This window comes from Grampus griseus (assembly GCF_964374135.1).
Source record: "Grampus griseus genome assembly, chromosome: 2".
Classification (NCBI taxonomy): domain Eukaryota; kingdom Metazoa; phylum Chordata; class Mammalia; order Artiodactyla; family Delphinidae; genus Grampus; species Grampus griseus.
Window position 1 is genome coordinate 141,068,637 of NC_139018.1, and position 54,205 is coordinate 141,122,841.

The window sequence follows — 54,205 nt, forward strand, 5'->3', positions numbered from 1 at the left end:
GAAGGCTTGTCCCAGGTGTGGAGGCTCCACATCCTCACCACTCAAGTGTGTCCATGGAGCAACAGCGTCGGTCGCTGACATCTTGTTAGAAATGCAGACTCTCAGGCCCCACCTCAGACCTACCCATCTGAATCTGCATGATAACACCCCCCCAGGTGATCTGATGGACGGCAGTTTGAGAAGCACAGGTCCACATCTCCTGTTCTTCCTTCTTCAAGATGGCCAGGTGGGTCATCTCCCCAGCTAGGTGGGGCCCTAGGCCCCATATCTAGATGTAGTTGACATATTTTGAACCTTGCAGCTACGTTTGAGAATTCCCCACATTATGAGTTCTCCTTCCCAAGGGCCCATGAGGGGAACCAAAAGGGACTGCCAGATGTCGCAGAGGCATCTTTGCAGAGGCTCCTAAAAAAGGACCAGGGAGTTCTTCCAGCCTGACCTCCCCATCCCCGATCGGATGTCTCTTACACAGAGATGCCTGGAGACTCGAAGATGGTCATCTTGGGGGTCCAACCAGAGGCACCTCTTAGAGTCAGTCACAGCCTCCCCTAGAAGGTCAGTGGTGATCATTCACAAGGGTCAGACAGTCACTCTTAGGAGCTCTCCCCCCGCCCCCGCCAACCCCCTTAGGCAGAACCCACGAGCAAGGAAAGGTGAGCCAGCATCTAGGGAGAAGACATTTTATTGAGATTTTGCCACATAAATAGCTACACAAAGCTGAATGGAGCCCTGCCATCTCCCTCTGCACAGGTCACTAAGGAACCCATGGGGAGGAGAATTGGGAGGGAGCCTGGTCATGACCAGAGAGAGAGAGGACCCCCGGATGCTATCTGGAATGAGGGGTCTGATATGAGAGAGAGGAAGAGAGAGAGAGAGAGGCTAACAGCGTAGATGTCACGAGGGAGGGACAAGGGACAGTCAAAGAGGTCACAGCACTTAGGATCACTGGGTCAGAGCCTGTACCACGTCCTTCACCAGCATGGTGCCGATCACCATCTTCTCACTGTTGACTGTCAGCTGGGCAGCTCCAGTGGGCTGGGCATCCAGGGTCAACAGGACCAGGCTCCCGCTGGTCAGCGTCCTCCCTGCAAACCTGAGGTGGGGGTAGAGGAATGAGTTCAACCCTGAGGCACGGGGCCCCTCCTTCAAATCAGGACCGAGAGCCCATCTCGTCCCCCTGCTGGTGGTCAGTACCTATACTCATCAGATGTCCCACAAGGGACACGACCCAGGTTGGCGGTGGCAGTCACTTTCTGCACCACAACGTGGTCACTCCGACAGGTGTCTGGCAGCGTGAGCTTCTCTGTGATCTCATTCATGCCCGACAGCTTTCCTGGGGACAGAGGTTATGATGAGGGCAAAGGCCACGGGGGGCACCGCTGGGTCTGCCCACTGAGCACCCTCACCAGGTTCTACTCAGGCGGGGCAGGTCTGAATCTCCCTCACCAGTCTTGAGGAAGGGCTACTTCCCTCTCGGACCTGGCCCTCCCTCAGAGAGCCTTGGTCAACCTCCCACCCCACCCAGGGCTCTATCCATACTGCTGAGCAGAAACTGACTGGGTGCTTCCCCACTGTCAGACATCTGGGCCACCAGCCCCTTGGGAGTGGCCAGTGGACTTGGTGGCCAGTCAGTACTTAGAGGTTTCCTCCACCTTTGCGTCTTTCCTGGTTGGCCCTCCAACCCAAGTGCAACTCTCTCCCAGCTCCTGGAGGCCGAGTCCTCACAAAGAGATCACTGGTGGTCCTCACCCCACAGGCCAGAGTCTGGTTGTCACATGCAGCCCTCACAAGTGGACCCCTAATTTCACATGTGGCAACAGCTCCAAACCTGTCCAGGACTCGTCGCGTCCCCGGGCACTCACAGCATCCCAAGAAACCCTCACTCTACAGGTCTGACCTCTCCTCTCCACTCACACGCTCTACCCAGCCATGCGAGCTCCTCCGTCTGCCCTCCTGCCCACCTTCTCCTCAGCCTCTCTCTCCTCCTTCTGCTACTTCCGCCATTCTTCTCCTCCTTTTGAGAACGGACATCCCTCTCCTGTCGCTGTCATGCCCTCCGCTCCTAACTAGTGACATTTTCTTGTCCCTGTACCTTTAGTCTCTCCATATCAAGTCTCCTTGATCCTAAGAAGTCCTCTCTAGAAAGAGGATATGTCATCATGCTAGTGCTGTGTCTCCCTCCCCAATGACCGCCAAGGTCCTCCAAAGAAGACTCCATTTCCCCAAGCCCTGGTCTCCTTCAACCCACTGCAATTGGCCTCTGCCCCCCTTTCGCAATGACCCGCTCTCTCTGATGTTGGCAGCAGCTTCCTATCTGCTGGATCTGAAGGTCTTTGGTCATCTTGGCCTGCAGACCATCCAAGGCACTCTTCAACCTCCTCATCTCTCGTGGATCTCCTCCCACCTCTCACTGTTCCTTCTCTTTTCCCTCCCCTCCTTTTTCTCCCGAAGAAGGCAGGTTTTCCTCAGGGAAGGTCTCTGACCTTCTTATCTTCCCACCCATCTCTCTCCCAGGGTGATCTCACTCATATTCACAGCTTCAGTTATCACCGCTATGCTCCTGACTCCAGCCTAGAAGTGTTTCCTGGGCACAGACCCACATTTTCAGTTGCATATTAAACACCTCTTCCTGAATTTCCCAAATGTATTTCAAAAGCAGCCTCTCCAAAACTGTCCAAGATCATCCCCCTCCTTTCCCTTGCCCAATCCATTCTTCTTTCTTCCAGGTCAGGGGTTTGGCAAATTACAGCCTGAAGGCCAAATACAACCTACCACCTGCATGGCCCACAATGGTTTGTTTGTTTGTTTGTTTTTAATATTTTTTAAGTGCTGGGGGAAAAATCAAAGATAGATATTTCATGACACATGAAGATTGTATGAAATTCAAATTTGTGTCCATGAATAGAATTTTATTGGAATGCAGCCACACTCATTCATTTATGTATTATCCGTGGCTGTTCTTGGGTTACAACGGCAAATTGCAGCAGAGATCTCATGACCCAGAAAGCCTGAAACATTTGCTTTATGACCCAACATTAGAGGAAAAAGTTGGCTAACCCCTGGTCTAGGTGAACGGCACTGCCATTCTCCCTAGTATCTAAGCCAGACATTCTAGAGCCAGCTTATATGTCTCCCTCTCCACTTTCTTAGGGCAAATGCCCATGGCTTCCCTCTCCCCCACCTCAGCCTTTCATTCTTTTTGCTGTGGTTCTAATCCTGGTCACCATTTCTCATCAGATCTATTGTAATAGCCTTATAACTAGGCACAGAATTTAGTCCAAGGTCACATACCAAGCAAGTGGCACGTTCAGAGCTTAAAGCCGGGACTCATGAAGCCCCATGTTGCCTCCCACTTACGCTGTTCTGCCTCTTTTTCCTGCTGCAGATTCTCTCAATTCCAGTCCTAGCTGTAAGTGTTGCCGGATTTCTCCTTCTGAAGCAGGAGTCTGAACCTGGCACCGTCTTTGCTCAGAAACTTCAATGACTCCTCTACTGCTAGGAAAACGAAGTCTACAGTCCTTACCTCTCTAACGACGGAGCTGTACCCAATAACCTCTGTGACCCCTTCCAGCTCTGAAATTTTGGGACCGAAATCCTTTAGCATAGCGTTCAAGGCTTCCAGAAACTAGACCACACATATTTTCAGCTTTGTTTTCACTATTCACCATTGCTAAGGGCCCCTATGCCCTAAAGCAAACTGCTCCCCTCCTTTCTTCCTGTAAATTTTCACTAACACCTACTCATAACGTTTCCCCCAGCTGGAATTCTGGCCTAGAATTTTCTGCCTGGCTGAGTTGGGACCGTCTCCAAAGCCTCACTGAAGTGTCCCAGGCTCCGTGAAGCCTTTGCTGGAACCACGAGCTGTGAGGCCTGCCTCCATCTGCAGGAGCTGAGGCTCCCTCAGTGTGACTGTATGGTGGAGCTGAATGAGCCCCAGTGGGTGGTCCTGAGCACCCTCCCTGCCCACCTCCAGGGAACACTCACCCTGTTCCTTCTTGAACTCATTTTCGCTCATGAACACAGGGGCCATAAGCTCCCCAACAGGTGGCTGAATGGAGACGTAGAACTGTCGGGTTTGGGTGCTGGGAAGGGTAGGAGGAGACAGAGGGAGAGGGAGTGAGGCCAGCATCTCTCCCCTCACCTCGCACTGTGTCTGACGGGAGGGCTTGGAGGCAGCAGGAGAGGGAGGTAAGAGACCTGAGGTCTTGGGATGCCTTCCAGACACACCAGATCGTGATGTGGCCCCACCTAACACCACCTCCAGCTCCAGTTTATTTTGACCCCACCTCTCCCTAGCCATCCTCCTACCGCTCCATGAGTTGGAAACATACCACAGCTGGAAGTTGGCCGCCTGGGTCGAGTCACAGAAATTAATGCCCATGACAGCAGTGGCAGATTCTCCGGGTGCCAGGGACTCTGCAGCAGTGTGAGGCAGGGAAAGGGGGAGAGAAAGACAGCATCACCTGATAGGTCTGGAACCCTGACCCCTTCTCCCCTCCACTTGCAGAGCTGACCACTCCTCTATGGACTCCTGGCCCTCTGAGCCCCTGGAGAGACTGTTCCTGAGTTTCTCCTGAAATGTCAACACCCTTCCCCCACTCACCCTCACCCCCTTTAAGTCAGTGCTGAAACAACCAAGGCTCAAGCACCTCTTGCCCTGAGACGCACTTGCTCATTTCCTAGTCTGTCTTGTCCGTGGATCGTGCTAGATGCTATCTCCACACCCCCACAGCCTAGACCCTGGCCTGGCACAGAGGGGGGCTTCAGAAGCCACAGAAAGACCAGCTCCACCCAGGAGCCTCCTTCTCCACCACGTCCAAGGCCCTTCCGCACCGATTTCAGGAAATTCCTGGATGCTGATGCCAGCGGGCAGTTTGGGGGTGCCCACGTGTAGGCCCTTGATGGGGGTATCAGAGCTGTTGGAGAAGTGGATGTGCACAGACACCATGTGGGGGTCCCCAGAGAAAGGTTGGCGGCTGAAGGTGTAGTCCACAACCAGCCCCTCGCCAGCTACACGGTGCAGCAGCTCCTGTCTCCCGACACCCAACACTGGACTCAGCAGCTGGAGGGGAGGAGGAAGAGGGGAAGTACGGAAAGGAACAACAAGGCGAGAGCCCATCCCAGCCTTGTCCCTACTTGTGGTCACAGCAACGGAGGCTCAAAGCCATCCCTCCATCACACCCCCTTCACACAAATCCATACCGTAGGATGCGGCACAGAGATGTGTCCCTGCCCCAGCCCTGTCCCTCCCCATCCCACTCACCGAGGGCACCAGGGGGGAGTCTGTGAGCGTCAGGCCCTCCAGGTCAGCAGCCAGGCTGGTGGACACAACCGTGGGGGGAGACACAGGCTGGACACTGGGAGGGGTGACTGTGGGAGGATATGAGAAACATTATGACGAGGGAGAGGCAAAGTGGAATTGGCTTGGATCGAGCAGGAGCCCAGGGCCTAGGGAGTAGACGGCTCAGCACCACGGACAGTGAGGCACGTGGCAGCCTGGTGGCTCCATGGAGATATCCATCCTTGACCCCAACCCCACACCTGGAGAGGTTGTCCTGCTGCCCTCTCAGGCCCAAAGATGGATTCTGTCTGCTCCTCCCACCCCAAACCCCCAAGGAACCTAGCCCAGAGCGCCCATGGCCCTTCCTAAGTCATACTCCCCAGGCCGCCTTCCCCCTGTGGCTTCTACCACCCAAACTCACAGTCCTCTAGATCAAGCAGGGAGATCTCCTTGGCTGCAGGGGCACTTTTGCTGCTGGAAGGCTGGAAGAGAAAAGCGGGATGTGAGTGTGGAAGGGGAGCACCCTGGCCCGGGCTGGGTTACGGGGAGATGCCTGGGCCTGGCCCAGAGGCTGGGGAGGGCCCCGGTCCATACACCCATCCTGTTCCTGCCCCAAGGCGCTCACTGTTTTCTTCCTCCAGGAGGCAGGTTCCGCCTGCTCCTCCTCTGTCTCTGATGTCATCTCAGACTCTGAGGAGCTGCTACTGGAGTCACTGCCCTCCTCTGAGGACGAGCCGCCTTCTTGTCCCTCTGGCTCCTTCTTCCTCTTCTTCATCTTCCTCTTCTTACCCTCCTCCTCACTATGTTCACTGGAGGAAAGGGGCAAACAGGGCTTGGGCCCAGCCTGGATGACCCCTTCTTGCGTCACAGAAGAGCAGGGAAAGCCTTGGACATTGGGGGTGAGGGTGGGGAGCCTGGGCCAGTGGACTCCACACCTGAGCTCCTATGCCTGGGTCGCAGTGAGAGCTTTAGACCACCTGTGCCAGCTCGGGCCCCTTCCCTGACTGCTTCTTCATGCTGCGCCCCACGCAGAGACCTCCTGCGGCCATCACGTGAGCAGAACAGCTCCTGAGGAGGCTCAGGGACTCTTAGGAGACTGGCTAAGGCTGGGGGTTAGCCCTTCGTTTCCAAGGGAGAGCCCTGGAGCCGCCCAGTCATCTTACCTCTCACTGCTCCTCCCTTTCTCCTCGTCCTCATCCTGGTCTTTGTTGTCGGACTCACTGCTGGACTCCCCAGAGCCACTCTCGCTGCTGCTCTTACTGTCCGATTCACTCTCGGACTCAGGGTCTGTGGAAGGACTGTCTCAGGCTTCCCTCCCTCGTGTGCAGGCCTCCTGGGGAGCCCTGGACACCCAGCTTCAGACTCTGCACTGAAGCAGCAAACTCACCTCTTCTCCCTCCAACCCCCCGACCTGCTCCCGGCCCCAGACACCAACCAGACCGACCGGAACACAGATGGACCCGTGTGGATAGAGACCTACACAAGCACACACACATCTGGGACGTGCAATCCTCAAGTGCATAAGCACACATATAGGTGCACACAAGGAGGCGCACACCCCCTTGGACACGTGACCATCTAATACAGGAGCACACACGTGTGCCAGATGGTCAGCCACAAGACACACACGCAGGCAGGAGCACAGGGCCCTAGCTCTGCCCATCTCCTCACCGCTGTCTGCAGACTCTGTGGGCCCTGACTCTCCCTCAGAGTCTGAGTAGAAGGGTTTCTCCTTCTCCTTCCTCTTCTCCCTGTTTGAGCACTTGGTCCATTCAGGTACCTGGAGATTGTGGGGTGGAGGGCGAGGAGCCGTTAAATCATGGATGGGGAGGGGGAAGGAAAGCACAAGCCCCTCTTATCTTTCACCCTGGCTCTTCTCAGGGCCCCACCTGGTCCTGTCCCCAAGAGGGAATAATGGGGGGAGGGAAGGGACCCTGTCCACGCAGGGGAGGCACTCACAGAGCGGCACTGCCAGCAGGAAGGAACAGAGTGTAGGGACGGCACGGGGGTGCAGCATACAAGGGGGAGGGAGGGGGCAGCACAGGCTGGGAGAGAGCACTGCACACAGAGCAGAGGGCACACAGCACACAGGGCGGGGGGACCTTGGTGTATTCGCCCAACAGGCCCACATGGGTCTCAATAAGGGAGAGATCTTCTTCCTGCGTGTGGGGAGGGTGTCAGGAGGGCCAGGCTGGCACTCCCAGGGCTCCCTGCTGTCTGTCCTTCCCCACACACAGCTCCACCCTCCACCCCTGCTGACCTCCACATTGCGCACAGATGGGTCTGGGGCTTCCTCTGGCCAATCTGGGAGCTCCTGGTAGCCCGTGGCCTTGGCATTGAGCAGGTGGGACAGTGAGCCCAGCTGGAAGTGGTCCCGGTCTGGGGACAGGGTGAGAGGTCAAGTCAGTAGTGGCTGTGAGGAAATGCCCTGGGAGTTGTTTCCTAGGTGGGGCCGGGTGGCGATTCTGGTGGGAACTCCCTAGCTAGACAGAAGAGACGGGTGGACACGTCCCCTAATGGCTCTTCTGCCCTGACTGAATCTCCAGGCCCACATGCTGGAAAAAAGATTGTATAGCTGACTAGAGCAGGGGCTGAGGGGTGGGGGGAGCTAGGACCACAGAGGAGGGCAGGAGGGGCTTCTGGGCCCAGAGCTACTGCTGCCTGTCTGCCCTGGTGCCTGTTGGGGAAGCAGAGATGCGGGTGTGGCTTCTCTCCCAGGGCAACGGGGGTGGTGCTGCTGCACAGCCAGGCTCAGGAAAGAGGCCTGCTTGGGGCGAGGGTAGCAACTATGAGTAAGAGGCTGGCCAGGCTGGGTCAAAGGGCAGGGAGGTGTGTCTGGTCAGGCTGGGGACTCCGTGGGGAGGGGTGAGTCCAAATGGGAGCAGGAGGGAGTCAGAGCCAGAGGAGGGCAACCCAGAGCCTTGTAAGTGGGGATGGTGTGAGGGAGGAGAAAGGGACCGTTCCCCTTCTTCCTGGGAGGTTTGCACATCTGCCCCATCCCTCAGAATCTCCTTGCTCCTGTGGTCCAGGGAAAGACAAAGCAGAACAAAAAGATAGGCAGAAGAACTGAGCTTTGTGAAGGAAGTTCCCCTCCTGAGTAGGTTCCTGGGTCCAGAGAGTCAGCTGGGGGACCCTCCTCTTCCCACATCTCTCAGAGCCCTTGTCACGGGAGACCAGACCGAGAGAAGAGGCAAGGCAGAGGGCCTGGGGCTGAGGATTTGGGCTGACCTCCAGTGACAGCCCAGTGAGTGCTGGCAGCCGCCTTCTCAGGACACTTACAAACATACACCTCTCCTTTGTTTTTGCTTTTTTAAGATTTTTTTGACGTGGACCATTTTTTAAGTCTTTATTGAATTTGTTACAACATTGCTTTTGTTTTATGTTTTGGTTTTTTGGCCACGAGGCATGTGGGACCTTAGCTCTCCAACCAGGGATCGAACCTGCACCCCCTGCCTTGGAAGGCAAAGTCTTAACCACTGGACCGCCAGGGAAGTCCCTACAGCTCTCCTTTGTATGGAGTTCTACTTCCTGCCTTCCTGGGCCGTTGGTAGGTAAAATCTTGATACATATAGTGCCTGCTCAGGGAGTAGGATGGAAAGGAGAGCCCGAGAGGAGTGAAACCAGACGCCCATCCTGCCTGGGAGGGCAGAGACTCAGGTGAGTTGACGGTGGTGGTGGTTGTGAGAGGGTGAAAGAGCAAGCCCTGGATGCTGCAGGATGAGCAAAGGGTTAGGCCAGGGGCACAGGACTGGCGTTTCTCCAGAAGTTCTGCCCACCAAAGGCTGGTACCTGACTGAGACTGAGACCTCAGGGGGAAGGGCTGGGACCGGGTTGCTGGCCAATTCTCCCCTTCCCCCAGGAAGGTTACTCTGGATTTCAGCTCCCACCTTTGAAGGATGACTCCAAGACTGGAGCTGGTTTGGGTGCCAGGAAGAGCTTCTTGGCATGACGGCTGAGGGCCCCACCCTGCTCCGAAGGGACGATGAGCTGCCGGGTGAAGCGTGCTCGGTCTCGGATATCGTAATTCTGGTCATACTTGGCCAGACTCAGCACATACTGGGTCAGCAGCTTGGTCTGGGGGACAAGAAGTGGGTCAGTAGCCATCACAGAGGGTGGGGACACAGGAGGTCTCTGAACCAGATTCTTTTTTTGTGTGTGTGCCATGCCTGTGGCTTGTGGGATCTTTGTTCCCCGACCAGGGATCGAACCTGTGTCCCCTGCAGTGGAAGTGCGGAGTCTTAACCACTGGGCCGCCAGGGAAGTCCACGAACCAGATTCTTCTGGCCAACAGCTCCAAGCACTGCTGCCTCCAGCTGACTTTCCCTCCCAACCTGCCATTGTGCCAGACCCTGCATTCTCTCCCTCCTCCCCGGCCCTGACTCCCAACGCCAACTCTGACAACTGACTTGGCCAGCAACAGAGCTTGCCCTTCTGGAAACCTCCCTCTTGGCCCTGGGTGCCATTCTTCCTCAGGCTTGTGGTCCCCACTGCCCTAGGCCCACTCCTACACCACCCAGTCCAGGCTGGGCCAATCTTTCCACCCTGAGGTGCCAGAGTGAGTGAAGGTCTGGAACATTCTGCTAGACCTCACATTTTCTAGGCTCCATCACCTGGGGGGAACTAGGTGACAAAAAGAGAAAGGGGGAACACATAGGAATCCCCCTGGCAGGGGCTGCCCTCACGCCCCATTGACCCACATAGTAGATTCTGAGCAGCCCAGGGGTCTCAGAGGCCACGATCCTCCCTGGAAGGTCCTAATGAGATCAGAGCAAACTGCAGCGATCCTATGGGTTTGCTCAAGTCATATGGGGTTCACAGCCTGCAGTCAAGGTAGCCACATCCCAGGACCACAAATCTCAGTTTCTGCCCTGATCCTGACCTAGTCTAACCTGTCACAAAATGACAGTGGTAGCCACCATTTATGGAGTGCGTTCTAGTGTCAAATACTGTGCTAGGTGCTTCACTACCTCATGTCATCTCCATAACCCTTCTGAGAGGTGGGCGCTACTGCGCCCATTTACGGGGGAGAACCAGAGTCATTAAGTGACTTTCCCCAGGCTAAGGAGCCAGTCAGTGCTGCATCCAGGCCTGGACCCTCATCTCCTTGGCCTCAGCCTGGGCCGGAATCTGGCAGGCAATGGATGGCTCAGCAGGTGGGCGGGATGGCTGGGATTGCTGTGGCCTTGTGGCAGGTCCAGAATGTCACCCTTGGTACTGGGATGGGGGAAGTATCATTGCTGTTTTGCCAGGACGGACATGGACACATCCAGACCACCTCTCTCCTAGTGTGCCAACAATTCCCCTTCCTCCACCACTCCCAGAACAGGCTAAGAAGAAAGAAGAGAGAAAGACAGGGAGGGTAGGAAGGAGGAAAGCTCTCGTTATCGAGTCAAAGAACCATTCTAAGGGGCCTACGCCTGGAAGGACTGGCCTTAGGGTAAAGGGTGCCTGGAGGTTCCATTTGCCTGAACAGCCTACTCTGGGTGGCCTGATGGGGGCTGGGACCCCTGTGTCCTGCCTAGGAGAGGCGTTCAGCTATATATATACCCACAGCTCTCTGTGCCAACCCTGACTCCAGCCCTTATTGCTCTGCGTTTTGTGCTGTTTCCTCTACTTGGCTATGAGCACTTGCAGGCCAGTAAACATGTCTCGCTCATTGTCATCACCCCAGGACATAGCTCAGTGCCAGGCATAGTGGGTACTCGGGAAATGCGTGTTAAATAAATTCATGAATAAACGTGCATGTAGCTAACAGTGACAACTTGGGGAAATGCCACGTGAGCACACCAGGCTAATGAAAACATGCCAACAGCACCACTCTGGCTCAGTCCTGAGCCTTTCAGACGCCCCCTCTACCAGGGCGCTACCCACCCAGGCTGCTTCATCTATTCAAACGTTCCTCCAACCTGCTCCTTCCTCCCACTTGAATAAAGGAGGCACACAAATATTTGTTTGAAGGCTTCCAGTGGTGTTCCCTCTAACTTCTCTGTCTCCAATCTGCTTCTCCCACAATACTGACACCCACAGATCCAGCCCCTCATTGCTTCTACACAACTGCTGTCCTTTCCAGCTCCTGACAAGAGTCCCGGCATGTGATGGCCCTGCCTCCCCAGCTTGCGTCCCTGGGGCCCACTCTAGCCACCGTGGATCAAAGGAGCCACAGAATGGGCTTCCCCGGTGGCGCAGTGGTTGAGAGTCCACCTGCCGATGCGGGGACGCGGGTTTGTGCCCCGGTCCGGGAGGATCCCACCTGCCACGGAGCGGCTGGGCCCGTGAGCCATGGCCGCTGAGGCTGCGCGTCCAGAGCCTGTGCTCCGCAACAGGAGAGGCCACAACAGTGAGAGGCCCGTGTACCGCAAAAAAAAAAAAAAAAAAAAAAAAAAAAGAGCCACAGAAGACGCACAAGTGCCACATCCAAAGACTCCATGGGACGGCAAAGAGGCCACCTTCAGGCCAGCAGGAACGCCACAATCTACAGGGTACGGCCCAGGTGCTTTGCTCCAAGGGTTGGCAAGCTCTGTCTATAAAGGGTGCGAGTAACTATTTCAGGCTTTGCAGGCCATATGGACTCTATCGCAGCGACAACATCCACGGACAATAAACAAATGAATGAACGTGGCTGCGTCCCAATAAAATTTTATCTACAACAACAGGCAGCAGGCCAGACTTGGTCCATGGGCGGTAGTTTGCCAACCCCTGCCTCACTTAACTGAGTGTGGGGACTGTCAGGGTGCTTGGTGTCCCCAGTACCTTGAGAAGCTCTGAACATTACACTTTGTTTTTAGCAGAATCTCCTGGGACCATCTCAGAGGCTGCTGGACACTCAAGAGGTTTTTAATATCCTGATATTCCAGCTCAGTTGAGCCATGTCCTTGGCTATGGTGCCCCTCATAACCTTTCACCTTAGTAATGACAATGGCTGCCAATACCACCCAAGCCTGAGCAGTGACTTGCCCTCTCATCCCCGGCATAGACTGGCAAAGCATCACCAAGCTTTGGGAGGAAGCAGAGACCACATCTCCTGGGACACATATTCTCCCATCAGTGCCTATCACTGCTGGGCCCTCCCCCTGGCCCCAGTGTTCCAAAGGCAGCAGGTAGGGACACACCCACTGCCAGACTGGAAGTCACAGCCCCATAGAAGAGCCTCTTCAACAGTGGTCACCATCCCTACTAGACCCTTGGGGCCCTGGAGTAGCTGTGGACACTGGGGGAACACTGGTCACCTGGGCAGTCCAGACACCTGTCCTGAACTCCCTCTTCAGAAAGAGGCGCTGATATATGTATAACTGAATCACTTTGCTGTACAGAAGAACCTAACACAACATTGTAAATCAACTATACTGCAATAAAAATTAATAGAAATAAAATAAAATACGAAAAAGAAAAAAAAGTGACAAAAAAAAGAAAGAGGTGCTAAAGTTCATGCCTACCTGGTGAGGGCCCACAGAATACTGCCTGGGCTGTTTCTGGGGCCCAGAGTGTTTTAGGAGGCATCTCTCAATCTGTACCTGCTTAGAGTTGGTCAGGTAGAGCTTAGCTGCCAGGTTGATGACCTGCAGCTTGACGATGTCCTCCTCGGCTGTGAAGGACTTAGCCATTTTTCTCAGGACGTCGGGTGCAATCCTGGGGACGTGCTCACAGTACTCGCCAATGAGCCACAGGATGCTGGCTCGGGCCATGGGCACCTGTGGGTGTGGGAGAGGAGTCAGGTCTGGGGTAAACGTGGGAATGTGGGTGGGCACCTGGTCTGCCAAGGAATCGGCACTCCTCCCATCTGTGCTGGCCTGTTGTATCGTGGGCTTCTCTGGAAATAGGAGTGGGAGGTGATGGGAGAGAGATTAAAGGTTGCGTATTTCCCAGGCAGCCTCTCCCCTCTTCCCTAGGGTTTCATTAGCATGGGCAGAGCCTTCAAGCCCCAAATTCAGCCACAGTTTAGTATAAAAGACTGATTTTCTGGATCCACTGTACCCTCAATGCTTTACTGCCTTGTTATTCTCCCTGAATCTTCAGGAATGCCTTTGCTTGAATGTTTCAACTTGGCAGTGTGACACAAAAACACAGGACTAGTCAATTGGCCACCCTCGGTCAGAACTTTAGAGAAAACCTGAGTGGTGGTACAAGCTGAAGCTCAGCAAGGGATCCCCAAAGGGAAGGCGAACCAGGGTCACATGGTCTCATCTTTCCCCTCCTCCCACCTTAAGACCTTTCGAGCCAGTAGGGAAGGTTTGGAAGTTGATTTTTTATTAAGGCTAGTGTTTAATTATAGGGTCTTAAAATCATGAGGAGGACACTGGGTTGAGAAAGGAAACGGGGTCACTCCCTGACCTGGATGTTGTCTGTGAGCTTTGCCAAGTGTTTGATGATCTCTCCGTGCTGTGCTGGCTGCATCTGCAGCAGCTTCTTAATGACGACCACTGACTCTGCGACCACAAGCTCTGCAGGACAGGAAATGAGCCCGGGACAGTCAGATGACCACACACAATGAACAGGCACACCAGCAATGCCCCCAGCCCCTTGGCTGTGTTCCTCAACCCCCTGTACTTCTCCAGTGGCCCTCAGAGATGTGGGAGCACTTGGATACTAATTGAGGCAGACAGACAGATGAATACACATTGTTCCTGGACAGACAGGTGGATACCCACTGGCCATCAGAGTCAGACATGCAGGCAGCACCCACTAGTCATCAAAGTTGGATATGCAGACAGACAAACACTGACCATCACGGTTGGACAACAGCTGCACCAGGCCGTTGAGACAGGTGTCACGGACTCGGCCTATGTTAGTTGCACAGCGCCCAATGGCCTGGATCGTGGCTGCCACAAAGTCCTTGTCCATGCTGCGAATGTAGGTCTGTGGACACCACAACAGAGTGACCCCCGGAAGGCAGTGATCCCTCAGACTTGACTCGGCAGTGACTCTGCAGGCTTGAGGGTGGCCTTCCAGAAAGCTGTTACCCCTCATTCAATGACTCATCATGTCAGAGACTAAACTCTGGGAAAAGGAATGACAGCCTCACCTGTCACCCAGTGATTCCCTAACCCAAAGCCAGTAGAAGGCGGTGGGAGGGGACGTAAAATAAATTTCTCCACTTTGGGCTTTTAAGAGAAGGTTTGCCCCACCAGGCCGATTCTCATAAGCACAAGGAGCTGCAGGACAACTCTCATGGGCCTGACTATAAGCTGGCCCCTGGCCCGTACCTGGAATTCCCGTAGGACAGTAGGGATGTTGGTCTCATTGGCGAGGTTAGTCAACACTTCCAGCTGCAGGGAGTCAGAAAATGGGCAGGGTGGCCAGTGGGCTTTCTGTGCTTTCATAAACCTTCACTCCACACACACACTTCACCAACCAGAAAACATTCCTCAGGCGGGACAGCCCTGCATCATCCTTAGATTGATGAGAGAACTGACAGATCATGAAACTTATCCAAAATGCAGGAGGACCAGTTTGCTTCTTAAATGGACTCCCTGAAAGAGTATGCTTGTAGTACGATCATGTCTCCTCTCTACCTTCAAGGAAAAGTTAAAGCCTCCAGTTGCTTTTAGGATAAAGACCAACATGCTTTCCATGGTCTGTAAGTTCTTGATCTCCCACCATTCTCCCCCTTACCCTCTATGCCCCAGTCATACAGGCCTTTAATCACAACTCTCCTGTTGGCCTTTACATATGCTATTTCCTCTGTGTGGAGCACCTCTGTGTGTTCCACACACCTCTGTGTGTTCATGTCTCAGTCCTCAGCTCAAGCCTCCCCTCCTGAAGGAAAACTTCCCTGACACCAGACTAGATCAGGTCCACCTATTTATGCTCATACAGCTCTCTGCACTTTCCTTTTACATCCTATTTCACAAATGGATTTTTACCTGTGCTGTGTCATTAGCTGCCCAATGTCTCCTCCTCACCCCAGCGAGATTTTGTAAGCTCCACAAGGGCAGGGTACCTGATTGGTTTGTTCTCTGTTGTACCCCTAGATACCCCTAGATCTAGCCATGAGATGCACAATAGGTACTCAGAAGGGTTAGGAGAATTAACTGTTGCTGAAGGAAGTTACTCAATAATGAGGCAGAGCAGGGATGGAACGTGGGTATGGGCTCCTGCCGCCTTTTCTGTGGTGGTATGTCTGCACGACAGCCTGAGGGCGTAGGTGTGTGAGGGTAATTACACTGTGGGTAGAAGACAGAGACTGCAGCAGGGAAAGTATGAATTCTTTTTTTTTTTTTTTTGCCTGCAGCACACAGCATGTGGGATCTTAGTCCCCCGACCAGAGATTGAACCCTAGCCCCCTGCATTGGAAGCGCGGAGTCTCAACCACTGGACCGCCAAGGAAGTCCCAAGGGAAAGTATGAATTGGGAGTAGCAGACCTGACCTTCGGTAGTTACCTCATCTCCTTAAGTCTACATTTTTATAAAATAGAGATAATGTACACTTCCTGAGGTGATTATGAAAATCGAATTACTTCATACGTGAAAAGTGGCAGGTGTATAACAGGTACTGGGCAAAGGGCAGCTCCGTTCACCCTGTCCCCCCACTATCATTAGCCTGGCTTCCTGAGCAAACACTTTTGGCTGGAGCAACGGTGGGCTCAGCCCCTGAAACAGGCAGGCACCAAGGTGGCCACTGTGGATATTCAAGTGGGTCATGGGGGTGGGGGACAGAAAGTCCACAGGCACGTCTGTCCATCACTCACCTTCAGGATCTTGATCTGGGTGGGGTCGGTGGACCTGATGTAGAAGCTCTTCAGGTACGGCTCAAACATACCCTGGCACGAGAGAGGCAGCCCCAGGGAGCTCCACCTCAGCCTGAGACCTGCTTCTCCTCCAGAGCACCCCTCCTCCTCTCCTGACCCAGGACCCAGCATCTTTCCTGCCCCTCACTGTCCTGTAGTCCTGGATTCTTCCCTCCTTCTCAGATCTAACTCGGTCTTTCTTCATCAGGCTTTCCTCCCTCAGCGGCCCTCGGGATCCAGGCCCTGCTTCTCCACCTGCATTTGGGGTCTCTCCTTCCCACACTCTGCACAGCCAGGGCATTCCCCCCATCCTGCCTTTCCCCAGTACCCCTAGCCCCGCAGGAGACACTCCTCGGACCGCGAGGGCAGGCCTTGGTCACTTGCTCACCCGGCGCTTGATGGACATGGTGGCCACGTTCTGGAGCACCACGTACTGCACCTCGCTGTGGAGAGGAGGGGTCAGAGGTACCTGGGCCCCTCGGCTGGGGCAGCAGGTCGGGAGAAGGGAGGTGGGCAGAATAGGAGGGAGGAGAGGACCGGTGTGGGGAGGGCACCAGCGCGGGGAGGGCAGGACTGGGGTCTGGGCGGGGAGTAGGTGGGCTGGGGCGGAGGGTGTCAGGAGCTCTGGGTCGGGGGGGAAGCGGGGCGAGCCGGCCCCCGGGCGTGGGCGGGGCGGGCGCGCACCTGTGGCTGCGCAGCAGGCGCACGAGAGCCTTGGCGATGACGCCCACCTCCGCCTTGGGCGCCAGGTGGAAGTAGAGCTGCGCCACCGCCATGACCACGGCGGCGCTGCGGCTCTGCAGGAGCGGCTTTGTGTTGCGCAGCAGCAGCCGGTGGTCGGGGTCCATGACGTAGGGCTTTCGGGCCGGCACCGCCGTGGAGGCCGCTGCCTCCGACCCCGGGCCCTTGGCCTCGTCCTCCTCGGAGCCGTAGAAGGCTTTCTCGGGGTTCTCCTCCAGCAGAGACTCCTGGAGGGGGAGACAGGCGGGACAGTGGGCACCTCCTCCCGGAGACCCGCCTACCCACTCTGCTAGGGCGAGGGCTGGGGTCCCGCCTGGGGGTCTGGGCCACTCACGTTCTGGGTGGGGCTCAGGAACTGCGTGCGGGCGTAGCGGGTGAGCATGCTGATGATGACCACCTGGCCCCACTCCTCCACGTCGATGAGCAGGTTACAGAGTTTCCGGTAGTTCTTGTGGATCAGGTCGATGCGCTCTGGGCACACCTCCTCGAAGGCCATCACCACGCTGCCCGCCACCAGCTGGGGAACCGACAGAGGCAAGAGCACATGAACAGGAAGGACAGAGGGGCCTCTTCCTGGCTCCTTTTCACCACCCGTCCCTGTGTGTCCACATACGCACCGTGGTCTTGTCCGCCAGAAGCTTCTCAATGACCTCTATCAGCTGGTCCTTCTGGTCAGAATCCAAACTGAGGGAGAAACTGTTGAGCGGGATTGCCCCTCCCCCGTCTCCAGCCTTCCCAATATCCACCCAAGCTGTGCTCACCTCCCTCACCCCAACCCTATTCATAAAGAGGTATGAGCCACTGCCTTCAATGTCCTCCATCTCTGTCAGTTCCCCAAACTGCCTTAAACCATCTGAAGAGAAAAACAAAACAAAATAAAAAAAACAAGCAAAACCAAAAGCAGCCTGCAAGACTTGGGAGAGGCCAGGGGTGGGCGGGGGCTTGGGGTATACCTGTAGAGCTTGGGGATGGCGTGGGCAGCTGTCTTCCGCACATAGGGCGACATATCCGAGGCAGCTTCCTTGATGGCTAGCATCATGATGGGCACGATGATGGGCACACGGATGCTAGACAGGACGCGGAGGGCGCTGGCACGAATCAGCTGGTTGGGGTCCTAAGAGCAGAGGTGGAGGCAGAGCCATGAGAGGGCAGCAGGTGGCCTGAGGGCAGAGGCCACGCCTGTGGAACTCACTGTCCCTAGTCACCACCAGCTCTTGCTTCCCTGCCTCCTCTCTGGGGCCTGGATGATGTGCTAGTGCTGGGTACCTGGGGGGGAGCTGCCTGAAGGCACCGACTCTCGGCCCTGCTGCAGAAATCTGACACCTGAACGTATGTGGCATTGGCTGCTTCACTCTCAGGAAGAGTGGCAAACTTTCAGAACACCTAAAGTTCTTGTTCCTTAGGGGAGTGTGTGGAGGGGGAGGGTGTCTTTGTGTTTATGCTGGAGGGGACTGCCAGCAAATGCAACCTGGTCTCCCTTTACGAGAGTTCATCCTTACAGTCCTCTCTCCCAGCAACCTCTCAAACCTGCCCTTCTTCCTCTTCCTCCACAGTGTTTAAAAGAGAATAGGTGTGGGGTTTCCCTGGTGGCGCTGTGGTTAAGAATCCGCCTGCCAATGCAGGGGACACGGGTTCGAGCCCTGGTCCGGGAAGATCCCACATGCCGCGGAGCAACTGAGCCTGTGCACCACAACTACCGAGCCTACGCTCTAGAGCCCATGAGCCGCAACTACTGAAGCCCGCGCACCTAGAGCCCGTGCTCCGCAACAAGAGAAGCCACGGCAATAAGCCCACGCACCACAACAAAAGAGTAGCCCCTGCTTGTCGCAACTAGAGAGAGCCCGCACACAGCAACGAAGACCCAACGCAGCCAAAAATAAATAACAAAAATGGTATTACACCATTGTTGATTGCTTTAAAAAAAGAGAGAGAATAGGTGTGTAAGCCCCTTCTCTTTGCTCTTATTGCATCCTACAGACACCTGAGAAGAGCCTTAGACACAGTGTATTGTAATCAGGAGATTACAAGAGCAGCAGCAGCTGTAAATTACCGTTAATCTTGGAGGACGGTGGACAGTGAGAGAGGTGCTGGGACACTAAAGGGTAGATGCTACCCTGATTTTCTAAAATGGAGAAAGGGAAGAGCCACAAAATTACAGGTGAAAATTATGGTAATCCCTGTTAAAATTCTGGAATTAATTTTTAAACAGATGGTTTCAAAGCACTTATTTTAAAAGCAGGAGTCTGTGAGTCAAATCATATCACATCCACTGCTAAAACCTATTTTCCTTTTTCATTTAACACTTTATTTGGAAATGATTATGGATTCACAGGAAGTTATCCCCCAAAATCCCTTTTTCGTTTTGCTAGGGTAACTAGGCTGGTAGCTATTAACAGTATGTATCTTGATTTCAGCAAAGCATTTGTGGGAGTCTCTCATGGCGTTTCCTGGATTGCCATTTTTGATGTAGGCCTTTTGTTTCATTTAATACGTAAGCATTTTAAGAGCAGAATTCATGTCTATTTTATCTCTGGATAACCACAGCCCTTTGCACGTGAAAGGTGTTAAGAAATTTTCTTGCTGCTAAAATCCTTCCTAACAAGATGGGAAAATACCAGCTGATTGCAGTTAGGTGGATCCACAGTTTGGTAAAATGCGGTACTTGGGGAAGATTTACTAACAGATGAGTGTCATCCTGGAAGCATGATATATGGGATTCATAGTCTGTTGCCCTGGTCTGAATAGCTTATCAGCATCTTGGAGGAAGACACAAAATCAGGAGGACAAAATTAAGATTCAGCATCACCCTGGCTTGGATACTGTGCTAAACTTATAAAATGGAATATAGTAGGGTTTCATAGGAGATTCAAGGAACCAATTGCATAAAGACAGGATATAGGGAGACCTAGATTATCTGCTTGCCAACTGGAGGTTTGTCTGAAGTGAGCCAACATTAGTGGGCTGCAAAGCAAACAAAGCCTCAGCCTGGGCTGACAGAAAAGGCTGGTTCTAATGTGCAGGAAAGCCCCCGCTAACAGTAGTAATAACAAAAAGAAAGTGAGTTTTAGAGGAACACATATAAGATACTGCTTACAAAACAATATTATACATTATTTAGGAATGCAATAATAAGTAATAAAAGAATAAATACATGTATATGAATAATAAGCAGGAGAAGACACATGGGGACTTTGGCTGTTTGATAAATCTTTCATTTCTTATGCTGGGTATATATTCATTATATTATTCTTTATGCCTTCTGTGAGCCTGAAATAAATTTTTAAAAATTATGGTGATGGAGGTTTCAAAACAATACATTGGTTTTAAAAAAGTTGTAATCCACACCTAAAACTAATATAACATTGTAAATCAACTATACTTCAATAAAAACAAAAAACAGTTGTAGTTGTCTTAAGAAGCAGCAAGTTGCCTTATGAAGGAGTGAGGTCTGTATCACTGGAGATGACCTGTCAGAGATGTTCTAGAGCAAAGGTTGGCACACTACAGTCCCCAGGCCAAATCTGTCTTCTGCCCTTTTTATAAATAAAAATGTATGCAAACCCAGCCATGCCCACTCATTTATGGCCGTTTTCATACAAGGGCAAAATCGAGCAGTTGCATGGTTGAGACTGCATGGCTTGCACAGCCTAAACTACGATCACCTGGCAGTATACAGAAAAGTTTGCTGACCACTGTTCTAGAGAAATCACTGCACTGAGATGGACTAAATGAGCTCTGGTTTTCCAAAAAGGGAAAAGGGGCAGACTGTAGAAACTCAGGTCAAAGTAAAATCCGTGCAAAATTTCCAGAATGTTTCTTATAAAATGATTTAACCCCGAGTCAAGCCACTCTGATAGATTGTATGGTTTTGACTTCTTTTTGGCCATGCCACGCATGTGGGATTTTCCCCAACCAGGGATCGAACCTGTGCCCCCTACACTGGGAGTGCGGCGAAGTCTTAACCACTGGACTGCCAGGGAAGTCCTGGTTTTGACCTTTAAAAATAACCTAGCATAGTGTTTGGCATAGAAATACCCAAGTGTTTGCTGAATGAAAGAATGGTATATGCAAGTGCCCATGCTTTCTGCCCCACCTCAGAGAAGCAGACTCTGTCATCCCCTCCTGCTGGCCAGAGCAGATTGAACCAGGGGCGTGCGCGCCCCGGGTTTTGGCAGTCAACTCTCAGTCTGCTCAACGGCCTACAGCATCAGCTGAACACGACAAGATGAGCTGGACCTTTTAGAGTCCCTCTCACAGGAATTTGAACTAAACGTGTGGAAAGACTAGAGGAGTTAACGGCTGTAATCAGAGCTGAAGAGTCTGATTGGGGAGAGAATAGAACAGCAGTGATGTTGCCTTCTCTACCCAGAAGAAATCTTATCCTAACCAGAAAACCACCCAGTGGAGACTATCATGCCTGCATTTAATATACAAAACGAAAGGCGAGAATATTCAGTTTAAATAGCGTGGGGGGATTCAGCCTCCACTGCATTATTTTTTTAATTAATTAATTAATGGCTGCGTTGGGTCTTCACTGCTGCACGCCAGCTTTCTCTAGTTGCGGCGAGTGGGGGCTACTCTTCCTTGTGATGCGCGGGCTTCTCATTGCGGTGGCTTCTCTTGTTGCGGATCATGGGCTTTAGGCACGCCGGCTTCAGTAGTTGTGGCACATGGGCTCAGTAGTTGTGGTGCACAGGCTTAGTTGCTCCACGGCACGTGGGATCCTCCTGGACTAGGGATCAAACCCGTGTCCCCTGCACTGTCAGGTGGATTCTTAACCACTGCGCCACCAGGCAAGTCTCTCCACTGAATTCTAAGGGACTTGAATTCTTCCCACTGTCCCTTCCCTTGGGTGATTTCAATTTCTGCCTGCCTCAAAGAGCATTTCACCACAACAAATGTGATCCAGGTCTTTAAAGGTGGATATTTTACATACACTGGGGCATCTGAGACAAGTCAACTACTTCTTCTGGTGCTAAACAGAATAATCAATGTGTCCCAACGCTCAAGGAATCATTGGCTGTATTGAACTTACTGAAAATGGAATGGTCTTATCTTTATGTTCTCTGTGCTGACCGTGGAACCCAGTCTCCACATCTGAGGCTGCTCTCCTGCTCGATGAACTTTGTGGTTTTCCTCTCCATGGAGCTCATTTGTTTTCAATAAACCCTTTTGTCCTCCTCACCCAGTTCCAGGTGAAAAGGTTCCAAAGCCATTGTTCTCCACAGATAGATACACAGACCAGGTGAACCTGCCAGTGCCAAGGCTCCGACACCCAGAGGTGAGGAATCCAGGTCAGCAGCTCCCCGCACACAGCCCTGTCCTAAGAAGGCAGACTTCCGCCTGGCTGTGGGCCTCAGTCCCTTTACATCAATGGGGGTGAGGGCCAATGTCAGGGGCTCAAGTGGTTCACGTTTGAGGCAGCCATCATCACAGCCTCCTCTGACTCTCCCAACTTTAGGCAGGTAGGAAAAGGCCTCCAGAGCCTGTCCCCCCATGCTCAGACATCTCCCTGGGTTCACTCCTCCAATACAGCACCCACAAGGCCCAGACCCCAGGGAGGCAAACGGAGACCTCTGACCTTTAGGCCGCGTTGGAAGGTGGAGATGGACAGCAGGGCTAGGTCTTGCTGCTCCTCGGCGTAGCGCACCAGGTACACGTAGACAAGCTTCTTCACCTGGGGGGGAGTGGGCTTCTCAGCAGGGACTGGTGCCCCTACCCCATGAGAGGTCATCACCCCAGCTGGCTGTGGTCCATGGGGAAAGCACCCTGGGTGTACCCTGGCTCCTTTGCTCTGATCCACATCTAGTTCAGGGATGTCTAGATGGTGTGTCTTTTCCTGGACCAGGAACTTTCTGAGCAGATTGCCCCCCCACCCCAAGGACTGGATTGTTCCCTTCCTCACCCCCAACCAGCTCCAGTTTATTTATGCCCACCTGGTGGAGGTGGGCATGAGAGACCCCACACCAGGTAGCGCTCACCTCTATGTTCTTACAGGCCACGTTCTTCACCACGGCAGGAAACAGGTCTGAGGCATTCTTTCCCCGGGCGATCATCTGGTGGTGGGGTCAAGGAAGGGGGAGAAGAAGGATGCCGGCTCTCATTAGGAGAAGGTCCACAAGGAGCCGAGGAGAGCTGCTCTTTGATCCCCAGGCCCCTCGCCCAAGGGAGGCCCCTCCTTCCCCCCTCACCGCCACAATCCTCTTCATGGCCTCCAGCTTGAGGGAATCCTTGTTGGTGTCCAGCATCTCCTTCAGGTCATCATGCCTGGTGGGAGAAACAAGAGGTCAGCTGAGGGCACAGCAGGGGGGGTGGGGCTATCAATCAGTAGGGTCCAGGCAGAAAGAAGGGACCTGGGCAGGGAAAGCAGGACTCGACCAGAAGGGAAGGTGGTAAAATACACATCAGGGGACTTAGGGGTGGGAGGAGCATGTGGGCCAGCCAGTGCTATGGGCTGAGTTGTGCCCCCCTCATAAAAGATATGTTGAAGTCCTAACCCCAAGTACCCAGAATGTGACCTTATTTGGAAATAGAACTGTTTGAGCTGTAATTAGGATGGGGTAATACTGGAGTAGGGTTGGTCCCTAATTCAATATGTCTGGTGTTCTTTAAGAAGATGGCCTTGTGAAGAGAGAGATGCAGGGAGAACGCCTTGTGAAGACAGAGGATTGGAGTGATCCATCTACAAGTCAGTGAACATCAACGATTGCCAAACTATCAGAAGCTAGAAAGGGGCAAGGAAGGATTCCCCTACAGGTTTCAGATGGAGCAAGGCCCTGCTGACACCTTGCTTTTGGACTTCTAGCTTCCAGAACTGTGAGATAATAAATTTCTATTAAGTCACCCAGTTTGTGGTTACAGCAGCCCTGGGAAACTAATACAGCCAGGAGGTGACAGGATGGATTTGGGGTGGGAAAGGTAGGGACCCTTCCCAGGAAACGGCCAGTTGGATAGATGAGAAGGACCTGGAGCCAGTGGAAAGGAGGTGGGTGTCAAAACAAGAGCAAGATGCCCTTGTCCTCCCCGAGTGTGGTCCCAGGCCCTGACCCCACAGAGTGAGCTGATTCCAAGGACTGGACGGGTCCCAGATTCTCCAGAGTCTGTTGAGGTGGTCTTACCACAAAGGCCAGACCTGTCACATTCAACAGTCATTCAAGAAAGTTATAAAACCCTAATGGGAGAGGTAAATGATAATTTAAATAAATAACCCCTCGCACAAGACAGAGGGGAATAAAGGTAGTCTCCAAGCCAATATACAAATTTCATACCATGGCCATTGAAATTTCAATGGAGGCCTTTTGTCAAACTTCCTGAAGTGACTGCAGAATTCATCCAGAAACAAAAATCAATTGGTAAGAACGCCAGAGAATTTTGGGGGGAGAACAAGAGAACAACGGAACAATGACAGACAACTCCCCCTACCAGAATTCAAAACACAAAACAACATGACAACGATAAAAGCCCTATGGTACCAGGTTAAAAGTAGAAAGTCAAGAGTCATAGGGGGGAAATTTCACAAATGAATCTAAGTTGATACATTAGGAACAAATAACTCACCAATGGGAGAAAGAAATTTTCCTCCCCTGAAATAAATGCTGTCGGGACAACTGCTATGTAGCAAAGAATTTAACTTGTTCATATATTTCACACCAAAATTAATTCCACATTTGTTTAATAGTTAAATTATTTCAATATATGGAAGAGGGGGAAATTTTAATTTTCAAGGTCATAAAATTATCAGTAATAATAATTTTTTATTATTATTACTAGGTTTATTTTTTTTTAACTTTTGTATGTAAACTAAATTTAAGAAAGTAAAAAACCAAGGCAACTGTGTTTCTTTGCTAGGGCTGCCGTAAAAGTAACACAGACTGGGTGGCTTAACAATCTAAACTTATTTGCTCACAATTCTGGAGGCTAGAAGTCTGAGATAAAGGTGTCAGCGGGTTGGTTTCTTCTGAGGCCTCTTTTCTTGGCTTGTAGATGGCTGTCTTCCTATATCTTTACATGGTCTTCCCTCTGTGGGTCTGTGTTCCACATTTCCTCTTCTTATAACAGGTGAATTATATTTGATTAGGGCCCACCCTAATGACCTCATTCTAACTTAATTATCTCTTTAAAGGCCCTATCTACAAACACAGTCACATTCTGAGGTATTGGGAGTTAGGACTTCAACATATGAATTTGAGGGGGCCACAATTCAGCCCATAATAGCAACAGAAAGGAAAATATTTGGGATATGGTGAATAAAAGTTCAATATTCAAAATAGATAAAGTACTGATATAAATTTAGGGTCTATATTCAGTATTCACTGTCAGGGCTACTGCAAGCCCTTCTGCCACCCGCTTGCCCCACCAGGTAGACACAGCCCTGTGCTGCTGCTCCCCATTCAGTGGGTGGAGCATTGTTTGGTATTCCTTGGCCATGTGCCCTTGAGCAGTGAACAACCTGCCTGACCATACTCAGAGATCCAGGGGCTGGTGGTCAAAGAAGTGAACAGAGAAGTGTGAGTAACCCCGTGGAAAAATGTGTCTGCACACAGCTGATAGAGCAGTGGGACCACTGATGCACTCATATATTGCCCAGGCAATTCCAAAATGTGATGAGCGGTTGTGTATGGAGAACTGTACATTCTCTAATCTCCCAGATGATACTCAGATAATCCATAGCTTTGACCTAGGCATGAGAACCCAGCTGGGAGAGGTATCACCAATGGTAGGAGTTAAAAAGCAGTGTGCACAAAGTTAGTCACAGAAGTGAAACATTTAGAAGCAATAGAGAATCAGAAATTGGAGGTAGCAATATCAGGAGAGGGAAGAGCATGATAATAGTCATAAAGAGGCAAGTGTGACTGGTGCTGATGCTGAGAAATGAGTAAGTGCTAAATGCTAAGAGGAAGAAAAGAACCTGACATAACATGCACCTAGTCGTAGGGCTGCATTTTGCAGAAATTTGTGAGTGCTTAACAGAACACAGAGGACTTGCTAGCTGTCAGATGAGGGCAGGAGAAGATGTCCTGCCCCACTCAAGTTGATCTAAAACTCCTCCATTCAGGAATACTACTCAGCCATAAAAAAGAATGAAATAATGCCATTTGCAGCAACATGGATGAACCTACAGATTATCATACTAAGTGAAGTAAGTCAGAGAAAAATGAATACCATATGATATCACTTATATGTGGAATCTAAAATATGACACAAATGAACTTATTTACAAATCAGAAACAGACTCACAGACATAAAAAACAAATTTATGGTTACCAAAGGGGAAAGGGTGTGGAGGAGGGATAAATTAGGCATATGGGATTAGCAGATATAAACTACTATATATAAAATAGACAACAAGGTCCTACTGTATAGCACAGGGAACTAGATTCAATATCCTGTCATAAACCATAATGGAAAAGAATATGAAAATTATATATATCTCTATATATCTGAATCACTTTGCTGTACATCAGAAACTAACACAACATTGTAAATCAACTATACTCCAATGAAAAGAAAAAAAAAGATCAAAACTCCTCCATTCAGGAAGATGTCCCCCCAAACCAGAGGACATTTTCTACTCCCTATGGCCAAGCCAGGGTCAGAAGACAACCACCTTGTCACCCTCCTAAACACAAACCAGGTGGTCAATTCCTAGGTGTCTTGAACTCAGGACACATGGCTGTAGACAGAGATACAGACCATTCACCTGGGCCTGGGCAGCACTGAGGGTGTGGGAAGAATGACAGAGCTGGGTGTCACCTTCCCAAATAGACGCACACCACTGCACCCCCAGGAACCTCCATACATACCCCCGCAGGGATATGGTACCAGGGATACCCTCCCACATCTCCCCGCAGACATACCTGTACCCCATACACATACCCAGACCCCCAAAGACACACCTACAACCCCCAGACACATAAAATCTATACATAAACCCACACACACCCACAAAAAACCCTGCAGACACACACCCACAACCCCCACAGAAATACACACAGTCACAGACATATATACCACACATACAGACACTTCCCACAAAAACACACTCTCAACACATAAACCCACACACCTATGGACGCACACACCTCACCTACAAATCCCTATAGACGCCCACAGACACATATCCACCACGACTTCCCCCACCCCCGATCCAGACATGCACATACCCCACACACGTCCCTCCACAGACACACAGACACACACACACCACACACACCACATACACGTGCACCTTTTTGACAAGACTGAGTTACTCCAGTCTCATTGGACAAAATGGCCTGTGGGCTCCCATTTGAGATTCTTGATGATAAATACAGGCTTTTAAGGGATCAAATACTCCAGCCTCATGATCCTCTGACCTCCTTCTGAGGGGTCACGTGGGCGTCCTCACTGGCCAGCCTGGGGTGACTTCACTGGGACCTGTCAGAGTTTGCCCAGCCCCTTTAACTCTGGGAGTTCTCTAAAGCAGGCTTCCTCGCACCCGGGTGTACTCACCACCCCGACAGATGCCACAGGGCCGTGTCCAATGCACACACCCAGGGCGTGTGCTGTGGCACCCACAGTTCTCCCACCCACCCAGCCTAGCGCACACCTTCCAGGCTCCTGAAGGCTCTAGGGCCCTAGGTAAGGGGAATCGAGGGAGCGGAGGGACTGGGGGGACATAGCGGACATAGCACAGGTAGGATTGTCAGCTGCCCCCTGAAAGACAGCAGCTCCCTCCCAGGGTGTAACCACCCTGGGTCCCTCATCTTCACTCCCACCAGCTTATGTTCCCAAGAGGGAGAAGAAGGGAGAGATACACAGCAACACTCTAAGGCCATGAAACATTAATCTCCCGCAGTCCGATCCCCTTATACTGCTCTCACTGTGACCTGACCCCTGGCCTGAGGGACTCTCTGGGGCGAGGGGCACTGGAGCCAGCTGGTGGGTAAAACATGGCATTTGAGGCCAGACATACTCATCTCACCTGATATCCACTTTCCTCCCTCCCCTCACAACCCAAGTTCCAACCCACTAGACAGGAGAGGGTGGCCAAACGCTTTATCCTGTCTCCAAACCTCACCCAGAACCCACTCTAGCTAGGACCTGGGGGGAGGAAAAGGTCAAATATTTTACTCCACCCTCAAATATTTTACTATCCTCTTCCCCTCAGAGCTTCCAGGGAGTTAGGCTTATCTCCCCCAACTCAAACTCTCAGTCCCCCATACAGTACCCCTGATGCCCCCCGCTTCCCACCTAGACCCTAAATGCCGGCCCAGTCCTCCTGCTGAGGAGGTGGGACTTAAATGGGTCCTGGCTGAGAATGGCAGCTTCCCACCCCTTGCCTTCCTGGCTGTCTGGGTGAGGGTCTCTGGGGGCCCCTCTGTACCGTAGTGGCTGCCTCTGGCTGTGGCCTTGGCCAGGCTCTAGGCAAGGTCCTTCCAGGGACGTTTCTGGGGTCGTGTCTTCCTCTGGCGCCTGCAGCCACCGGAGCTCCTCCGGCTGCAGGGCCTGGTACCAGGGTGGGGGCCCGCCTTCAGGGGCCAGCACAGGGCTGGCAGCCTCCTGATCACCTCCATCAGCCCCTCTGCCCCCTGGCCTCACCACGGCCCCTGGGAGCTGCAGGAATCGCTGCATTGGGCACCAGGTCCTGCTCCAAAATGGGACTGAGCTGACCAGGGAGCTGGGGATGCCTGTCACTGTCACCAGACGGCCCGCCCCGAAACTCAGAAACTAGACACTGGCGGGGAGGGAGGCTCTGGTTTCCTCTTCACTGCTCAGAGACAAGGACTCACGAGGGGGAGGAGGAAAGGGACTGGGGACAGGGCCAACCCCCAATCTCCAGGCAGGGGACTAGGGGGCAGGAGAGCTGATCCAGACAGAGGTGGGGCATCCCTCTCCTCCACTCTCATGCCACAACTGGACCTCTGCCTCCTCAGAACAGCTCTTCCTCAGAAATCTTGTACACCCTTCTCACTCTGACCCTAACCATCTTGATCCTCACCTGTCTTTCCAAGGCCATTTCCTTGATTTTTTCCTTCCTATCAGCACTCTCTTATCTCTCCTTCCTCCATACTTGGCCTAGGCCCCCCAGGTCCACCCCTCCAATCTGCTTCTTACTCACATCCTTGGCCCTCTTGTCCCCTCAGCCCCTACCCTGCCAGGAGTGGTTAGTTTATTTGCTCTATTTCAAACCCCCTTGATGCTCCTCAAATTCCCACCCACAGCCTTGCCTTTGCAGCTTCACTACTGGCTTCTCACAGAAAATAAAGGCTTTAGATCAAATCCCCCGCAGCTCCCAAGCATCTGCATCTATTCTCTCCTCTCCTGTCCTCCTCCCTCTGGGCAGAGCTGGTCCTCCTTGAGGCCAGGCCAATCCTCCCACCCAGCTCTGTAAGCCTCCCCTCCCCTCTCTCCTTCAATTCCTTTCAGCCTCTCCCACACGGCTGGCTCCTTCCCATCAGCAGTTAAACTTGCTCTGGGCTCTCCCATCCTAATAATTAACAAACAAAAATAACAACAAAAATAAAATAAACAAACCTTCTTGAACTGATGTTCTCCTCTGGCAACTCTTTCCCTCTCTCCCCCTTACAGTCACACTTCTTGAAAGCAAAATTCCCATCCACTGTGTTTTATTTATTTACCTCCCCTTCACTCCTCTATTCACTTTAATCTGGCTTCCCATGCTGATTAGAATTTAGGGCTGAGGCGCCACGATGTCTACAAATTATATGGCTCAGCCAAAAATATAGACAGATGGTTAGATAAGGCAAAATGGCAGAATGTCATCAATGGTTGAATCTAGAGGGAGGGCACACATTCATTGTATTATTCACTCAACTCTTCTGTATGTTTAAAATTGTTCATCATAGAATGTTGGGGAAAAATAATCTAGCCCCTCCTCTTCTGACTTTGCCAGAACTATTCTCCCAGGGCAGAAGGTGGGGAGTAAAGCAGGAAGGGGTTGACCTGCTCTTTGTCTAACCAATGGTCATGATTGCTTTCCTTGTTTGAGTTGACCTCAGTGGGCATTGACACTGCTGATCGCTTCCTTCTTGAAACTACATTTTATTTTTCTTCCTTCCCTTGGCTTACTTTTTCTCAGTTACTTTGAAACACTTTTCCCCTGCTCTCTGGTCACTCTTAATTCCATGTCTTCAGGGTTCCTACCTGTGCCCTGTCTGAACTCATTTTATATTACATGCTCCCTAGGTTCTCTTGGCTTCCTTTTGTGGCTTTGATGGATATATATAATAATCTCCTGGACTCCAAATCCTAACATCCAGCTACCTACTAGACTTGAATGTATTATACCTCAGAGTCTACAATCTCAGCATGTCAAAAGCCATTATTTTCCACAAATTTGCTTGTAATGTCTTTTTCCCCAATTACCCTGTATGGCACCACCATCTATCCAGTTACAAGAACTAGTAACCTGAGATTATCCTTATCTTCTCCCAGCCCCTTCCTCTTACCTTTCCCCCCAGTTAATCATCACGTCTGGGGCTTCTACCACCTAAAATAGCCCTCAAGTCCTGTGCCTCGCCCATAGTCTCGGCCACCATCATGTCCTCCCCCCTAACTTCAGCCCCCTTCACTTGTCTCCTGCTGAATCCAGCACCCCTCCAATCTCTTCTCCACAACCCAGCCTGGGATCCTTCTAAAATGCAAATCTGCTATTGCCTGCTTAGAACCCTTCAGTTGCGCCCCCCCCCCCCGACCTTGGCATCTCCCCACATTCATTTCTGGTCATTCTGGTGGCTTGCACAGAGATTCTGCCCTCACCGTATTAGCACCTACAAAACCTGTGATCTAGCTCTCCTTCACGTCCACACCTTGCTAAAAGCTCTTTCCTCTGCCTGAAACATCCCTGGCTCTCCCCTGTCCCTTCTCTCCTGGCACAGGGACCAGCTCCTCTCACCGCTCTGACAGCCCCCGCTACCCTGAACTGTCACTGACAGCTTCTTCCCTGTGTCCCCCTCTAGAGCAACTTGAGGACAAGGACTGTCTCATGTTCATGGCTGCATTCACAGTGACTAGGACGAGACTCGATATAGTAGGCCCTTAAAAAGGCTTGTTTCAAAATTTACGAATAAACGAATGAATGAGCCAAAGGCGGAAGGGAAGAGTGGGAAGTTAAGGTAGGGCTGAACTATAGGGGCAATGTGGGGAGCAGGAGTGTGAGCGCTAGATGGGAGATGGGGATGAGAACATGGGGACCAGAATGAGGGAAAATGGATTTGTAGGAGGGGCCAGGCCTGGGAGGTTCTGAGTCTATTCCAGGACGGGCCTTCCTGGACAGGCCCCAGGCTCAAGCTTGCTGGTTCTGACCCCTCCCCCACGTTATTTTGGAGTCAATTTGCCACACGCGAAAAAAGGCGGAGAACGCGTGTAATCCAAACCTACTAACAGGAGAAACACCTGGGGCGAGAGGATTGGTCCTCCAGAAAGAGAGACGGCTGGCCCATCCCCCACCAGCCTCCCACCCCCTTCCCAGGTCGCAGGCCGGCCCCTCACTGCGGGATGCTGCCGTTGGGGACGGGCGTCGCGAAGGCCCGTGACCGCGGCGGGAGGGGGCTGGGCAGGCTTCCGGTGCGCGCCGCCGGGGCCCGGCCTGGGCGCGGCCGACTGGCCTGTGCGCTGTCCATGGTACCGGAGCGCATGTTTCCAGGCCGGCCCGGGCACAGCCACCCTCTCGGCGGGCTCCCTCACCGCTTGTAGTCGGAGGAGAAAATGCCGCCGCTCGCCGGGTCGTGGCCGTACTCGGGCTCCCCGGGGCCAGCAGAGCCGCCCTTGTCTTCGCTGTAGGCGGGGGCGGCCGACATGGGGCGGCAGGGGAGGTCGCGGGCTTCGTTGGGATGGTCGCGGCGCCTCCGGGATGCGGCAGGGACCGAGGAAGGGAACGCAGGCCGGACAGGCGAAGTCGGCTGCGCGGCCTGGGCTCCGCAAAGGCCGCAACCTGCGGTGGCGGAGGCAGCGCGCGGATTTATCAATCTGGGATGCTCGCGTGAAGATTCTTAAAGGTACCGGCGCCTGCGGAGCGGAGGGCGTGTCCGAGGAGGGAGCAGGAGGGGAGGTGTAGCAGGGTCTGGCCCCGCCCCAATCCCTCGGAAATCCCTCCACCCCCCAGTAAGGAAGGTTCCTGCCCTTTAAAGGGACTGATGCAGCTCCAGGTCTGGGGGGGGGGGGGCGGTGGAGGTTGCTGGACTGATTATGGGACAGCCTTCTGGGGATGCAGAACGTCTTTACCTACCACAGACCACCGGGTCTCGGTGGAACGGCCTCTAGGGGCTCCACTCATCCCAGATACTAGCGCGGATGCTCGCCCACGCTGTGGAAGGAAAGGGCGGGGGTGGGGGAGGGGTAAGAGAAAGCTGTGCAAAAGGGTTTCTTGGAGATGTTGGAATTTAAGGAAGGTTGGTCCAAGAGCGCCAAGGAGCCTACAGCATGCTGCTGTAGATGTAGATGCAGATGTAGAGAAATGGGGACAGAATAGAGGGGAATGTGAACCCCGAATTCAGCTTTGGAAAATAGTTTAATAACCATTTCTGAAGCCCTCATGCCCACCCAGGAGTGCCTGAGGTCATGGCTAGTCCACGGTCAAGTCCACATCCACCGAAACCTAGGAAAGAAGGGGAAGGGAAGAGGGTGGGTTAGGGTCTGGTGTGACTGCCAAGACTCTTGGATCATGTGAGGCCTTCAGCTCCTCCCCCAAGGCCCAAGGTACCCCAAGGAAAGACGGCCTGGATCCAGAGGGAAAGTGGTGACTGGGTTGGGGGAAGGGGTGGGTTCTAGTTGACTTTGGGGCATCAGGTTGAATAACTGGGGTCTTTTGGCTGGACTTCAGGGAGAAGGTGAGAAGGCCTGGATACGGAGTGTGGAAGGGTCCATAGGGCTGAGTCTTGATCTATAGATTAGGATACAGGTGTCTCCAGAACCAGAATTGGTGGGCCCGGGTGGAAATGGGCAGGGCCGGAAAGGTGGAATTTGTCTCTGTAGGTGGGTTCCATTGGAAAATGGGAATAGGGACTGATCAGGACCATGGTAGCACCTGGCTGAAGTAGGCTGAAGTAAATAGATGTGCCCAGTATCTGTGAGCTGGGATCTTCCTGGAGTGGACCGAAAAGGGTTTCAGAGGAGTAGAACCTTGATGAGTTAGCAGGCCTAGTTTGCTTCTGGGGGCTTTGGGTCTGCCAGAGGAAAGTGGATCTTGAGTTTGAAGAACGTGGCCTGGGTGGGGAGGGAGGGCCTGAATTTTCCAGGAACGCATTGGTTAGCTGCATTTGTTAACTGGCTCTGGAGGTGACGTGGGGTCCTGCATGGGTAGCTGGGCCGTGCACACTGAACTAGTGGGACTCTGGGCTATTTGTAGGGGGTCCAGGTTGGGCTCTAGGCCGAGCAGTGCAGTGCAGAGTGCACGCAGTTGCTGTGCGTGGGGTGATAGGGAGGTGGGTCAGCGTCCAAGGCTTTGCATATGCGGTGCTCCAGCCGCCCTGTCTACACAGCACCCTCCAAAGCGAGCGGGGGCGCAGCAGCAGTCGCTGCCGTTGTTTGGACACAACGCCTTCGCAGGAGCCGAGAAACATGAGCGGCCCGCGGCCACCAGGATTCTTGCATGCAAGGATCACCAGACAAGTGCGGATCAGAGCCAGGTCAGGTCCTGTGACTCCAGCCCCAAGATCCAGCCTGCATCCCTATCTCCCAGGATCCCGCGGCCCTGAGCCCCACACCCTGGGTGCCCAACTGCCTGTCTTCAGAGACTCACACCATGAGCTCAGGACCTGCAGTCTTCATCCCCGTGAGGCCCACCCACTGGTGGAGCTGGGCTTGATGGGTAGCCTCTGTTCGAAGACTAAGGCCTGTGTTCCAGATGAGATACTCACCCTCAAAGTGGATGATCTCTCTGTGGCTGCAGTACACACCCACGTGGGCCCCGCACCAGCATCCAGTGGGTGACACCAACCTGACCAGGAAGAGGTCTCCTGGCTCAGGTGCTACACGGCCTCTAAGTGTTGACCCAGGAAAGCCTCAGACAGGAAGAACTTAATGGTGCTGACTGCCCCAGTCAGGGCCTGGGAGGAGAAATGGACCAGACCACCGGGTGTTTGCAGGCTGGGATGAGGGAGAAGCCACTGATCATTGGGTCAGATGGGCCACCCAGGGCTCAGGGAGACTTGGCTTGGGGCTAAGCCTGAGGTGAATGTCTTCGCTACCCCACACATGCCTCCCTGTGCTGAGGAACTTCAGAGGCCTGGATATCATGGATAAATTCTGCCCTGAGCCACCCTTCAGTTTCCAGCAGTTGAGACCTCCTCCTTATGCAACGTTTTCTTCTCATCTCAAATTCCAACCTCGCCATTCCCCTCCCCTCCTCCTCCTTTAGGACCCCCTTTCCCAGTCATCTCCCATCTTGCCATTCCCTGGAGGCAACACCAGGGGCATGTGAACCTGAGAGGAGCAGAAGTCCTGAAGAAACAGAAACCTGGGGGACTTCCCTGGTGGTCTAGTGGTAAAGAATCTGCCTTCCAATGCAGGGGACATGGGTTCGATCCCTGGTCGGGGAACTAAGATCCCACATGCCATGGGGCAGCTAAGCTCGCGTGCCACAACTACTGAGCTCGCGCGCCTCAACTACAGAGCCCACGTGCTCTGGAGCCCAAGCACCTCAACTACAGAGCCCACGCACCCTGGAGCCCGCATGCCACAACTAGAGAGAGAAAAATCCACATGCCACAACTAGAGAGAAGCCCGTGTGCCACAATGAAGAGCCCTTGCCACAATGAAAGATCCCACATGCTGCAACTAAGACCCAATGCAGCCAAAAAATAAATAAAAATAAAATAAATAAAATAAAATAAATATTTTTTAAAAAAGAAAGAAACAGAAACCTGGGTGAGATCTAGACCCAAGACAGGCCTCTCCTGCCAAGTCTGAGAGGAGAAAGACCCTCCCACAATCTCAGCCACCAACATCTATTAAGCTGCTGCTCATTGATGCTTCATACAATCCCACAAGATGGGAACATATCTGCATTTTCAGGATAAAGAAACAGGTTTCCAAAAGTTACACTTTGCTGGAGTGCACACAGCTTAATGTATGTCTGCATGACTCTTTCATGTGCCCTTTGACCTAAACATCAGTCGCCTCCCTTACCTCCTTTTCCTCTATAAGGAAGTGAGAAATACATTTAGTTCAGGTTTCTCCTATCTTTACTGGGAACAAAGGGCTTTTGGGACCTGGGAGGATGGCCTGCGTGGTTGTGCCTGAGCTTTGGTCTCAGAGAGAGCCTGGGAAAGGGGGTGAAAGTAGGGCCTGCCTCCCCTGTCCCTGACCCTTCCCTTCCCTCCTGGCCCCAGTCCATAGTATCCTCTACATATTCTGGAGTGAATCTCAATTTTCCCAAACTGGGAGCTGTGGAAGACTCAGGGGACCACCTCATCCCAGTTTGCCTGGGGCTTTCCAGGGTTTAAAATTTAAAACCCTACATCCCAAGAACCCAGGAAAACTTGGACAGTTGGTTACCTTAGGCTGAGGTCTCCCCTCTCCCATCTCTCTTGACCTTGAGACCACAGGGAGGACCCAGTCATGTGAACAGCCCTTTGGACTTTGGTCACACTCTCCTGAAATCCACCAGCAGCATCTCTTGCTTCCCACTCCCCCCATACCCACTGGGCCAAGCAGAGGTCACAGCTGTGGAAGAGAGTGGACTGTCCTGGCCCCTACTGGGGCAGCAGGAACCCCACCTGGAGAAAAGATAAGCTGAGGATTTCTGCTCCAGTTACCTGGGATGTGAAGCTTATCTAGGGAGGGGAAAAAACCCAAACAAACAGCTGTCACCACCTGGCTCCTGAGGAGTGAGGGTCCAAACCACCGCCCCTCTGGCCTCTCCCCACTCAGGCTGTGCACGGTGCACGTGGGACTGTCTGTCTGTGCGTCAATGTGTGGCTATGCATTTGGCGTGCCCATGAGTCTATTGCAATACTGGATACAGGACTGGGAGACCAAGTCCGGGCTGTGCCACTTCTCTGTATGGGACATCAAATAAGCCACTTCTTCCCTCTGGGCCTCAACTTCCTCATCTGTGAATTGGGGATAATAAGCTTGGAAGGCTGGGCATCACAGAACCATTGGGAGGCACTGAGAGCTCTTTGTGAGCAAGACAAGGAGAGACGGGCAGCGTTTGTTTATCTTTGGCCTGCACCTGAGCATGCAGAGCTGGGCGTCAAGGGAGGAGGGGTGGGGAGAAAGTGTCTTTCTCATCTCACAGGAGAAAAACAATGGGCCCTCAGAAACTGGCTGCCTCTTTGTGAGCCCTGCCCCAGAGCTCTTAGGAAATCACGCAGCTGGAAAGGCTCTGGAGAGCAGGGCCCCACCCCTGACTCTCCCTCTGAAAAGTTCCCCAGTGGTGAATACTCTGGCCACCATCAGCTGGGCCCCTGGACTTTGAGTCAGGGTCTGGATGAGGAGGTGACCCTTCAGTTAGGGGATCTAGGCCTATATGTGGGGCTCCATCCATAATGATAATATTTATTGCCAGAAACTGTGCTAAAACCCCACTTAGCCCTAACAGTAATGTAATGAAATAGATACTGTTGTTATCCTTCCAATTTAACAGAAAGGGAAACAGGCTTGGAGAGGTTGCCAAGGTTACAAACTAGTAAGTGGGGGAACCAGGATTCAAGCCCAGGCAGTCTGGTTCCAGCGCCCATGACCTTAACCACTGTATAGCACTGCCTCCCTCATGCTGCTGGCACACGAGCACCCGCTTCCCCAGACCCCACCACCAGGAATTACTGACCCCCTGTATTCTTCCTGACCTTCCCCTTGGCTTTCATTGAGCCAAGCTGCCATTTTCTTTGTAAGAAAGGAGGAGGAGCAAGGTCCCAGAGCTGTGAGCAAGAGCCCAGGGGACAGAGCATCCCATTCTCTGGGCACCTGGCCTGAAATGCTGCCCATCCCATTGGGGGTCCTCACTGGGGACCTGATCTCTTTCTCCTTTCACTCTGATGGAGAATTTCAGAGGAACAGCGGTGAGAGTGGCCCTGCAACTGGGTGTGGGGTGACAGGCAGTCTCCTTGGGGCCCTGCCCTTCCCCCAGAAATCCCTGAAGGACCTCACCCAGTCAGGTCCTACCACTGAGCACAGGGCTTGTGGGGTCATTGTGGTGGCCCTTGGTGGTGTGGCTATGGCCTAGCCCCTCCTGTCCCCCTTCAGTCTAGCCCTGGACAAAGGGTTCCTCTGTGGGAAGCAAGGTTTTGGGGTCATTGCTCTCAGCCGGCCATCTCCAGCCAGAACAAGGGTTGGGGCTCCCCACTGGGGCAGAGCAGACCCTTCCTTTGAGCCCCCAGCACACCCTGGGCTGGCCCTTCCTTCTCTTACAAAACCTTTGGTCCCCACCCCCACCTTGGCCCAGTGATCCCACCTGAATCCTAGCCCCGAGCCCAAGCAGCTCACCTTGCAGTCGTCACCTCTGTACCTTGCTAGGTGCTCTCCTTCTGTGGCCAGAGCAGGGAAGACTAGCTGTCTGCCCCTGAGGCAGACAAAGGAGCCAAGCAGGAAGCCCAGGGGCCCTGTTCTGAGCATCACCACCTGGGCCATTCTGATTGCAGCACTCCCTCCTCCTGGCAGCTCTGGGGACAGGTGGCAGCCAGAGACCGTAAGGCTGGGGCCTGGGGTGGGTAACTGGTGCCCCCACCCAGCTCTCTCCCCTCCTCCTGGTGTTCAGCCCCTACCCCATACCCGCTTGTGCTTGCAGTGCCACTTGTGCCTGCAATCTGAAACTACCTTTCTCCCCTTACTGGCCTCCAGGGTACACAGATGCCCCATCTTCACCTTATTGTGGTCAGAGAGCAAACTTCGTATGATTTCAGTTCCTTTTAATTTGTTGAGACTTATTTTATTGACTAACCTATGGTCTATATTAGTGAATATACTATATGCACTTGAAAATGTTCATTTTGCACATTTAGGGTACAGTATTCTATAAATATTAGTTAGGTCAAGGTGGTTGATAATGTTGCTCAGATCATCTATGTCTTTACTGATTTCTTGTGTAGTTTTTCAATGAATTAATAGAGGGATTAATTGTCCATTTCTCCCTTCAATTCTGCCAAATTTTGCCTTGTGGATTTTGAAATTCTATTATTAGATACATAAACATTTGATTATTGTTATGTCTGTCTGATGAATTGAACCTTTATGGTTATGGATGTCATTCCTCATCTTTGCTAATAATTTTTGCTTTGAAGTCTATTTTATCTGATATGCTCACTATTTGTAGCTATATCTTTTACCATTCATTTACTTTTGATCTATCTGTGTCTTTATATTTAAAGTGCATCTCTTGTAGACAGAATATAGTTGAGTCTTGCTTTTTTATTCATTTTGGTAATATCTGCCTTTAAATTGAACCATTTGTTGTTCCATAGATATTTAATGTAATAATTGATACGGTTGGATTTTGAGCTACTATTTGTTTTTTTCCCTTCTGACTTTTGTTCCTTTCTTCTCCTTTCCTGTCTTCTTTGGGCATATTCAATTTTTTTTTTAAAGAATTTCACCCAATTAAAAAAAAAAAAGAACTTCATTTTACATATTGACAGCTGTACCTCTTTGTCTATATTTTAGTAGCTTCTCTAGTACTGCAATATAACTATGTACTTAAGCTTTCACAATCTACTTAGTGATGATATTGTACGATGTCACATAAAGTGTAGAAGTCTCATAACCAAATAGGTCCATTTACGACAATCCTTGCCCTATCCTTTATGCTTTGTTGTATGGATCATATCTACACACATTAGAAACTCCACAAGATGATGTCATAATTTTTGCTTTAAACTGTCCTGCATTTTAAATAAAGTAGGAAGAAAAGAGTCTTTCATATTTACCCAGATATTTACCATTTCTGATCCCTTCATTCATTCATGAAGGTCTAAGATTTTCCCTGATATCATTCCCCTTTAGCCTAAAGAATTTCTTCCAGCATTTCTTGTGGTGCAGATCTGCTGGTGGATGAATTCTCTTAGATGAATTCTTTTATCTGAAAATAACTTTATTTCAACTTCATTCATCCTATTGGATGTAAAATTCTATATTGACAATCTTTTTCTTTCAGCAGTTTAAAGATTTTCCTCCACTGTCATCTGACCTTCACAGTTCCAGGTGAAAAATCAAAGATAACTCAAATTATCGTTCTCCAGTATGTCATGTATTGTTTATCTTCACTATTCAGATTTTATATTTGTTTTCAGCAGTTTGACTATGACGTACCTAGGAGCGGTTGTCTTCAGTTATATCTCATTGTGGTGCCCTGAGAATTTTGAATATATACATTTTTGTCTTTACCAAATTCGGGGATTTTTGCCATTATTTCTTCACATTTTTCTGCCTTGGTTTCTCTCTCCTCTCATTCTCTAACTCCAGTTAATACCATCACCTTAATATTGTTTGATATGTCATTTTTTTTTCAGTCTTTATTCTCGTCTTTTGACTGAGATGTCTCCTGGTATTTCTTTACTTTCACTGACCCTTTCTTCTGACAACTTCAACTTGCTGTTAAAATCAGTCTTTTTTTTAAAAAATAAATTTATTTATTTATTTATTTACTTACTTATTTATTTATTTATTTATTTTTGGCTGCATTGGGTCTTTGTTGCTGTGCGCAGGCTTTCTCTAGTTGCGGCAAGCGGGGGCTACTCTTCATTGTGGTGTGCGGGCTTCTCATTGCGGTAGCTTCTCTTGTTGCCGGGCACAGACTCTAGGCGTGCGGGCTTCAGTAGTTGTGGCATGCAGGCTCAGTAGTTGTGGCTCGCAGGCTCTAGAGCGCAGGCTTAGCTGTGGCGCACGGGCTCAGTTGCTCCGCGGCATATGGGATCTTCCCGGACCAGGGCTTGAACCCATGTCCCCTGCATTGGCAGGTGGATTCTTAACCACTGTGCCACCAGGGAAGTCCCAAAATCAGTCATTTATTTGTTTACTTATTTTCAGTTTTAGAATTTCTATTTTTAAATATAATTTTCTTTTTTCTTAAGATTCTCCATCTATTTATTTGTTATGATTATCTTTTGCATAAAGTTTTTTGTAGATATTTATAATAAATGCTTAAAGGTTTTTTCTCCCCCCAACATTTGGGTGGTGTAGGTATCTACTGTCATTGTCTGACTTTTCTAATGATGTTGAGCTACATTTTCCTTTTTTGCATGTCTAGGATTTTTAAAATTTGTATAATGGACGTTGGAGATGATACATTGTACAGATTATGGATTCTTTTATCTTCTCCTGAAGAACATTGATTTTTGTATTAGCAAGCAGTCAAATTAATAGCTTGAACTTGACCTGAAGCTTGTGGAGTTCTGGTTCACCCCTTTGTTACGGCGAGTCTGTTTAAGTTTCACCATTATTATTAGGGTGAATTCCTTAGTCCTGCCCCATGGTCTTCTAAGGCATAGCCCCTATGGAATTTCAGTGGGCAGCCTAAAGGCATTTACCAAGCCCCTTTAAATTTGTGGAAATCAAACTACAAATTTTGTCTCCCTTGCAGTACACAGCAGCAGAAATATCTCCCTTTCAGCTGTTGTTTCCCACTAGGCTCCTTGGAGTCTCACCCAGTGGATGTGCAGTAAGGAGTTATCCAAGGATTTGTGGGATTTTTTAAAAAATAAATTTATTTATTTTATTTATTTATTTTTGGCTGTGTTTGGTCTTCGTTGCTGTGTGCAGGCTTTCTCTAGTTGTGGTGAGCGGGGGCTACTCTTTGTTGTGGTACGCATGCTTCTCACTGCGGTGGCTTCTCTTGTTGCAGAACATGGGCTCTAGGCACACGGGCTTCAGTAGTTGTGGCACACAGGCTTAGTTGCTCCGTGGCATGTGGGATCTTCCTGGATCAGGGATCAAACCCGTGTCCCCTGCATTGGCTGGTGGATTCTTAACCACTGTGCCACCAGGGAAGTCCCTTGTAGGAATTTTATGTGCAGGTTTAGGGGATCCCCTCTCTGTAGATACCTCCTTTCTGGGGTATTCCCCCCTCAGTTTCCAGCTGCTCCACCCTGAAATTTATCCACTGATGTCTTAAGCCAAGAAGTTCTGTGGCTTTCTGCATGAGGTTTAGCCACACCACACTGTACAGATGGGGGAGGGCCCTAAGGGGAAAGCTTTGGAAAGACAGAGCTCATCCAGTGTGGTTCTCTTCACTCCAGGGTCAAATCGCCAGGTTCTGTTGGCTCTTGATTGCTCCAAATAATTTTTAATTTTTTCTTTTAAATTAACATTTAGGGACTTCCCTGGTGGTGCAGTGGTTAAGAATCCGCCTGCCAATGCAGGGGACATGGGTTTGATCCCTGGTCCAGGAAGATCCCACATGCCGCAGAGCAACCAAGCCCATTGCCACAACTACTGAGCCTGCACTCTAGAGCCCGCGAGCCACAACTACTGAGCCCACGAGCCACAACTACTGAGCTCACGTGCCGCAACTACTGAAGCCCGTGCATCTAGAGCCCATGCTGCGCAACAAGAGAAGCCACCGCAGTGAGAAGCCTGCACACCACAACAAAGAGTAGCCCCACTCCCTGGTGGCACAGTGGTTAAGAGTCCGCCTGCCAATGCAGGGGACACAGGTTCAATCCCTGGTCCGGGAAGATCCCATATGACGCAGAGCAACTAAGCCCGTGGGCCACAACTAGAGCCCACGCAACTACAGCCCATGCTCCACAACAAGAGAAGCCACCGCAATGAGAAGCCTGCATACCACAACGAAGAGTAGCCCCCTCTCTCTGCAACTAAAGACCGCAAGCAGCAATGAAGACCCAATGCAGCTAAAAAGAAAGGAAGGAAGGAAGGAAGGAAGGAAGGAAGGAAGAATTGGCTATTTTTGTTGTACATTTATATGAATTTTAACACACTAGTAGATTCATCACAATCAACATAGAACAGTTATACCATCCCAAAAAACTAAGCCTTTTAACATCTCATATTAGTATGACCCACATGGAACAATTAATGAACCAATATTGATATATTATTATTAACCAAAGTCCATCCTTTATTCAGATTTCCTTACTTTTTTTTGCTGAGGTCCTTTTTCTGTTCCAGGATTCCGTGCTAGATGCCATTACATCCATCCATCCTAAATACCAAATTACATATTACCAATTAAATATTACATATATATAATATCTCCTTGGGCTTCTCTGGTCACAATAGTTTTAATTTGCATTTCCTTAATATGTTGAACATATTTTCATGTGCTTACTTGTTTTCTGTATAATCCCTCTGGTGAAGTGTTTGTTCAAGTCTTGTACCTTTTTTATTGAGATAGAATTCACATACAATAAAATTCACCATTTAAAAGTGTACAGTTCAATGGTTTTTAGTATGTTCATAAGCTTGTGCAACCATCACCACTATCTAATTCCAGAACATTTTCATCACCCCCCAAAAACATCCCATATCCACCGAGCAGTCACTCCTCATTCTCCTCTCTACCTTCCCCCAGCTCCTAGTAACCACTGATCTTTTTGTCTCTGGATTTGCCTAGCCTGGACATTTCATATAAATGAAATTATACATTCTATGGCCTTTTGTGTCTGGCTTCTTTCACTTAGCATAATGTTTTCAAGATTCATCCATATTGTAGTATATATCAGTACTTCATTTATTTTTATGGTCAAATAATATTCCATTGTTTGAATATACCATGTTTCGTTTATCCATTCATCAGTTGATGGACATTTGGGTTGTTCCCACTGTTTGAATATTATGAATAATGCTTCTATAAACATTCATGTACCGGTTTTTATTTGAACTTACGTTTTCACTACTCTTGGGTATATACCTAGGAGTGGACTTGCTGGGTCATATGGTAATTCCATGTTTAACTTTTTGAAGAACTATCCAGCTGCTTTCCAAAGCAAATGCACCATTTTACATTCCTATCAGCACTGTTCCAGTTTCTCCACACTCTTCCCAACACTTGTTGTCTTTTTGATTACAGTCATCCTAATAGGTGTAAAGTGGTATCTCATTGTGGTTTTGATTTGCATTTCTCTAATGACTAATGATGGTGAGCATTTTTCATGTGCTTATTGGCCATTTGTATATCTTCTTTGGACAAATGTCTTCAATACCTTTGTGCATTTTTAATTAGGTTGTGTTTTTATTATTAAGTTTTAGAATTCTTTGTATATTATGGATACTAGACCTTTATCAAATATATGGTTTACAAATATTTTCTCCCATTCTGTGGATTGTCTTTTCACTCTTTTGATAGTATCCATTGATACACACAAGTTTTTTGCTTTGATGTAGTTCATCTAATTTTTTCTTTTGTTGCTTGTGTTTTTGGTGTCTTATCTAAGAAACTATTGCCTAATACAAGGTCACAAAGATTTATATCTATGTATTCTTCTAAGAGTTTTTAGTTTTAGCTTTTGCATTTAGGCCTCTTATTCACTTTGTGCTAATTCTTGTTTATGGTATGAGGTAGAGGTCCAACTGCATTCTTTTGCGTGTGGATATCCAGTCATCCTAGCACCATTTGTGAAAGTAGTCTTTTTCCCACTGAATGATCTTAGACTTATTGAAAATCAATTGACCATAGCTGTATGGTTTGATTTCTGGACTCTCAATTCTATTCCATTGATCTATGTCTTATGCTAGTACCACATTGTCTTAAATGTGGTAGATTTATAGTAGGTTTGAAACTGGGAAATGTGAATCCTTCAATTTTATTCTTCTTATATAAGATTGTTTTGGTTATTTAAGGTCCTTTACAATTCCATATGAATATTAGGATCAGCTTTTCTGTTTCTTTTTTAAAAGGTAGTTGGGATTTTGATAGGGATTGTGTTGAACTTGTAGATCAGTTTAGGGAGAACTACCATCTTAATATTAAATTTTCCAATCCATGAACATTGGATATCTTTCCAGTTATTTAATTCTTAATTTCTTTCAACAATGTGTTGTGGTTTTCAGTATACAATTCTTGCACTTCCCTGTATAAAATGAATCCTATGTATTATTTTTGATACTATTGTAAATGGAATTGTTTCTTGAATTTCATTCTAAGATTGTTCATTGTTAACGTATAGAAATACAACTGATTTTTTTGTATTGATCTTGTATCCTGCAACTTTGCTGAACTTGTTTATTAGCTCTATTCAGTTTTTTGTGGATATTCTTTAGTATTTTCTAAATATAAGATCACATTACCTTTAAATGGGACAGTTTTACTTTTTCTTTTCCAACCTAGATGCTTTTTATTTATTTTTCTTTCCTAACTGCCCTGGCCTGAACCTCCAGTACTATGTTAAATAGAGTTGGCAAGATCATACATCCTTGTTCTGTTCCTGATCTTAGAGAGATTTTAGTCTTTCATCATTAAGTATGATGTTAGCTGTGGGTTTGGTTTTGTGTGTATGTGTGTGGGGGGGTAAATTATACATAATGTAACATTTACCACTTTAACCATTTTTAAGTGTATAGTTCTGTGTCATTTAGTATATTTACACTGCTGTGCAACAATTATCACCATTCATCCCCAGAACTTTATCACTCCAAACTGAAACAACTAGTAATATCTGTCACAGTCCCCACTTCATTTTATGAGGCTATTGTAACAATATATAAAGCAGACAAAGACCGTACCAAAAAACCAAAAAACAAACAAACAAACAAACAAAACCTTATGGGTCAATCTTTCCTATGAACACAGATGTGAAAAGCTATCTTCTAAAACATTAGCAAACTGAATCAAGAAATGTATTAAAAATTATGACCAAGTTGGGTTTATTCTCAAAATTCAGGCATGGGTTAATATTAGGAAATCTATCAGTATAAATCATTGCATTACTAGATTAAAGAATAAAAGCCATATATTAAATCTTGTTAATTATGTAAAAACATTGAACAAAGTTTAACATCTGCTTACGATCAAAACCTTTAGCAAATTGGGAATGGAAGAGAACTTACTTAATAAAGGTTATCATGGCAAATATATTTAATGGTAAAATGTTAGAGCTTCTGTTATAGGTTGAATTGTGTCCCACAAAAATTCATATGATGAAGTCCTAACCAGTATTTCAGAATGTGACCTTATTTAAAGAGGGTCATTGCAGATGTAATTAGTTAAATTAATAATAGGTCATCAGTGCTCGCTTTGGCAGCACATATACTAAAATTGGAACAATACAGAGAAGATTAGCATGGCCCCTGCGCAAGGATGACACGCAAATTCGTGAAGCGTTCCAAATTTTAAAAATAATAATAATAATAATAAATAGGTCATCAGGGTGAGTCCTAATCCAATATAACTGGTGTCCTTATAAAAAGAGGAAATTTGGACACAGAGGCAGATACAGACACAGAAAGAATGCTCTCTGAACATGAAGGCAGAGACTAAGGTGATGTGTCTACAATGCTAGGAACACCAAGATTGCCAGTAAACCACCAGAAGCTAGGGAAGAGGCATGGGACAGATTTCCCCTCACAGTTTCAGAAGGAACCAACCCTGCTGATACCTTGATCTCAGACTTCCAGCCTCCAAAACTGTGTGGCAATAAATTTCTATTGTTTAAGCCACCCAGTTTGTGGTACTTTGTTATAGCAGCCTTCAGAAATTAATACAGCTGGCTTTCAAAATTAGAACAAGACAAAGACGTCTGCTATTACTGTTTCTATTCAACATTGTACTGAAGGTATTATCTAGTATAGGGGAGGAAAAAATTCTCTACCCTTTTAGGGTCCCTGGCTGGGCCTAAGAATTAAACGGACATAGGACAGATTAACAGGAGAAAAGTGTGCACATTTTATTAAATCTTTACATGTACATGGGAGCCTTCACAAGAGAATGAAAACCCAAAGAAGTGACCAGAGCAGGAAGCTTTTATACCTTTTAGACAAAGAAACAATAAATTTGTGAAAAATTGATAAGACAAAGGGGTTTGAGCTCAGGATAGTAAATGGTGAAGAAGTCTGATATAATAGTAAATACATAAATTGATCTCTGCCCCTGGTTCCTGGCACAGAACTCCTAAAACCCTTGTAATTTCCTATGTGATAAGAGCACTAGGAGCATCTTTTGTTCTAATATTTGGTCTTTGGCTCCAGTTCCTAAATGTCTTGGGATTTCTTGGGTGCTGGCAGTGTCTTTTGTTCTGAGGTGACTCTGGGTGGGCTCCTGGATGGAGGCTGGTTACCAGAAAGATCAAGCCATGATTAGAAGCTTGAAATTTTCAGCCTCACTTCCCATTCTCCAGAGGGGGGAGAGGGGCTGGAAATGGAGTTAGTGATACATCATACTTACATGATGAAGCCTCCCTAAAAATCCTCAAATTATACAGTTCAGAGAGCTTACAGGTTGGTGAACACATGGAGGTGCTGAGAGAGTGGCATGCCCAGAGATGGCATGGAAGCTCCGAACCCCTTCCCATATACCTTGCCCTATGCACCTTTTTCATCTGGATGTTCATCTGTATCTTCTATCATATCCTTTTATAACAAACGGTGTTGAAACAAATAGACTGACAGAGATTTCTCAGGCAAAGATGGGTTTATTTAGTATCCGCAGAGAACTGCAATTCAAGGTCTGCAATCCTGGGAGAGCCACATGAACGTTCTCAAAAGGCAAGGGAAGGAGGATGCTTTTATTGGGAGGGAGAAAAAGGAAGTTGGGAAGACTATAGTAAACAGAGTCCATGGCTTTTCACTGGCTGAGTCCTTGCCAGGAAAGAAGAGCCAGCTTTCTTCCTGTTGGGCTCAGCTACCATTACAGGGCATGAGAGCTCCCCCTTCTGTTTATTAATTTTTTACAGTAGTAAGTAAACTTTTCCTGAGTTTTATGAGCCATTCTAAAAACTAAATGAACCCAAGGTGGAGACAGGGGAGATGGTGGGAGGCTCCAATTTATAGCCAAGTCAGACAGAAGTTGTAGGTAACCTGGGGACCTAGTACTTGAGGTTGGCATCTAACATGGGGGCAGTCTTGTGGGACTAAGCCCTTAACCTGTGAGATCTGAAGCTATCTCCAGTTAGATAGTGTCAGAATTGAGTTAATTTGTAGGATACCCAGCTGGTTTCAAAGAATTGCTTGTTGTGGGCAAAATCCCACACAGTCTGTTGTCAGAAGTTTTGTGACTGTGGTACTAGTGTGAGAGTAAAGGAGAATCACACAGGAGGAAAAGCAAATTTTTCCATTCAAGATGTAACTAGGAAGATAAGGGTTAGTTTAATAAGGTTTGTTTGTATAGATTTCTCAGCCCCAGATTCCCCATCTCTGATGACAAGAATGTCTTCCTTCCTTCTGGTACAGGGAAAGTACTTTTCACATGGGAGTTCTAGCTCCTGCTTTCAGAAAGAAAAGGAGGGTCAGAGTGTCCTTCTTACACCTACTATTTCTTCTTGCCTTTAATTCAAAATCATCAATATACTAAAGTGGCATGTTTTGAGGTGACATAGTCTGGTTTCCTTCACTAGTACAGTAGGAGAAGAAAAAGAAGTAAAAGGCAAAACAAATAAAAGGCATGGTCCAACCTCCCTTGGAGGTTACAGTCTGGGACTGTATCAGCACTTCATGGAGAAAAGGGGAGGAAACAGAGTGAAAGATGTGTCTTGACTCCTGCTCCATTCACCAAGGCTGTCTTCAAGAGAGTGGTTTCTCGGGTTTATAAGAATGGTCTTTCTCTGTAGATATTTTCTTTTAGATACTGAAACCTAGTATATTCCTCAGTCTAGGAAATGTTTCAATGAATTTTTAGCCTACAGCTACTGTTGTTGTTATTATTTCACCATACCAGATATATTGAATTCTATGTGTCAGACATTATATAAACTTAATGTTTAAAACAACCCTGAAGGGGCTTCCCTGGTGGCACAGTGGTTAAGAATAGCCTGCCAATGCAGGGAACAGGGGTTCGAGCCCTGGTCCGAGAAGATCCCATATGCTGCGGGGCAACTAAGCCCGTGCGCCACAACTACTGAGCCTGCGCTCTAGAGCCCGTGCTCTGCAACAAGAGAAGCCACCGCCAATGAGAAGCCCGCGCACCGCAATGAAGAGTAGCCCCCACTCGCCACAACTAGAGAAAGCCTGCACGCAGCAACGAGGACCCAACGTAGCCCAAGGAAAAAAAAAAAAACCTGAAAAGTAGATTGCAAGAGACCTCATATACTGTGGAAAGAATTTGATCCATCCTGTAGTCCCCTGAGGAGCTACTGAAGGTTTCTAAGCCATAGGAATTTTGTAATTAGGTAAGTTTTAGAGAATAACTAGTGGTCAGTGTGAAGGATAACGGAGACAGGGTAAGCAGGTTTTTTGGGGTGGCTGGGTGAGAGCACAAGAATAATTAAGAGATGAATGTGAACTAAGGTGGTAGCAGGCAGAATAAAAAGTTGGGGACATAGGGCTTCCCTGGTGGCGCAGTGGTTAAGAGTCCGCCTGCCGATGCAGGGGACACGGGTTCGTGCCCAAGTCCGGGAAGATCCCACATGCCGCGGAGAGGCTGGGCCCGTGAGCCATGGCCGCTGAGCCTGCGCGTCCGGAGCCTGTGCTCCACAACGGGAGAGGCCACAACAGTGAGAGGCCTGCGTACTGCAAAAAAAAAAAAAAAAAAAAAAAGCTGGGGACATAAAAAGAGATTGAGGTAACTGATACTTGAGAATCCTTTTAATTGGGTTGTCCCCAGGCATCCTTTCAAATCTCCTTTCCTAACTGAAGTAGGTTGAGAGTTAAGGTTTCTTCCACCCTAGTTCTTTATTCGTGTTCACTTTATACTCTTTCAAAATGCTCTAACAATTTATTTGATGCTCTCAAAACAAGTACAGGTAAGCATTATAGACAGAATGATTTTAAGTGGTCTTTTTCAAGGTTCAAAAGGCACAATCAAGACCAGACTCCTGATGTTCTGACAGTTGGACCCCAGGAGTAAATACGGAGGAACTGCAGTTTGTTTGGCTGATAGGCTATTGAGAGAATGTTTTATTAAAGATAAAGCTCCTTCTCTCATCTTTATTCAGGGTCATCCTGAGGGAATACATTTAGAGGTCTTCACATCAGGAAAATCATCACCAATGTCTTTCTTGTCTATCTTGTCTATCACCTATCTTCCCCAGTGGCCAGGTGGGACTTCTCTCATAGTGTCCAGACAAGATGGTGGTGTTTCACCAACTGACCCTTCCCACAGCCTAGGAAAAGCATAGTGGACCTGTTTATCCCTTGCTCTTGATTATGTTACTCTCCCCACCCCACAGCTGGTTCCTGCCTGCAGTGGAATGCTAAATTGGTTGGTTGCCCAACCAACAAACAGGCTGTAACAAATAAGAACCACTTTTCCTCTAAGATAGTGTTTTATCACAGATTATTGCCATAAATTGGTTTCTTCAAAAGATAATGAGTTTCTATCTGTATGTAACCATAAATGAAACATTCAATGTTTCAAACATACAATGAAGACACATATAGGTGAGAAACGACCAAACTGAAGTTTGGAAAGTAAGTAATAAAGCCATATGTGAGCCTGAAATGGAGAAGCCTATGAAAATCTCAAAAAGACAAACCTAGGATCAATAAAGGAGCTTATAGTACACGTACACAATTTATTTGCTCCTAAGTGGTAGTTTAAGCAGAAAATTTTGCTTTTAATTCTGATACTTATACAATTCACAAATTCACCTTGATTTTTAAAACTTTTGGTGAACCAAAGTTTTAAATTTTGTATCTCAGAGTGGAGAGAATTTGTTCATTTCATAACCACAGAAACAAATGAGGTGAAACATTGAAAACAAATTAAGAAAACTATCTGCCTCCTACTGCTATGTACACTCCAGGTTAGTGAAGAAATGGATAATGACTAACAAACTGTTGGCTAAAGTCACAGAAATGACTTTCCAGATGTTTTTGCTCAGTCAAGGGAGTTATAACACAGGAGGGAATGATCCATATCTAATTCCAAGCAGAAACTGGAAAAACATAGTATCTTAACTCTTTGTTTCAGTTATGTAGTATCATAAGAACAGAATAGCTCTTCCTAGGAACAGGTTGTTCTGTTTGAGAAAACATATACCCATCCATGTAATTATCATTGCTGATGTGCTTCATTTCTTTGAGTAGATCTAGGTTTCCATCTGGTGCTATTTTCCTCCTGCCTGAATGGCTTCCTTTAATATTTCTTGTAGGGAGGGTCTGCTGCTGCTGAATTCTTTTAGCTTTAATAGGTCTGAGAAAGTCTTTCCTTCACTTTTGCTTTTGAAAGAGGGTATAGAATTGGTATACCTTTTGTTTTGAAAGAGGGTATAGAATTGGTATACCTTTTGTTTTGAAAGAAGGTATAGAATTGGTAAAGAATTCCAGCTTGACAGTTTTTTCTTTCAGTATTTAAGACTAGAAGTCTGAGATCAGGGTGCCAACACAGTGGAGGCCTGCTGAGGGCTCTCTTTCTGGCTTTTAGACGACTGTCGTCTTGCTATTTCATAACATTAGGGGGGTGGGGGGAGAACTCTTTGGTTTCTCTTCTTATAAGGGCACTAATCGCATCATGAGGGCCCCACTTTCATGATCTCATCTAAACCTAATTATCTCCCAATGACCCCACCTCCAAATACCATCATATTGAGGGTTACGGCTTCATATATAAATCGGGGGGGGGCACAATTCAGTCCATAGCATTATACCTATCCAGGAGTATTCCTTCTTATAATTGTCGCAATGATAGTAATAAACATAACTTAAGAGTTTTTTATGTACCAGCACTGTGTCACATGCTTATATGGATAGTTTCACATAGTCCTTATTACATAGATGAGGGAAATGAGTCTAGTTCATTAACTAGACTAAGGTTACAGATGTTGTTGTACAGCTAGGATTTGAGCTCAGGCAGTCTGGCTTGAAGTCCTGAACTCCTAATTCCCTCCCTATACTGACTCAACCAGAGGAAAAATCATTTTGAAATCTGATGAATTCAGGAATTTGTTTTAGTTGTCAGATTTTTATGGACTCAGAAAAGAAGGGCTCCAAACATTTAAGTGGTTCTTTTGATAACTACTCATAAGAAAATAAACCAGACAGACAAAAAAAAAAAAGTTGACATAAAAAGAGTTAAAAGCAAAGAAAAACTTTGGAGAGTGTATAAATAACAGTTTGAAAAGGTTAACTCCTTGAGTGCTATTCATATGAGGTGTGCCTTGTAGAAAGCACCAGAAGTGATAACCTATCTAATTGGCTAACAAGGAAAAAATGAGTGAAGACCTATCATTCCTTGGCTCCAATAGGGTCTAGGAAACTAGTACTGTCAAATACTGCTGGTAAATATATATTTGCATTCTTTCTGGAGAGAAAATTTGAAAATATGGATTTAAAACTTCAAATAATGTATTCTCCTGAACAAATAATTTAAACATGGGCACTTGGCTTAGAGAAGTCAAGACATACACAAAATTTTATGTATACAGATAGTCATCACTTCAAAAATAGATTTATATATATTCTGGTTATTAAAAACACACTAATTGTTAAAAATTCAGAAAATACAGAGATGTCTAAAGAAATAAAAACATATAATTTTGGATATTACCTCTCAGATTTTACCATTGTTAATGGTAACAATGAAACATTATTCACTAAATAAATTTGATGGCTCCATAGAAAATACCCTGCCTTCTTCCATTCAGAATGTCAGCATTCCTGTCCCATCATCTTGGCCCAATGACACATCTCACCGAAGTACAGAGAGCTCATAGCTAGCTCATTCTTAAATATGCACAGTCAAGATTCCCCCAGACAGTTGAAGAAGCTTCCAATATAAAGACTGAAAACAACAATTCAGGGAACAGGAGAGAACATGCATGCATATGCGCACACACATGCACATAGACACACACGGAGTGAGAAAACTGCACCCTTAAAACAGTAACAGAATGTTATGAAAGAGTAACAGAGGACAAAACCTCCTGAAAGTTAAAACTAGTGCTGAAATTAAATCAATAGAATGGGAGAAGACATTTGCAAATGATATATCTGATAAGGGGTTAATATCCAAAATATACAAAGAACTCATATACATCAAATCAAAAAATCAAAAAAACCTGATTAGAAAGTGGGCAGAGGACCTGAATAGACATTTTTCCAAAGACGACATACAGATGTCCAACAGACACATGAAAAGATGCTCAACATCGGGAATCTCCATGGAAATGCAAATCAAGACCACAGTGAGATACCACCTCACGCCTGCTAGAATGGCTGTTATCAAAAAGACAAGAGACAAGTGTTGGCGAGGATGTGGAGAAAAGGGAACCCTCATGCACTGTTGGTGGGAATGTAAATTAGTGCAGGCACTATGGAGAACAGTATGGAGGTTCCTCAAAAAAACTAAAAATAGAACTACCATATGATCTAGCGGGGTATTTATCTGAAGAAAAAGAAAACACTAATTAGAAAAGATATATGTTCCCCAATGTTCACTGCAGCATTATTACTCTCCAGGTGAGGTGAGGCAGGAGGAGGCACTTGCCGAGAATTGTACATCCCTTTCTTTAACATCACGCATTTAAGTGATTCACCCAAGAATGCTCTTCCAGTGTACTGGCAGCACCTGCTGTCAAAGTGGGTCTCCTTTCTCTTGTCTCCCTAATGCCCTTACGTTCACACATGTGTCGAATTGATTTAAAAACCATCACACACCAAGCATCCAGGAGTTGTCCTCTGTATTCGTCACACGGGAAACCTGTTATCACCTCCTCTTCTCGTCAAGGTGTCGCACTTGCTCTCAGATTCAGCTTAGCATTGAGAGAAATCAGAGTCCAAACACTGACTAAACTGTACAGATGACGAATGATGGGAGTTTCCACGAAGCTCACGCAGGTAAGACAGTAGAGATAACAACACTCTGCTTTTCTGTTTTGCTATCTGTAAAGCAAGACTTTCGACCTTGATGCTAAGGTTTCTTTCACGACTCCGAAATTCTAGGAGTTACAGAGGAGGAAGAAAGGGAGGTGTACTAAGAAAGAAATGGAAAATTTTATTCCAGTCAACTTGAAGATTATAACCTGAGAGTCTTTGAGAAATCTCTGAGGACTCGTCCACCTGTTAGAGGTCAAAGCACAGTTATATAAGTTTTTGAGACAAAGGGGGTTATACATCAAATGATGTATAATTTACAGTTTACACAATCCAGATGTACACATATAAAGTGAGCAGTGGGTCATGGGTCATTGTGACCCCTTGCAAGATTAAGGAGGAATGTTATCTCCTAAGGGGGTCTGGTTAATGTAGATGCATAACACACACTAAAGGGAAGAGAGGATGCCCAAATGGGCAAAGAAAAATTTTATGTTTAAATTATTCTCATCTTGCCGTAATATATGGATTTTATTTCATCATTACAAAGTTCTTTCCCAGGACACCTGAAATATATAAAGAAGGAACATAATCTTTACCATTGGAAAATCCATGACTCCACGCAAATTTCCTTGTGACTCCTTAGAATACAATTCCAGCTATCTGCTAAACTGTTTTTGCCAAAGTAAACTGTGAAACCATAAACATGATGTGAGGGGCTGCCTGTACATTTAGACCTCGGTGGCATTAATCAGTATATGTAATCTTAACAAGGTTATGCAGAAGAGGATGTGGAGAAAAGGGAACCCTCATGCACTGTTGGTGGGAATGTAAATTAGTGCAGCCACTATGGAGAACAGTATGGAGGTTCCTCAAAAAACTAAAAATAGAACTACCATATGATCTAGCAGGGTATTTATCTGAAGAAAAAGAAAATACTAATTAGAAAAGATATATGTTCCCCAATGTTCACTGCAGCATTATTACTGTCCAGGTGAGGTGAGGCAGGTTTTTTTAAAAAAACAAAAAACAAAAAACAGGGCTTCCCTGGTGGCACAGTGGTTAAGAATCCACCTGCCAACGCAGGGTACACGGGTTCGAGCCCTGGTCCTGGAAGATCCCACATGCCGTGAAACAACTAAGCCCGTGTGCCACAACTACTGAGCCTGTGCTCTAGAGCCCGCATGCCACAACTACTGAGCCCACGTGCCACAACTACTGAAGCCTGCGCACCTAGAGCCTGTGCTCTGCAACAAGAGAAGCCACTGCAATGAGAAGCCTGCACGCAAGGAAGAGTAGCCCCCCACTCACCGCAACTAGAGAAAGCCCGCGCGCAGCAACGAAGACCCAGCGCAGCCAAAAATAAATAAATAATTTTTTTAAAAAAGTAATATAGTAAAAAAAAACAAACCCAAAACTAAACACATAGTTCAGCCTGAAAGCAGAAGGCCTTAAGTATAGAGAGAGTTGGTTCTCTCTCTCTCCCTCTCTATCCTGATTGCTTCCAATATATATATATCCCGACTGCTTCTATTTTATATAAATGTAAATAAATATTTATTAAAACATGTGGGGGCTTCCCTGGTGGCGCAGTGGTTGAGAGTCCGCCTGCCGATGCAGGGGACACGGGTTCGTGCCCCGATCTGGGAAGATCCCACACGCC

The 54,205-nt window shown here is 48.5% G+C and overlaps 1 protein-coding gene across 5 annotated transcripts; it reads right to left on the reverse strand.

Moving 5' to 3' along the window:
• Positions 1–942: 942 nt before the first annotated feature.
• On the reverse strand, positions 943–31,547 carry AP3B2 (adaptor related protein complex 3 subunit beta 2; the record flags this gene model as incomplete). Of its 5 annotated transcripts, XM_082647549.1 has the most annotated exons (27): positions 943–1,093; positions 1,195–1,333; positions 3,985–4,082; positions 4,332–4,416; positions 4,834–5,062; positions 5,264–5,370; positions 5,703–5,763; positions 5,907–6,090; positions 6,445–6,568; positions 6,953–7,061; positions 7,384–7,440; positions 7,542–7,660; positions 9,169–9,355; positions 12,793–12,969; positions 13,610–13,719; positions 14,002–14,134; positions 14,482–14,544; positions 15,967–16,038; positions 16,394–16,448; positions 16,690–16,973; positions 17,081–17,263; positions 17,364–17,430; positions 17,700–17,860; positions 22,328–22,423; positions 22,728–22,802; positions 22,938–23,013; positions 31,435–31,547. In XM_082647549.1, the coding sequence occupies 27 exons, from the start codon at positions 31,545–31,547 to the stop codon at positions 943–945; spliced, it is 3,315 nt and encodes a 1,104-aa protein (XP_082503675.1). The 5 variants fall into 5 exon arrangements, with proteins under 5 accessions (XP_082503675.1, XP_082503676.1, XP_082503674.1 ...); XM_082647550.1 differs by lacking the exon at positions 7,384–7,440; XM_082647548.1 differs by lacking the exons at positions 7,384–7,440; positions 31,435–31,547 and adding an exon at positions 28,112–28,359.
• Between the last annotated feature and the right edge of the window lie 22,658 nt (positions 31,548–54,205).